At 40.0% G+C, this 72,089-nt stretch overlaps 1 protein-coding gene across 1 annotated transcript; it reads left to right on the forward strand.

Moving 5' to 3' along the window:
• The first annotated feature begins 3,472 nt into the window (after positions 1-3,472).
• Positions 3,473-59,840, forward strand: LOC133544276 (DNA-binding protein SATB2-like). Its single transcript, XM_061889445.1, has 12 exons — positions 3,473-3,651; positions 11,357-11,578; positions 22,534-22,713; positions 30,791-30,917; positions 30,995-31,118; positions 38,623-38,725; positions 43,475-43,525; positions 43,598-44,055; positions 44,122-44,322; positions 51,726-51,869; positions 51,947-52,138; positions 55,197-59,840. The coding sequence occupies exons 1-12, from the start codon at positions 3,645-3,647 to the stop codon at positions 55,737-55,739; spliced, it is 2,352 nt and encodes a 783-aa protein (XP_061745429.1). The 5' UTR covers positions 3,473-3,644; the 3' UTR covers positions 55,740-59,840.
• Positions 59,841-72,089: the final 12,249 nt, after the last annotated feature.

Consider the following 72,089-nt stretch of genomic DNA (forward strand, 5'->3'; position numbering starts at 1 on the left):
TCTCATAGAATTTGAAAATCCAAGAAAATATTTTAAAGACTTGGTCTTCACTTGTTTAAATAAATTCTTTTTTTTTTTTTTTTGCTTTGGTTCTTATAACTTCCAGAAAGACAATTTTAGAGAAAAAATACAACCTTAAAAATTATTTTAGGATTTTCAAATACATTGCTTTTTTACGTTTTAAATTCCTTCCTCTTCTTTCCTGACAATTTAAATCAATGTTCAAATAAAATAAATACATTTTAATTTAATTCTTCATTTTAGCTTCTGTTTTTTCGACGAAGGATATATGTGAAATATTTCTTCAAACTTATTAAAATTCAAAAAAATTATTCTGGCAAATCTAGAAAATCTTTAGAATCAAATTTGAATCGTATTTCAAAGTTTTTTGAATTTCTTTTAAAATTTTTGTTCTAGAAAATCTAGAAGAAATAATGATTTGCCTTTGTTAGAAACATAGCTGGGTCCAATTTGTTATATATTCTAACAAAGTGCAGATTGGATTTTAACCTATTTAAAACATGTCATCAAAATTCTAAAATTAATCTTAATCAGGAAAAATTACTAATGATGTTGCATAAATTATTTTTTAATTTTTTTCAAAAATTCGAATTAGCTAGTATTTCTCTTCTTTTTTTCAGGTGAATTTTGAATTTTAAAGAGTCGAAATTGAAGATAAACTATGTTTCAAAATAACATTTTCATTTTTTTCTTGTTTTCTCATCTTTTAAACCGTTCAATTAAGTATTTTTTCATCATTTATTCTCTACAAAAAATCTTCCGTAAAAGGAAAAAAATGACGGAATGACAGACAGAAATACCCATTTTTGTGTTTGTATATATATCATATATATTTCTTAAAGGTAAATTGAGCAAATTGGCTATTTCTGGCAATTTATTTAAGTGTGTATCAAACTGGGAGCCCTTCACATTAGTCAGTACCCAAGAAGTAGCTCTTAGTTTCAAAAAGTTTGGTGACCCCTGAACTAGACTATACTCAAACAAAAACAGCACAATGGAATAACTAGATACAAATGAAAAAAAGACAATAACGGTGGCACAAAACAGACCAAAAACTTACGTGGCGTGGTCAAAATAACAAACAGCAAGGCAAGGCATGAAGGTAGATGAGGGTCAGGTAGAGTAGGTATCAGAAGGCACGGTAGGGTAAAGTTGCCAGCAGGAGGACAGAAACAGAATGGCTTTAAATAATGACTATGACAATGATTACTAACAGGTGTGAGGGCTGAGGACAGGGGCGTGACTTGGAGACCAGGTGGAAACTAGAGACGCGCGGATAGGCAATTATATCATCCGCAACCGCGTCACCAAAGTCGTCATCCACCCGCCATCCACCCGAAACAACATTTTATCAGAAACGCATCTGCCCACCACCCGCCCGCTGAAATACATCAGAGTTTGGCCACCCTTACCACTCACAGAGCTATTTAAACCTGTTTCACAGAGTAACGAAGACAATTGGAGCCGCTAACGTCCTCGCGATAATCCAATTGGCGTTCATCCTGATGACAAGGATCTGGGCGTGCTGTGAAGCCATTGCCTTTGACACCTTCAACAACATGTACGCACCGATTGTTAGTCTGGCTACATGTGTGCAGCTTCCGCAATCACACGTACAAGATTGAAAGGCATACTGGGTGACACAGAGTACACTGATGGTTGTGATATAAACAACTTTAACACTTACTAATATGCGCCACGCTGTGAAGCCACAGCAAACAAGACTGACAAACACATTTCCGGAGAACATCCTCACAGTAACACAACATAAACGCAACACAACAAATACCCAGAATCCGTTGTATCCGCGAGACTTCCTGAATATATTTTACACACCCGCGCCCCCATCCCCGCCCACCTTACTGACGTACGGGGTGGGGGGGTGGCGGGGTTTGCTGCTAGCGAATGTATAAAATAGTCAGAGGGTGTCATGGATACAAAGGATTATGGGTATTTGTTGCGTTGTGTTTATGTTGTGTTACTGTGAGGATGTTCTCCCGAAATGTGTTTGTCAATCTTGTTTGGTGTGGCTTCACAGCGTGGCGCATATTACTAAGAGTGTTAAAATTGTTTATATCACAACCATTAGTGTACTCTGTGTCACCCAGTATGCCTTGCAGTCGTGTGCGTGTTGCTGCGAAAGCCACACACAACATGATGCTGGACTGACAAGCAGATCGTATATACTGTAGAGGGTGACAAAGTCAATGACTTCATAGCACGCCCTAATACTTATCTGGGTGACTGCCGGAAGACATTCTAGAGAATAGTAGCCTTTCCTATTGTCTTCTTCGCTTTGTGACACGGGATCCACCGCCATGTCCCCCACCGCCCTCCCATGACTTTTAATCATAGTTTTGTTTTGGGGTTTTTGGATATCTAGAAGCTGTCTTTAACGGGGGGCTCTGTCACGCCTGTAAGTTATGTTTAGTTTTTGGACATTCAGTCACGTTTTGCACTTCCTGGTTTTGTTTGTTTCCATGTCAACTCATTACTTTTCACCTGTCATGTCACGTCCCGGTTCTCAGCCTCACTTGTTTTCACTAATCATCACAGCTATTTAAGTCACTCTTTTTCTTGTCTTCGTCCTGGGATCCTCACACTCACATGCACCCTACCCATGCTATTCAAACCTTCACGTCCTGTCCACAGTTCCATGCCGAGTAAGTTTATATATTTATGCCACAGTGCACTCTTTTGTTTCATGTCTTTAGTCTTGCCATCGTGCTGTTTAAGTTTATAGTTAAATTGTCTTTCATGCCCTTGAGCAAGTGTTTTTGTTTTCCCTGTTTTGTATATATTATATAATAAACAACTATGTACTCACGTCCACGCCTCGCTCGTATTGATCCTCATCTGCATCGAAGAAACAATCCATGTCCAAGCCCAGTTATGACACAAAGTATATCAAATATTTCCGGATGATTCAACCGCCACCCGCCCGGATCTAATTAAAATAAATGTTTTCGTCATGTCCCCCGCCCGACCCGCGGTTTATCCGCGGATGAACCGCAAACCGCGCATCTCTAGTGGAAACTAATGAGTAACTATGGAAACAAAACCGGAAGTGCAAAACACAAGAACTGAATGTCCCAAAAAAAAAAAACATAACACGACCAAACATAACAAAACCACAACATAATCCACAGGCGTGACATGTTGTGCAGAACTTTGGAAACATTTATATTGTTTAAATGTGCTATACAAATAAACTGGATTGGATTGGATTGAACAAGTCCTGATAAATGCTCTTCAAATAATCAACTCATTGATGAAACATTTCTGGGATTCCCATCACGCACCTGCTTGCAATCCTTCTGACATCCCTGATCTGCAGCCTGCAGTAAATATTTGATGGGACATTGTGTCAGTGGGGCTCCCTCCCACTCCACTTCCCAGCCTTCATCCCCTCAGCTTGGAGTCGAACGCAGCACAAGCAGCAGACAGTCTTTCTTCACTGCTGCTAGTGCTCACATCTATACGCCTGCGTGCGTGTGTGTGTGTGTGTGTGTGTGTGTGTATGTGCGTGCGTACATGCTGCAAAGGAAAAGTTAGCCATCAGACTGGAGTCGCTCAGCTTTGCCAGTGGATGGACTTTATTCACGAGCGAGCAAGGTGGCATCATGAAAAGTAAGTCATCGTTCATTAAAAAAGAAAAAGGTACAATTTTTATTTGCATTTTATTTTTCAAAACACTTTTCCTTCTTTCTTTTCTTTCCTTTGTCGTTGGTAAATCTATGTCCACCTTTTGTTATACAAGTACAACCCATTTATCATTTATTTATTTAATTTGTAAGTTGTGCGTTTGTTACATTTTTACTGATATTTCTTCCATTTATCATTAATAGATTTGCTTATTTCATTCAGTTCTTTTTTCATTTTAGTATTTTTTTTTACCTTTACTTATTCATCTATTCTACATATTCCTTTTTTTTTTAATTATTGTCTTTTGTTCTGTCCATTGTTCTCTCCTTAACTACAATTTAACCCACCAAAAGTAAACAAAGTGGTACATTGCAAATGATATAATAAGACTTGAATTATCAGGATCTGAATATGTGCTGCTTCTTTCTACTGCTTTTCAGACATGTTGAAATGATTTATTGTATCCACATGCTGTAACTTAATAACTATATCACGCCGCGCTCGAGGACAGGCACAATAACAGTTTCCCCGCCATCGCTGGCAGACCTGTTTTGCTTTGTTTATTTAACTATTCCAAAAATGACTCTGATTTAAAAAAAAAAGTTGTTTATTAGATTAATGTTAAAGTACCAATGATTGTCACACACACCCTAGGTTTGGTGAAATTTGTCCTCTGCATTTGACCCATCCCCTTGTTCACCCCCTTGGAAGTGCTACAGTGGTTCTCCACCTTTTTTCAGTGATGTACCCCCTGTGAACATCTTTTAATTCAACTACCCCCTAATCAGAGCAAAGCATTTTTAATTAAAAAACAGAGAAAAAGAAGTAAAATACAGCACTATGTCATCAGTTTCTGATTTATTAAATTTCAGTACATGCAAAATATTGCTCATTTGTAGTAGTCTTTATTGAACTATTTGGAAAAAGAGATATAAAAATAACTAAAAACTTGTTGAAAAATAAACAAGTGATTCAATTATAAATAAAGATTTCTACACATAGAAGTAATCATCAACTTAAAGTGCCCTCTTTGGGGATTGTAATAGAGATCCATCTGGATTCATGAACTTAATTCTAAACATTTCTCCACAAAAAAAAGACATCTTTAACATCAATATTTATGGAACATGTCCACAAAACAAATCTAGCTGTCAACACTGAATATTGAATTTTTGCATTTCTTTTCACAGTTTATGAACTTACATTCATATTTTGTTGAATTATTATTCAATAAATATGTTTATAAAAGATTTTGAATTGCTGCTATTTTTAGAATATTTTCAAACAATCTCACGTACCCCTTGGCTTACTTTCAAGTACCCCCAGGGGTATGCGTACCCCCTTTTGAGAACCACTGGATTAGAAGATAGGTGCGCTATTAAATATATCAAAGCACATTTTAAGACCAATATCCTAGAAAAATATATTGTTCTTGAATCCACTCCAATAAGTAATGCTATGATCAATGTTAATTACAAAACTAAATGTGAGACGTAAATAAAACAATGTGTAAGTGTTTTTATATAGTGTATTATTGGTACACATGTTTAACCAACACATATACAGAGATATTTTACAACTGCTTGTCTATGTCTTTACTCTGTATATATTTGAACAGTGTTTATGATGTGTGCAAGGTGTACATGTAATATTTTGTCCATCTATCAATCCATTTTCTACCGCTTGTCCCTTTCGGGGTCGCGGGAGCCTAGCTCAGCTGCATTCGGGCGGGAGGCGGTGTACACCCTGGACAAGTCGCCACCACATCAAAGGGCCAACACAGATAGACAGACAACATTCACACTCACACACTAGGGCCAATCTAGTGTTGCCAATCAACCTATCCCCAGGTGCATGTTTTTGGAGGTGGGAGGAAGCCGGAGTACCCGGAGGGAACCCACGCAGTCACGGGGAGAATTGTGAAGAAAATTTCACATTTCTATGAAGCTTAATGTATGAGCCCGATGCCTCTTAGTTTTGCTACATCTTGTATTTGAGATTGTTAATAGGGTTAGGCCAGGGGTCGGCAACCCAAAACGTTGAAAGAGCCATATTGGACCAAAAATACTGTCATGACTTGAACTCTGGAGTGGTTTGTTTTCCCGTGGTGCAAAGCGATTGGACCGGACACGACGTAACATTTTAATTAATAACTCAAAAAAGGTGCAAACGAAGGCGCTCACAGCGGAGGTTCAAAACTTGGTGATGAAAACAAAACTTGCACTGAGGCAAAACTACGGACATAAAACAAAACTTGCACTGTGGCATGAATAACAAAAAACTTACTTGGAACAAGAAAGGAACATGGATAACAAGGGTGTGACGAGGGTGAGTAGAAAGCGATGTTGCCAGGCCGACTGCCTGGCAACTACAGGCTTAAATAGGTGCAGCGATGACATGTGCGTTAGTCCAGACCAATCAGGTGCGTGAGTCGTGAACACATAACAGGTGAAAACTGATGGGTTGGCATAGTGACAAAACAAACAAGAATGCCCAATGAATCCAAAACAAAGCAGAACGTGACCACAAAACATGACAAATACTAAAAACAAATCTGTCTGGAGCTGCAAAAAATGAAAAGCTGTATATAAGTCTATATTGGCGATAATAGCCTACCATCAAAATGACTTTAAAAGTCTTGTGTTATAATAAAGTCAGCACGTGATGTAGGTGGTGATATTAGCTATAATAGCCTACTATCAAAATGACTGTGTCACAGGCTGAAGCAAAGCTTTGTTGACAGAAATATTGAAATGTGATTTATTCTACAGATTTTTACAAGATTACGAACCCATTGTAAATCAGAGGCTACTCAGAAGGTGAGATAACTCCTGGTAATGACTGACTTTTAATGGCCAAAAGGTGTAGATGTGTCCGTCCAAGTTAAAGGAAATGTCAGAATGTCTGCTTTTAATAGATTTATCACAATCTTTGCAAAGCTAGGTAACGTTTGCTGTAGTCTGGAACAACAGGGCACACAAAAAACGATCAGAAATTCAGCCAATATTACATACAGGTAATGTGTATATAAATTATATACAAAGAGGATAAAAGTAAAGGAAATGATATGAGCTCATATATACCAACAAATGAGGCAAAATGATGCAATATGTAAATAAAGCTAGCCTAAATAGCCTGATTAGCACTCCAACAAGTCAATAACATCAACAAAGTGCACCTTTGTGCATTCACGCACAGTATAACACTTTTGGTGGACAAAATGAGACAAAGGAGTGGAAGATTTTGCATGTAAACAAACTGTTGTGTCACTCCACACTATGATGAGTTCAAGAACTACTGAAATTAGGACAAAACGATACGGTCATCAGTGAAGCATACACACAAACATGTTAAACATCGGGCGTTCTAACAATTGGGAAGGTTTGGGTCATGTTTGTCCTCAAACAAAAAAACATAGTAAAACAAAAACATTATTTTTAAAAATGCTCCAGGGAGCCACGAGGGCGGCACTAAAGAGCCGCGGGTTGTTGACCCCCGTTAGGCGAAATAAGTGCTCAACTTCAGCCTAAACATTTTTGGTTTGTAAAATTGTCAATTCATGAATTCATGGATGTAAAACGGTTTGTTTATTTTGTTGACCACTGACCGAAGAAAGAAATAACTAAACTAAACCAAACAACAGGTTGCCCAATCATAAACGTCTGTAGATATTAAGTAACATTCCGTATAAGGACACCATTGTTCTGCTATACAGTAGTACCTCAACTCACAAGCTTCATTGGCTCTGTGACGGATCTCTTATTTGTAACTTGTATTACAAATCAAAGTCAGCAATTGAAATGAATTAAAATTAATGTAATTGATGCTTGGACCTGCTTTTTACAAGAAAAACACACTTTTACATAACAAATATTCGCAACACTTTAGTATGGGGAACATATTCACCATTAATTAGTTGCTTGTTAACATGCAAATTAGTAACATATTGGCTCTTAGTCATTTTTAAGTACTTATTGATGCCTTATTCTGCATGGCCTTATTATACAAGCAGTAAGCCATTAACTAAGAGTCTTTCCTCAATAAACTCAGTGATTGCTTGTTAGTACTAAGTAAGGAAGTTGTTGTATATGATTCTCCCTTTAATACATTTTAATTAATATGGTCTGTTCTTACATAACAAAACACAAAACTACTATAACCCTAACACTAACCCTAACTCAAGTCTTTGGTACTTACAATATGTTCCTCTAGTGCAGGGGTAGGGAACCTATGGCTCTAGAGGCAGATTTGACTCTTTTGATGACTGCATCTGGCTCTCAGATAAATCTTAGCTGACATTGCTTAACACGATAAGTAATGAATAATTCCGCTGGTAATCACCGTGTTAAAAATAACGTTCAAATTATGAAACATTCTCATGCATTTTAATCCAACCATTCGTTTTTTATCGCGCCTGTTCAAGATGTTGCATTAATGGTAAGAAGGATTACATTTATTATTGGTTAGCTTTAAAAGAACAATGTTATTAAAAAGAATAAGAGACTTATTATACTCTAAAAATGTTGGTCTTAAAAATGCATGCATTTAGTTGTATTCAGTATTAAAAAATACTATATGGCTTTCACGCAAATACATTTTGAAATATTTGGCTTTCATGGCTGTCTCAGCCAAAAAGGTTCCCGACCCCAGCTCTAGTGTCCAAATAACTCCAAATTAAGTCTTTGTTACTCAGAATATGTTCCCCTAGTGTCCAAATAACTCTAAATTAAATCTTTGTTACTGTTACTGTTACCAAAATATTGTATAAAACAACACAATAGAAGCTAGTACAAACAACTACTTGAGTTTTAGGAAGTAATGTAATAATAAAGCACAGCATCTCAGTCAAACACACCATCAGCAGCGTTTCCATATTTTAATGGATACAGGTTTGCCGTTTGGATATAATTTTAACATCCTTGCCTGGTGTTTGACTCATTCTGCTCCAATATGGTGCAGACTAGCAGTGATACGCTCGAACGTCTTCGTCAAGTCAGCGACACGCTGAGTCATATTTTTGTTGATTTAATTTTCAATTCATTGAATATCATTCACTTTTTTTCTGCCAGCACTGTCCTCCACACTCAATTTCTTCCTTTCCTTGGTTGGAAAAACAAAGTCGATGTCTAGCTATAAGCTAGACATCGAGACTGTATGTTTTGGGTGGATCTTTCGGGATTCACTGTGACATTTGCTACGCCAACTAAAAGCGAGGATGCTTGGAACTCAAATGTTTGCTTGTAACTTAAAACATAATTCGCTGAGGGACAGCTGTCATCTGAAAACACTCTTAAGTTGAGGTATTACTGTATTCACCAAGTTTTTGTGACATCTCAAGTGATTTCCTCTCCATAGTAAAACCTCTGGGATTTCTCACAGGAGTTGAATGTTATTCTTGATTGACTTCTGCAAGGTTTTATTCAGCGGGAAATAATAGTTCAGCCGGCGCTAAAAACAGGAGCATATCATCAGGAGCATTGGGGACGGTGTGGCGCAGTTGGGAGCATAGCCGTGCCAGCAACCTGAGGGTTACTGGTTCGATCCCAACCTTCTACCAACCTCGTCACGTCCGTTGTGTTGTTGAGCAAGACACTTCACCCTTGCTCCGGATGGGTCCTGGTTAGGGCCTTGCATGGCAGCTCCCGCCATCAGTGTGTGAATGTGTGTGTGAATGGGTGAATGTGGAAATAGTGTCAAAGCGCTTTGAGTACCTTGAAGGTAGAAAAGCGCTATACAAGTATAACCCATTTACCATTTATTATATCAAATATGCTGAGTGGTTATTGGTTGTGATATTGGTAAGTTGGACTTATGATGTGATTGCATTGATCAAAAGCATCTTACCAAGTATCAGTCTCTGTATTTAAAAAGTCTTAGATGGTCTTACCATGATTTGATTAACGTGGACCCCGACTTAAACAAGTTGAAAAACTTATTGGGGTGTTACTATTTAGTTGTCAATTGTATGGAATATGTACTGTACTGTGCAATCTACTAATAAGTTTCAATCAATCAGTCTAGTGCAGGGGTGCCCAAACAATTCTCCACTGAGGGCCACAGACTGACAAATCAAAAGATGTGGGGCCCTTTTGGTATAGTTTTCTCTTTAAAAAACAGTTTAATATATAGAATTTTTTTTTTTTCAAAGACAAGACAGAGCAGGCTGTACTTCTTCCAGAGGAGGCTTTTTTGATTGATTGATTGAAACTTTTATTAGTAAATAGCACAGCTCAGTACATATTCCGTATGATTGACCACTAAATGGTAACACTCCAATAAGTTTTTCAACTTGTTTAAGTCGGGCTCCACGTTAATCAATTCATGGCTGCGCTCCTTCAACGTCTGTAAAAAAAAAAAGAACTCTTGTGGATGCACTACCAGTCTGTGGTTGCCAGTGTTCTGTACTACATCAGAGTGTGCTATGGTGGGGGACAGCTCCAGACTGGAGAAACTGATCAGACAGGCCGGTTCTACGATCGGAATAAAACTGGACTCACTGGTGACGGTGGCAGAGAAGAGGACTGTGGAAAAACTAGTGAGCATCCTGGATGATGCCAGTCACCCTCTGCATAGCGTTATCAGTAGCCAGAGGAGCCTGTTCAGTGCTAGACTGCTTCATCCCAAGTGCAGGACTAATAGACTAAAAAACTCCTTTGTCCCACACATTTCCTCTCTGGGGCGGGGGCGGGGGGTACTAGGATGACAGGGGATGCAAAACAATAACAGTCCAATACTTTTTCATAACATGGTCACTACTGCCTAGTTTCTCTTGTTATATTCTTATTTTACTGTTATATTTTTATTCTCATTGTTGCTTTTTATTTTTATTCTTACTGTAATGTTTTTCTATTTTGTTTCCATTTATTCCTTCATTATTTACTTTTTAAATTCGATCTCAATTCTGTACACTGCTGCTGGAATTTTAATTTTCCTCAGGGAACTCTCCTGAACGAATCAAAAAAGTAGTGTCCGTCCATCCATCCATCTATTTACCGTATTTTTCGGAGTATAAGTCGCTCCGGAGTATAAGTCGCACCGGCCGAAAATGCATAATAAAGAAGGAAAAAAACATATAAGTCGGACTGGAGTATAAGTCGCATTTTTGGGGGAAATTTGATAAAACCAACACCAAGAATAGACATTTGAAAGGCAATTTAAAATAAATAAAGAATAGTGAACAACAGGCTGAATAAGTGGACGTTATATGACGCATAAATAACCAACTGAGAAAGTGCCTGGCATGTTAACGTAACATATTATGGTAAGAGTCATTCAAATAACTATAACATATAGAACATGCTATACGTTTACCAAACAATCTGTCACTCCTAATCGCTAAATCCGATGGAATCTTATACGTCTAGTCTTACGTGAATGAGCTAAATATTAGATATTTTAACGTAATGTGTATGTTCACACATAAGTCGCTCCTGAGTATAAGTCGTATCCCCTGCCAAACTATGAAAAAACTGCAACTCATAGTCCGAAAAATACGGTATCTATCCATCTATCTATCCATCCATCCATCAAGTACCAACGTGACTGAGGTGTATACGTACAAAATTAGCTTAAAAAAAGCTAGTATACTCACAATAGATAAACATGGCTTCTAATAAAGTGTTGCAAGCCACAGGCTTTGAGTGACAATATTACCCAAAATGGCTAATTTTTGTGGTTTGATGTTGTCAAGGTTCCACGCCGGGTGACCCACCTGGAGAGTGCAGGAGGATGGATCAGCAGGGAGCCGATCAAGTTCCAGACGCCGAAGGCCTCCGAGGCAGCCCGGAGGAAGGGGGTGAAAGAGGGGAGAGTCCCATCCCGCCGTGCAAAAGGAGCCTTCTGGAGGTCAATGGCAGCCCGGACAGTCCACCGACCCGACTTAATACCGACGCACCACTGAGGCCGCTGGGAGGTGCGTCTCCTACACACACAGACACATTATCATTAGTATCAAAACACAAACCCAACCAAGAGGTACTGACTCGGTTTAGACCCGATGAGGGACTGATAGAACATAGTTGGCCAAACTCAAATAAGAAGAAACATAGCTGACTGCGACAATGTGGTTGAAAAGTCGGGGATTGAACCCCGGGGCCTCATCCTGTTCGTGACGCCAATTTTATATGGTCGAAAAGTCAGAATCTTAAACAGGAACAATAGAGAGTTTGTTACAACAGTTTTAATTACTCACAATCAGATAGTACAAAGTTGGATTGAATCGATATGAAAACAGACAGTGTCTCATGAGACAAAAGATGGTGCACCCTCGTGAAAGGAATTAATAAGAGCACACATCAGGCTTGGTCTTCCCTTCTTATTTATACACTCCCTGTTTGCCTGATTGTAGCATAACAACTTATGTAACTGTCCAATGTTCAGGGTGACTTGACCTCTTATGTCGTGTCACCCCACCAACTTGGTCAGGGTTGACTTGACCTCTCATTTCGTGTCTCTCCCAATGCATTTAGTTTAGGACAGAAATTTTCCACTACAACAAGAAATTAGGTTTCATTTTTCAACAACAAGCAACGAGTGTTTGGCGCTAATATTGTACAAGTTGATTAATTGATTTAGATTTATTGGTCCCCGTTGGGGGGATTCATTTTCACTGTCGTACATTTAAACAATAGACATTACACATCACCAACAAAAATAACAAAAAGACATCATACATGACCAACACTTTTACAGGACTTACACTTACAAGACCTTACAAGTAAGGTCTTGTAAGTCCGGCCCGACAGAACCATCAGAATCTTTGGAGACTTTGTTGATCTTAAAACGTCAACATTTTCCCTCATAACAGTATTAACAACGCTGCACTAAGCTAGCCAGTAGTCACAACATCGACATATCACTTCCTCATTATGTGTCAATGACGGTTACGGCGAAGGAGGTTGCGTTCACGAACACACGAAATTATGAGCATCAATGTTACAACTCAAGTAAGTCGTTTTATGCATGTTCTCTATGTTCTCTACGGCTAATTAAACGGCTTTTTGTTTAATGTATTAGTTAGTTGTCAGTTGTTGTATACCATACGCCGATCTACATTTCTGCCAGTGGCTGCTCGGCGTGTGTGTATTACAACAAAACATTACACGGTCAGCGAAGATAATATCCCATATGATCTGTGGCTTTACAGTGGCAGAGGGGTTAGTGCATCTGCCTCACAATACGAAGGTCCTGCAGTCCTGGGTTCAAATCCAGGCTCGGGATCTTTCTGTGTGGAGTCTGCATGTTCTCCCCGTGAATGCGTGGGTTCCCTCCGGGTACTCCGGCTTCCTCCCACTTCCAAAGACATGCACCTGGGGATAGGTTGATTGGCAACACTAAATTGGCCCTAGTGTGTGAATGTGAGTGTGAATGTTGTCTGTCTATCTGTGTTGGCCCTGCGATGAGGTGGCGACTTGTCCAGGTTTTACCCCGCCTTCCGCCCGATTGTAGCTGAGATAGGCTCCAGTGCCCCCCGCGACCCCGAAAGGGAATAAGCGGTAGAAAATGGATGGATGGATGGATGGATGGATGGATGGATGGATGGATTACACGGTCAGCGAAGATAATATCCCATATGATCTGTGGCTTTATTATTTTGTAAAACGGACCAAACTTGGCACAAATTAACTACAAGATAGATTTTTCAAAAATGATTTTAAAGATTGAAAGTTGCCATCAATCCCCCGTGGGTGCTCGGTATTGTCCGTGGAGGGGCTCGGCGCCTATCATTGAAGCAATCAAATTGCTAGGGCTGTGAATCTTTGGGTGTCCCACGATTCGATTCAATATCGATTCTTGGGGTCACGATTCGATAATATATAGATTTTTTTCGATTTGATTCGATTCTCGATTCAAAAACGATATTTTTCTGATTCAAAACGATTCTGTATTCATTCAATACATAGGATTTCAGCAGGATCTACCCCAGTCTGCTGACATGCAAGCAGAGTAGTAGATTTTTTTTTTAAAAGCTTTTATAATTGTAAAGGACAATGTTTAATCCACCGATTACAATAATGTAAATTTGTTTTAACTATTAAACGAACCAAAAATATGACTTATTTTATCTTTGTGAAAACATTGGACACAGTGTGTTGTCAAGCTTATGAGATGCGATGCAAGTGTAAGCCACTGTGACACTATTGTTCTTTATTTATTTTTGTAAATGTCTAATGATAATGTCAGTGAGGGATTTTTAATCGTTGCTATGCTGAAATTATAACTAATATTGATACTGTTGTTTATAATATTCATTTTTGTTTCACTACTTTTGGTTTGTTCTGTGTCGTGTTTGTGTCTCCTCTCAATTGCTCTGTTTATTGCAGTTCTGAGTGTTGCTGGGTCAGGTTTGGTATCGGAATTGGATTGCATTGTTATGGTATAGCTGTGTAGTGGTTTGTTGGATTGATTAAAAAAAAAAATCGATTTTTAAAAATCTGAATCACACAACTTAATCGATTCGATTCGTATTCGAATCGATTTTTTCCCACACCCCTACAAATTGCTAATCTTTTCAATTTTACCGTCACAAAATTCTATGAAAAAGAAAAGCATTGTTTTTAACATTTAACAATGGGTTTAAATGTAAAAAAAAAAAAAAAAAAAAGAATCAGTAGAAGTTTAGTTCAACATTTAGTTGCATTTCTAATAATATAGCCTTTTTTTTTTGCACTTTCCCACAACGTTATTCCATTGCTATCTGTCATGCAAATGAGGCAATGATGTCATCTCACAACTTCTGGTAACTTTTAGGACAGCCAATAGCTACTTTCCTTACTGAGGAGTTGGGAACGTTTTTTGCATGTTCTCTATGTTCTCTACGGCTAATTTGAACATTTTTTTTTGTATCAATCAATCAATCAATGTTTACTTATATAGCCCTAAATCACTAGTGTCTCAAAGGGCTGCACAAACCACAACAACAATGATGACGCAGTGGGACGTCGGTGACAATGATGACTATCAGAACCTTGGAGAGGATGAAAGCAACGTATGTATTACTAAGGGATCAGTTGTTGTACACCAGGGGTCACCAACGCGGTGCCCGCGGGCACCAGGTAGCTCGTAAGGACCCGATAAGTAGCCCGCTGGCCTGTTCTAAAAATAGCTCAAATAGCAGCACTTACCAGTGAGCTGCGTCTATTTTTTATATTTTATTTATTTACTAGCAAGCTGGTCTCGCTGTGCTCAACATTTTTAATTCTAAGAGAGAAAAAACTCGAATAGAATTTGAAAATCCAAGAAAATATTTTAAAGACTTGGTCTTCACTTGTTTGAATAAATTCATTATTTTTTTTACTTTGCTTCTTATAACTTTCAGAAAGACCATTTTAGAGAAAAAATACAACCTCAAACATGATTTTAGGATTTTTAAACACATATACCTTTTTACCTTTTAAATTCCTTCCTCTTCTTTCCTGACAATTTAAATCAATGTTCAAGTATCTATTTTTTTTATTATTGTAAAGAATAATAAATACATTTTAATTTAATTCTTCATTTTAGCTTCTGATTTTTTGACGAAGAATATTTGTGAAATATTATGATTAAAATTCAAAAAAAAGATTCTAGCAAATCTACAAAAACTGTAGGATCAAATTTAAATCTTATTTCAAAGTCTTTTGAATTTCTTTTAAAATTTTTGTTCTGGAAAATCTAGAAGAAATAATGATTTGTGTTTGTTAGAAATATAGCTTGGTCCAATTTGTTAAATATTCTAACAAAGTGCAGATTGGATTTTAACCTATTTAAAACATGTCATCAAAATTCTAAAATTAATGTTAATCAGGAAAAATTACTAATGATGTTCCATAAATTATTTTCTTATTTTTTTCAAAAAGATTCGAATTAGTTAGTTTTTCTATTCATTTTTTTCCGTTGAATTTTGAATTTTAAATAGTCGAAATTGAAGATAAATTATGTTTCAAAATTTAATTTTCTTTTTTTTCGTTTTTTCTCCTCTTTTAAACCGTTCAATTAAGTGTTTTTTCCATCATTTATTCTCTACAAAAAACCTTCCGTAAAAGGAAAAAAAAATGTACGACGGAATGACAGACAGAAATATCCATTTTTTTTTTATACATATAAATGTATTCATAAAAGGAAAATTGAGCAAATAGCTATTTCTGGCAATTTATTTAAGTGTGTATCAAACTGGTAGCCCTTCGCATTGATCATAACCGAAGAAGTAGCTCTTGGTTTCAAAAAGGTTGGTGACCCCTGGTGTATACTGTAAGTGGCACTGGAGTATAAGTCACATTTTTGGGGGAAATTTATTTGATAAAACCCAACACCAAGAATAGACATTTGAAAGGCAATTTAAAATAAATAAAGAATAGTGAACAAGAGGCTGAATAAGTGTACGTTATATGACGCATAAATAACCAACTGAGAAGGTGCCTGGTATGTTAATGTAACATATTATGATAAGAGTCATTCAAATAACTATAACATATAGAACATGCTATATGTTTACCAAACAATCCGTCAATCCTAATCGCTAAATCCCATGAAATCTTATATGTCTAGTCTCTTACCTGAATGAGCTAAATAATATTATTTGATATATTACGGTAATGTGTTTATAATTTCACACATAAGTCGCTCCTGAGTATAAGTCGCACCCCCGACCAAACTATTAAAAAAACTGCCACTTATAGTCCGAAAAATACAGTATTCATGTATATATATATTTTTTTAATGGATGATATTCTTGCAATGTTGCTGTTCTGTTGTGTGAAATCACGATTACCGTATTTCCTTGAATTGCCACCGGGGCGCTAATTAATTTAAAACCTCTTCTCACTCCGGCACTTACCAAAGGCATGCAGTAAAAATGTGAGTGTGATGTAAGCTTGGACCTTAAATCCTACTGAATAGCTCTTAATCTTCTTCCTTTTATGCGACTTCAAATTGCCGGTATTGAAATCAGCCTCCTCCATTTTGAAAATGATGACAGGGGAAGTGTCACTCGTGACGTCACGAGTTTGACCAGGCGGTAATATTTTGGGAAGCGAGTTTGACCCGGCAGTAATTCAAGGCAGGCGCATACTATATGCCCGGCGGCAATTCAAGGAAATACGGTAGGTTTTTCCCAGTACTGCGATGTCAGTACCTGATCGGTCCCAGAAGACGGGATCTGTCCACACATGCGCGAAGACATTGTCACTTCCTGTCAATTTGTTTTACAGCAGTCATGTTGGTGCACTTTTTACATGTTTTTGTTTTGCAATCGTTATTTCAATGTCAATATCATACGAAAGAATACATATAAAAGAAGATAACGAAACAAACATTATTTAAGAGTGCAGTAATTATTTTAAAACGTACACATCCGTGCAGAATCCTGAACGATTCGCTGAGCTGCCTCAAGTGGCAAAGAAATCGATTTTTTTGACTACTTTATTCACAGCAAATTTACAGTATTGACTATTTAAAAGTCTACTTTTTGTTAGGCTGCAGATATAGATTGAAGTTTTTTAAAACAATCAATCAATCAGAGTTTACTTAGTGTGTGAATGTGAGTGTGAATGTTGTCTGTCTATCTGTGTTGGCCCTGCGATGAGGTGGCGACTTGTCCAGGGTGAGTGTGAATGTTTGTCTATCTGTGTTGGCCCTGCGATGAGGTGGCGACTTGTCCAGGGTGAGTGTGAATGTTGTCTGTCTATCTGTGTTGGCCCTGCGATGAGGTGGCGACTTGTCCAGGGTGTACCCCGCCTTCCGCCCGATTGTAACTGAGATAGGCGCCAGCGCCCCCCGTGACCCCGAAAGGGAATAAGCGGTAGGAAATGGATGGATGGATGGATGGATATATAGCCCTCAATCGCAAATACTTCAAAGGGCTGCACAAGCCACAAAAACACCCTTGATCTACATTTAAAAAACAAGGGAGTCAGTGGCGCCCCCTGTGTGTCAATGACAGAAAAGTGAAAATTGTTAAAATTGTGGCGATAAAACGATGATACGCCGTGATTTTTTAAAAATATTCCCTTGTTCATTTGTGTATTCTTGTTCTCTTTGACTATTAGGTAAGCTAATAGTGACGTGGCAGAAGCTCCTTTGTTAAACATTGCAAGTCTAGGAATTTACGGGGCGGCGTGGCTCAGATGGTAGAGCAAAAAAACAGACACTTCTTGGTTGGAAATGCAACTTTCCTAATCCGAGTCACTGCCGTTGTGTCCTTGGGCAAAGACACTTCACCCACATTGGTCCCAGTTCCGCCCACACTGGTGTAACTGTTGCTTGAATGCAAATGATGGGATTTTCAATGTTAAGCGCTTCGAGTCACCAGAGAAAAAACGCTATATAAATATAATTCACTTCACATGGAACATCTTTCGGTACACACTAAAAAATGCTGGGTTATTTCGATAACCCAATTCATGAGTTGCGAGTGTTGGGTTAAATTTTGGAGTTATTTTTATGAAGAGCAATCCATTTTTGGGGTTATAAGTAGAGATGTCCGATAATGGCTTTTTTGCCGATATCTGATTTTCTGATAATGTCCAACTCTTAATTACCGATTCTGATATCAACCGATACCGATATATACAGTTGTGGAATTAACACATTATTCTGCCTAATTTTGTTGTGATGTAACACAGTTTTCCTAAATAAATCAACTCAATTAATAGAAAAAATGCCAACATGGAACTGCCATATTTATTATTGAAGTCACAAAGTGCATTATTTTTTTTAACATGCCTCAAAACAGCAGCTTGGAATTTGGGACATGCTCTCCCTGAGAGAGCATGAGGACGTTGAGGTGGGCAGGGATAGGAGGCGGGGTTGAGGTTTGTGGGGGGGGGGGGGGTGTAAAGGGTAGCGGGGGGTGTATATTGTAGCTTCCCGGAAGAGTTAGGTTCTGGGTATTTGTTCTAATGTGTTTATGTTGTGTTGCGGTGCGGATGTTCTCCCGAAATGTGTTTGTCCTTCTTGTTTGGTGTGGCTTCACAGTGTGGCGCATATTTGTAACAGTGTTACAGTTGTTTATACGGCCACCCTCAGTGTGACCTACAAGGCTGTTGACCAAGTATGCTTGCATTCACTTCTGTGTGTGAAAAGCCGTAGATGTGATATGATTGGGCCTGCATGCAAAGGCAGTGCGTTTAAGGTTTATTGCCACTCTGTACTTTTCCCTACGTCCGTGTTCCACTCTGTACAGCGGCGTTTTAAAAAGTCATAAAATTTACTTTTTGAAACGGATATTACATTTTAAAGCATTTATCGCGCGATAATATCGGCAGTCCGGTATTATTGGACATCTCTAGTTATAAGGGTATTATTTCAACTCAGTTTCTAGGTTTTCAAAACTATCAACCATTTTTGGGTTGTTTTTCAATGATTTTTGCATTTTTGGGTAAAAGGCTTTTTTTTATTATTAAACATGTACTTTTTTCATTAAGGGAATTTTATTATGGATTAATCTCATTAACATTATTCAAAATTGCACGTCTTATAGTATGTACATGACAATATTTGAGCATGTTGTATAGACCTACTACAATAAAATGTCACTCATATCTTGCCTTTGAGTATATTTTATCCATTCATCCATTTTCTACCGCTTATTCCCTTTTGGGGTCGCGGGGAGCGCTGGCGCCTATCACAGCTACAATTTTTATGGAACAAAAATTATTTTGATCATTAGTTGGGAAGGAGTAGGACAAACCAGCAGTAAAATTTATAATTTTGAACCAACTATTTTAAACCAATACTTGGGTTTGAATAACCCAACATTCTAGCTGAGATATGCACCAGAGCCCCCGCGACCCCAAAGGGAATAAGCGGTAGAAAATGGATGGATGGATGGATGTAGTGAGCATAACTCAGCTTTTGTGTTGAATAAATTTAACCCAATAATTGGGTTATGAATCAACCAACATTGAGTTAGCATAACTCAACTTTTGGGTTAAGCAGTTCAACCCAATAGTTTGGTTGGGAATAACCCAACATTAAGTTATCATAACTCAACTTTTTGGTTAAATAATTAAACGCAAAAGTTGGGTTGAAAAAAATTTAACCAAAATGTTGAGTTAAAATAACTCAAATAAGGGGTTCGTCCATTCCTGAACGAGCAGTTGGGTTAGAATCTGGGTTATTTTTTAACCCAACATTTTTTATTGTGCACAAGAACAGGAACTAATTGAGTGTGCATGTGACTGCTCGTTTTATAAACCCCGTTTCCATATGAGTTGGGAAATTGTTTTAGATGTAAATATAAACGGAATACAATGATTTGCAAAAAAAAATTCAACCCATATTCAGTTGAATATGCTACAAAGACAACATATTTGATGTTCAAACTGATATACTTTTTTTTTTTTGCAAATAATCTTCAACTTTAGAATTTGATGCCAGCAACACATGACAAAGAAGTTGGTAAAACTGGCAATAAATACTGATAAAGTTGAGGAATGCTCATCAAACACTTATGAGGAACATCCCACAGGTGTGCAGGCTAATTGCGAACAGGTGGGTGCCATGATTGGGTATAAAAACAGCTTCCCAAAAAATGCTCAGTCTTTCACAAGAAAGGATGGGGCGAGATACACCCCTTTGTCCATAACTGCGTGAGCAAATAGTCAAACAGTTTAAGAACAACCTTTCTTAAAGTGCTATTGCAAGAACTTTAGGGATTTCAACATCCACGGTCCACAATATCATATAAAGGTTCAGTGAATCTGGAGAAATCACTCCAGGTAAGCGGCATGGCCGGAAACCAACATTCAATGACCGTGACCTTCAATCCCTCAGACGGCACTGTATCAAAAACCGACATCAATCTCTAAAGGATATCACCACATGGGTTCAGAAACACTTCAGAATACCACTGTCAGTAAACACAGTTTGTCGTTACATCTGGAAGTGCAAGTTAAAGCTCTACTATGCGAACCGAAAGCCATTTATCAACAACATCCGGAAACGCCGCCGGCTTTTTTGGGCCCGAGATCATCTAAGATGGACTGATGCAAAGTGGAAAAGTCCATCGTGTCATCCGGACCAAAGGGGAAGCCTTTGGGAAGCCTGTTATCGACACAAAGTTCAAAAGCCATCATCTGTGATGGTATTGGGGTGCATTAGTCCCCAAGGCATGGGTAACTTACACATATGTGAAGGCAACATTAATGCTGAAAGGTACATACAGGTTTTTGGAACAACATATGCTGCCATCTAAGCTCTACATAAAGGAAACGGTGTTGTAATAAAGAGATAGTTGATGAACCAGCTCCTCGCCATCCTTTTAACAGTTACAATATTTTATATGCACACAATCAATTTCGTCAGGAAATTTCCGCGATTCCTCTGCAAATTCCAGAAGTGTTGGCAGGTCAAGAATGCGTTTGGGGCCTTGTTTGTTTTCCTTAAAGGCCTACTTAAATGAGATGTTCTTATTTAAACGGGGATAGCATGTCCATTCTATGTGTCATACTTGATAATTTTGCGATATTGCCATATTTTTGCTGAAAGGATTTAGTAGAGAACATCGACGATAAAGTTTGTAACTTTTGGTCTCTAATAAAAAAGCCCAGCCTTTACCGGAAGTATGTGCGCGTGACGTCACGAGTTGCAGGGCTCCACACATATTCACATTGTTTATAATGGGAGCCACCAGCAGTAAGAGCAATTCGGACCGAGAAAGCGACAATTTCCCCATTAATTTGAGCGAGGATGAAAGATTTGTGAATCAGGATATTGATAGTGAAGGACTAGAAAAAGAAAAAAAGAAAAAAAAAGCGACGGCTCCGGGCGGCGGCAGTGTGAGCGTTTCAGGTGTAATTAGACATATTTACTAGGATAATTCTGGAAGATCCCTTATCTGCTTATTGTTTTAATGAGATTGTAAAGATTGTAAAGACATACCTCGAGGTCGGATGGCTGCGGTGAACACGCAGTGTCTCAGAGAGAAGCCGAGGAGCCAAGCTCACAGCTGCCTTTTTTTGACGGCTGCTGCAGGACGACGAATAATCCAATGATGTCTCCGGTAAGATATATATATCACAATTTTCCCATCCAAAAACAAGCTGGTTGACGTAGAGAAAACATGTTCGCTTGACCGCTCGGCTTCACAACAAACAAAGAAACACCGGCTGTGTCTCGGTGCTAAAGACAGCTGCAACCCACCGCTTTCCACCACCAGCATTGTTCTTTATAGTCTCCATTATTAAATGAACAAATTGCAAAAGATTCAGCAACACAGATGTCTAAAATACTGTGTAATTATGCGATTAAAGCAGACGACTTTAGCCGCTAGTGGTGCAGCGCTAATATTTCCTGACAGTCCGTGACGTCACGTGTACGCGTCATCATTCCGGGATGTTTTCAACAAGAAACTCGTCGGAAATTTTAAATTGCAATTTAGTTAATTAAAAAGTTGCAATGTTGATATTTCATCATTGATATATAAGGGCTTCACGGTGGCAGAAGGGTTAGTGCGTCTGCCTCACAGTACGAAGTTCCTGCAGTCCTGGGTTCAAATCCAGGCTTGGGATCTTTCTGTGTGGAGTTTGCATGTTCTCCCTGTGAATGCGTGGGTTCCCTCCGGGTACTCCGGCTTCCTCCCACTTCCAAAGACATGCACCTGGGGATAGGTTGATTGGCAACACTAAATCGGCCCTAGTGTGTGAATGTGAGTGTGAATGTTGTCTGTCTATCTGTGTTGGCCCTGTGATGAGGTGGAGACTTGTCCAGGGTGTACCCCGCCTTCCGCCCGATTGTAGCTGAGATAGGCGCCAGCGCCCCCCGCGACCCCAAAAGAGAATAAGCGGTAGAAAATGGATGGATGATATATAAACTATCAGACTGCGTGGTCGGTAGTAGTGGGTTTCAGTAGGCCTTTAACTTTCACATTTGCATGTGTCTTTGTGCCAGGTGTGACCATTCCTGTCTACTGCGTGGTGGAGGACGCGGATGTGGGCGTGGCCAACGAGGGGCGCCGTCACCGCCATGCGGAATTTGTGCTCGTCCGGAAAGACGTCCTGTTCACACAACTGGTGGAGACGGCGCTGCTATCCTTGGGATACTCGCACGGCTCGGTTGCACAAGCTCGAGGTGTGTGTTCGTGTGTACGTGTGTGTGTGTGTTTTTTATCACAACTGGCTCCCACTGCTGTATATGACTAATCACACTTCTGTAGCGCTTAGTAGCATCATCACAAGCCCAACTCTCTACAGGGACAATATGTCCCTTATTTTTTTAATCATTTACAACCAAATATTTCTGGTTTGGTCACATCTGGGAAATACTAAAGCAAAATGTTCCGTCACACGTGTTTGGTAATTCATGAGTAATGAATTATTAACAGCAGCAGCTCAATAGATCGGAGCTGTTTTCCAGATGTGCGGCTCCACCACATGAGTGCACTGGCTGCCAGAAAGTTAAGACAATGAGAGCAAGTTGTGTTGTTTTGTTTGAATACCAGGAGTAAACATGGAGTCGGGTATGACATTCCTGGTGGCGTGCAAACCGAGTGGAACGCCCTGAATGCCACCCCTTTCTGCCCAAACTTTTTTTTTTTTTTTTTTTCTCTCCAAATAAATATATTTTGTCTGGCATCCCGTCAACGCCACCCACCCTCTCCACAAGTGCGGTTACAACCAAAAATTATACAGTTCTTTTTTTTTTTTTATTTATTCAATTTTTCTTTTAGCTTCGGCTTGGGAGAATATGTTTAAAGCCGGGCAGGAGGGTCTTTGGACAAAACTTCTGTCAGAAACTCTCACTGACGGAACTTCCATCATTAATATTACAAACAGCGTTTCCATATGAGTTGGTAAATTGAGTTAGATGTAAATATAAATGGAATACAATGATTTGCAAATCCTTTTCAACCCATAATCAGTTGAATGCACTACAAAAACAAGATATTTGATGTTCAAACTCATAAACTTTCATTTTTTTTGCAAATAATAATTAACTTAGAATTTCATGGCTGCAACACGTGCCAAAGTAGTTGGGAAAGGGCATGTTCACCACTGTGTTTCGTCACCTTTTCTTTTAACAACACTCAATAAACGCTTGGGAACTGAGGAAACTAATTGTTGAAGCTTTGAAAGTGGAATTCTTTCCCATTCTTGTTTTATGTAGAGCTTCAGTCGTTCAACAGCCCGGGGTCTCCGCTGTCGTATTTTACGCTTCATAATGTGCCACACATTTTCGATGGGAGACATGTCTGGACTGCAGGCGGGCCGGGGAAGTACCCGCACTCTTTTACTAAGAAACCACGCTGTTGTAACACGTGGCTTGGCATTGTTTTGCTGAAATAAGCAAGGGCGTCCATGATAATGTTGCTTGGATGACAACATATGTTGCTCCAAATCCTGTATGGACCATTCAGCATTAATGGTGCATTCACAAATGGGTAAGTTACCCATGCCTTGGGCACTAATACACCCCCAAACCATCTCAGATGCTGGCTTTTGAACTTTGTGCCTAGAACGATCCGGATGGTTATTTTCCTCTTTGTTCCGGAGGACACCAAGTCCACAGTTTCCAAATATAATTTGAAATGTGGACTCGTCAGAACACAGAACACTTTTCCACTTCGCATCAGTCCATTTTAGATGAGCTCGGGCCCAGTGAAGCTAGCGGCGTTCCTTGGTGTTGTTGATAAATGGGTTTTGCTTTGCATAGTAAAGTTTTAACTTGCACTTACAGATGTAGCAACCAACTGTAGTTACTGACAGTGGTTTTATGAAGTGTCCCTGAGCCCATGTGGTGATATCCTTTACACGCTGATGTCTGTTTTTGAGGCAGTACCGCCTGAGGGATCAACGGTCCGTAATATCATCGCTTATGTGCAGTGATTTCTCCAGATTCTCTGAACCTGCAGTGATTTCTCCAGATTCTCTGAACCTTTTAATGATTTTACGGACAGTAGATGGTAAAATCCCTAAATTCCTTGCAATGGTTCGTTGAGAAATGTTGTTCTAAAACTGTTTGACAATTTGCTTACAAATTGGTGACCCTCGCCCCTTCCTTGATTGTGAAATACTTAGCATTTCATGGAAGCTGTTTTTATACCCAATCATGGCACCCACCTGTTCCCAATTAGCCTGCACACCTATGGGATGTTCCAAATAAGTGTTTGATGAGAATTTCTCAACTTTATCAGTGTTTATTGCCACCTTTCCCAACTTCTTTGTCACGTGTTGCTGGCATCAAATTCTACAGTTAATGATTATTTGCAAAAAACAAAATGTTTATCAGTTTGCACATCAACTATGTTGTCTTTGTAGCATATTCAACTGAATATGGGTTTAAAATTATTTGCAAATCATTGCATTCCGTTTATATTTACATCTCACACAATTTCCCAACTCATATGGAAACGGGGTTTGTACAATATTTACATAATGGTGGACTTCAACAACTAATCAATGTAATCACAGGGGTCAAACTTAAGGAGTGCCACATATTTTAATATAGTCTGTCACATCAGCAATGTGGCCTTCTACCTCATTTAAACTTGCCTGCCAACCCATTTAATGTGACCTGGTATCTCATTTAAAATGACCAAACACTATATTTAAAGTGACCTGCTGCCTCATTAAATTTGGCCTGCCGCCCCTCTTAAAGTATCAATCAATCAATCAATGTTTACTTACATAGCCCTAAATCACTAGTGTCTCAAAGGGCTGCACAAACCACTACGACATCCTCGGTAGGCCCACATAAGGGCAAGGAAAACTCACACCCAGTGGGACATCGGTGACAATGATGACTATGAGAACCTTGGAGAGGAGGAAAGCAATGTATGTCGAGCGGGTCTAACACGATACTGTGAAAGTTCAATCCATAATGGATCCAACACAGTCGCGAGAGTCCAGTCCAAAGCGGATCCAACACAGCAGCGAGAGTCCCGTTCACAGCGGAGCCAGCAGGAAACCATCCCAAGCGGAGGCGGATCAGCAGCGCAGAGATGTCCCCAGCCGATACACTGTCAAATCATTAATATGGCCTTCCACCTCATTTAATTTGGCCTGCCACCCCTTTTAAAGTGGTCCGTCAAATCATTAATGTGGCCTTCCACCTCATTAAATTTGGCTTGGCATACCATTTAAACTTGTCTGCCATATTATGATATGATATAGATGAGATGACGACTTGTCCAGGGTGTACTACGCCTTCTGCCCAAATTCAGCTGAGAAACGCTTCAGCACCCCCCACGGCCCCAAAAGGGACAAGGGGTTGAAAAATGGATGGATGCCATAATATTTAATGTGGACTGCCATACTATTTAAGTCGGGCTGCCACTACATTAAGTGGCCTGCTACCTTATTTAAAACGGCCTGCCACCCCATTTAAGGAGGTCTTCCACATCATGAAGGTGGACTGCTACCTCATTTAAAATGAAACTACCTCCCCATTTAAACTGGCCTGCAACACCATTTAATGGGCCTGCCATATAATTTAATGTGGACTGCCACACTATTTAAAGAGACCTGCCACGTCCTTAATGTGGGCTGCTACCTCATTTGAAATGGCCTGCCACACCATTCAAATTGGCCTGCCATATCTTATATTGTGGACTGCCACACTGTTTAAGGAGACCTGCCACGTCTTTAATGTGGGCTGCTACCTCATTTAAAATGGCCTGCCATGTCATTTAATGTGGACTGCCACACTATTTAAGGATATCTGTCACATTCTTAATGTGGGCTGCTACCTCATTTAAAATGGCCTGCCACACCATTCGAATTTGCCTGCCACATCATTAATGGGGGATGCTACCTCGTTTAAGATGGCCTGCTACCTCATTTAAAATGATCCGCCACCCCATTTATTTGGCCTGCCATTGCATGTAATGTAGACTGCCACTCTATTTAAGGAGACCTGCCACGTCCTTAATGTGGACTGCCACCCTATTTAAGGATATCTGTCACATTCTTAATATGGGCTGCTACCTCATTTAAAATGGCCTGCCACACCATTCGAATTTGCCTGCCACAGCCTTAATGGGGGATGCTACCTCGTTTAAAATGGCCTGCTACCTCATTTAAAATGATCCGCCACCCCATTTATTTGGCCTGCCATTGCATATAATGTAGACTGCCACTCTATTTAAGGAGACCTGCCACGTCCTTAATGCGGGCTGCTACCTCATTTAAAATAGCCTGCCACACCATTCCCACATTCTTAATGGGGGGTGCTACCTCATTTAAATTGGCCCGCCACCCCATTTAAATGGCCTGCCATTACATATAATGTGGACTGCCATACTATTTAAGGAGACCTGCCACATCTCTAATGTGGGCTGCTACCTCATTTAAAATGGCCTGCCACGCCATTTAAGTGGCCTGCCACATCATTAATGTGGTCTGCTCCCTCAATTAAAATGACCTGCCACCCCATTTAAATTGGCCTGCCATATAATTTAATGTGAACTGCCACGCTATTTAGGGAGACCTGCCACATCTTTAATGTGGGCTGCTACCTCATTTAAATTGGCCAACCACACCATTCAAATTTGCCTGCCACATTCTAAATGTGGGCTGCTACATCATTTAAAATAGCCTGCTACCTCATTTTAAATGGCTGCCACACCATTCGAAGTTGCCTGCCACATCCTTAATGGGGGATGCTACCTCGTTTAAACTGGCCTGCTACCTCATTTAAAATGGCTGCCACACCATTTAATTGGCCTGCCATAGCATACAATGTGGACTGCCACTCTATTTAAGGAGACCTGCCACATCATTAATGTGGTCTGCTACCTCATTTAAAATGACCCGCCACCCCATTTAAGGTGGCCTGTCATATCATTTCATGTGGACTGCCACAATATTTAAGGAGATCTGCCACCTTCTTAATGTGGGCTGCTACCTCATTTAAAATGGCCTGCCACACCATTAAAATTGGCCTGCCACGTTCTTAATGGGGGATGCTACCTTATTTAAAATGGCCTGCTACTTCATTTAAAATGGCCCGCCACCCCATTTAATTGGCCTGTCATATCATTTCATGTAGACTGCCACGCTACTTAAAGAGGCCTGCCACATCATTATAATGGCCCGCCACCCCATAGGCCTGCTCAGTGGCCTAGTGGTGCGAGTCTGCCCTGAGATCGGTAGGTCGTGAGTTCAAACCCCGGCCGAGTCATACCAAAGACTAGTTATTCCTCGTCCTGCAGGGATGATACTTGTGAGAAACTTACTTTATTTGTCGCCATGGAGGCAAGGATTAGTGATTTACAAGTAGCTACCGGACCGGTGCTTTTCAGAGGTGGTATAGTACCGAATATGATTCATTAGTATCGCGGTACAATACTAATACTGGTATACCGTACAACCCTAGTCCACGCACACATACGCAGAACATAGACTTGACCCTAAGGACAAAGGATTACGTGTGGACAAAAGTCCAAAATGCATATAAAAATAAGCATTTTTAAAGTACAGGGGTACATAACTCAGGGGTTGGCCACCCAAAATGTTGAAAGAGCCAAATTCGACCAAAAATACCAAAAACTAAAAGCCTTATATAAGTCTTATAATGAAAGCAACACATGGTGTAAGTGTTTATACTAGCTATTAACTATCAAAATGACTGTTTCTCAGGCTGACTTACATCTTTGTTGATAGAAATGTTGAAATGTAATATTTATTCTACCAATTTTTGTACATTGGAAAACATTAGTAAAACGAAGGCTTCTCGGAGGGTGAGATAACTTCTGGAAATTACTGGCTTAGATGTATGTGTCCAAGTTTAAGGAAACGGCAAGCTGTCTTCTTCTAATAGATTTATTACAATCTCTGCTGTGGTCTGGAACAACATGGCACACTAACAACTATCAGACATGTAGCCATTATTACATACAGATAGTGTGTCAGGAGACATGCAAATATAAACTAAATACACCGAGGACATAAGTAAAAGAGATTAAATTAACCAAATATACCTACACATCCTTTTTCTACCGCACTTGTTCAAGAAGTTGCAATAAGGGTAAGAAGTGATTTATTTATTATCGGTAAGTTTAAAGTTTGCCCTCCTGGGTGTTCTTCAGACCGCCAAACACCGACATGAGAGCCTGTTTCAGTGTTACAATATTTTTTTATTTTTCAATAAGTCTCTCAGTTGCTTTCCAGCAATTGTCTTTTTCCTCTTTCGTTCTCGCTCGCACTCTGGCTCCAGCCCCGAACCCGTCTTTCCTCCTGGCTGCTGCGTATAAATTAGATAAAAAGGCCCAGGCTGGCCTTCTACGTACCTGTCGCTGATTTCGAGGCTGGTCCTGGCAACACCCCGCTTTGCTGCAGGCCCGCAGGCCACGCCCCCTCCACATTTAGCTTCAGGATTACAATGTTATTACAAAGAATAAGAGACCTATTGTACTCTAGAAATGTTGGTCTTACTTAAAAATGCACGTGTTTAGTCGTGTTCAGTGTTGAAGAAAATATTATACGGCGCTTGCGGAAATACATTTTAAAATATTTGGATTCTTGGCTCTCAGCCAAAAAGGTTCCCGACCCCTGTTCTAGATAGTAAATATTGTTTATAAAAAATACAACTCCAGTAGATATATGAGGTAACATATTACTAATATATAGTATTTATTTACATTGGAGAGTTGATCTCCACAATATCTCCTTCCAGCAGGGTTCTTCATCAAACACACCATCAGCAGCTTTTCTATATTTTTGTGGAAAAATGTCGGCCGTTTTGATTATATTTTAACATCCTCGGCTGGGGTTAACGACTCATTCAGTATGGTGCAGAGTAACAGTGATACTCTTAAACTATTTCTCCAAAGTAAATTTATTAAAGGCTTCTTTCTCTACTTCAGGAAATATCCAGCACTGTCCTTTACGCTCACTTTCTTCCATTCTCTATGGAGAACAAAGTGATGTTGATTTCTAGCTGTAAGTTACTTTTAGCGAGTAAGACCAGATGTTGGTCAGTGATGCTTGCAACTCACATTTTTCATTGCAACGTAACAATAACAATTCACCGAGAGCCATCCCTTATGTCAAAAAACTTAAAGGCCTACTGAAACCCACTACTACCGACCACGCAGTCTGATAGTTTATACATCAATGATGAAATATTAACATTGTAACACATGCCAATACAGCCTTTTTAGTTTACTAAATTGCAATTTTAAATTTCCCGCGAGTTTCTTGTTGAAAACGTGGCGGAATGATGACGCGTACGTGTGATGTCACGGACTGTAAGGAAATAGTAGCGCTGCACCACTAGCGGCTAAAAGTTGTCTGCTTTAATTGCATAATTACATAGTATTTTGGACATCTGTGTTGCTGAATCTTTTGCAATTTGTTCATTTAATAATAGAGACTATAAAGAACAATGCTCTTGGTGGAAAGCGGTGGATTGCAGCTGTCTTTAGCACCGAGACACAGCCGGTGTTTCTTTGTTTGTTGTGAAACAGAGTGGTCAAGCGAACATGTTTCTCTACCTCAACCAGCATGGTTTTGGATGGGGAAATTGTGATATATATCTTACCGGAGACATCAGTGGATTATTTGTCGTCCTGCAGTAGCTGTTTAAAAGGCAGCCATGAGCTTGGCTCCTCGGCTTCTCTCTGAGACATTGCGTGTTCACCGCAGCCATCCGACCTCGAAGTATGTCTTTACAATCTTTAAATCTCACTAAAACACTATCAAAACAATAAGCAGATTAGGGATCTTCCAGAATTATCCTAGTAAATGTGTCTAATTACATCTGAAACGCTCACACTGCCGCCGCCTGGAGCAGTCGCTTTTTTTAGTTTTTCTAGTCCTTTACTATCAATATCCTAATTCACGAATCTTTCATCCTCGCTCAAATTAATGGTGGCTCACATTATAAACAATGTGAATATGTGTGGAGCCCTGCAACTCGTGATGTCACTTCCGGTAAAGGCAGGGCTTTTCTATTAGCGACCAAAAGTTGCTAAATTTATTGTCGATGTTCTCTACTAAATCCTTTCAGCAAAAATATGGCAATATCGTGAAATGATCAAGTATGACACATAGAATGGACCTGCTATCCCCGTTTAAATAAGAACATCTCATTTCAGTAGGCCTTTAAGTTGAGATTCCACTGTATCCGTGTCCCTGTGGACACGTCTTTTTTTTATTTTTTCAAATGAATCAATTTTTCCTGGCCTACGTTGTGTCGTGTCGTTCAGGTATCATCAAGGTGGGGCATTGGAAGCCGATGCCCATCCACTACCTGACGGACGCTCCAGAGGCCACAGTAGCCGACATGCTGCTGGACGTTTACCACATGGTCACATTGCGGATCCTGCTCCACAGGTGTGGGTTGGACTTAGAAAAACACACGATGACGTTTGTTTGTGTGAGTATCTAAAAGCAACTTTCCATGCATGCAGCTTCGCCCGGCTGGAAGAGCTTCCCTCCGAGCAGTGGACGCACGCCACCGTAAGGAAGGCCCTCAGAGAGCTGCTCGGCGAGAACGATCAGAGTGCTGTGGCTAAGGAGTGCCCGCTTTCCCAGGTGAGCAGAACCAGCACGCGACAATTTGAGGAGCAGGTGTCCAGTTTTGCTGTTGAAATGAGATTGTAGCTTTCAGTTCAGTTAGGGAGTAGGCTGATGTCCGCTGAATGGCTGATAGGACTGACTTTTCAAGCACTAAGTGCCAGAAAAGTATGCCTACAACCTGTCTACAATTTTTGATGGAATAATAAAAGACTGCATCCGTTGTTAGATGTTTAGTTGGGTTTATGAGAAAAAATGTCACCAAAATGTGCCTCGGTTTAGCCCAGACCAAAGATCCAACGCATTGGTGACCATACAGAGGGCCCCATGGGATGAAATTAAATACATCTTATATTATTACTTAAATATGTCATTAGTTAATTGTAATTACAATTAAACACATACATATGTTATTAAATATGTCATTAATTCATTCAATGTGACACTATTGTTTTATTTGATCAATTCTTAATTGTAATATTAAATTATTGAATTAAATAATTTGATATTTATTATTTAATACATCATTTCATAATTCCATGTATTGTTTTAAGATCTGATTTATATGTTTTCAATCATGTCATTTATTTAATTTAATTAATTATTTCAATAATTCATTCATAATTTAATTATTTATTTGATTAGTTATTGATTTAATTATTTATTATATAATTATTTCATGATTGGATTATTTAAAAATTCTAATATTTATTTTTCAATTATCTCATGATTTGTGTAAGTGTTTCATTATTTGTATAATTATTTAATGATTTAATGAATTATTTCATGATTGAATTAATTGTTACATGATATAATCAATTGTTTTATGATTTAATGATTCCTTAAATTAGTTTATGATTCAACTATTTCATGATTTAATTATTTCACAAATTATTGTATTGTCAGTTTTTTTTTTTAACGTATTTCATTAATTAAAATAGCCCTGCGATAAGGTGGCGACTTGTCCAGGGTGTACCCCGCCTTCCGCCCAATTGTAGCTGAGATAGGCGCCAGTGCCCCCCGCAACCCCAAAAAAGGGAATAAGCGGTAGAAAATGAATGAATGAATGAATGAATTAATAAAAATACAATTTAATTACCAATTTTGAGATTTATGTATTTATTTTTTTAAATGGGTGAGTTTGAGAGATAAAATCAATGCAGCGCTGACACACAGGTTCATGAAATGTTTAAATAGATTCTTAAATCATGAAATAACTAATTCGGTCATTAACAATTAAATATGAAAAAAGTTAAAGTACCAGTGACTGTCACACACACACTAGCTGTGGCAAAATTATTATATCCTTAAAACTTAAATATTTACATAAATAAATGATTCATGAAATAATCAATTAAATCATGAAATTATAAAATATATAGGTGGCGACTTGTCCAGGGTGTACACCGCCTTCCGCCCTATTGTAGCTGAGATAGGCGCCAGCGCCCCCCGCAACCCCGAAAGGGAATAAGCGGTAGAAATGGATGGATGGATTCTTATATTATCGAATTATAAAATCATTACATAAATCATAAAATATAATGAAATCATTCAATATTGCAAGTATTTCATTAAATCACAAAATAATTAAATAAATCATTAAATAACAACAATCAGTAATTAATTATATGCTTAAATAAATAAATAACATTTTATTCAGATACATTAATATCACACTGATGTATTTATTTCCAATTATAATTAATCAATGACACATTCAAATAATTGTTTGAATATGTATTTATTTATTAAATGTCCCATTTAATGGTGACCCAGTTTGTGGGCTATTTTATTGCCGTGCCATCAAGCGCTTTCCATAGCCCATGCGTGTGAGTGACGAACTCATTGTTCTTGCATATAACACACTTTGATAAAGAAAGTGAGCAACTATTCAATTAAAAAAACTCTCTTGCACAGGCCTGGGCAATTATTTAGACTAGGGGGGGGGTCAAATTTAGAGGAAAAAAAAGTGTCTGGAGGCCGGTACATGATTTTTTTTAGGAACACTAATACAAAACCTCATAATAATAATCTGATTGAATGCTAAAAATGTCATGACAGACCACCTTAAAAAACGCAATGTCATTTCAATTTTTTTAACTGAATGAGACACTCAGAATTTACATGAAAATTAAGAATGTGGGATTTACAATATTAACTATGAACGCTAAAACATTGAATATTGACAACATATGAACGTCACACCCACTCTCGGTCGACATATTTTACAATCAAGCGAAACGCAACAAAAATGCTACAAACAGATCAAAATATGAACGTGAAGGGTAAAAAAAACAAAAAAAAAACACCTACAATCTGATATACCACTAAGCTTTAGAGCAGAGCTGGGCAAATTAATGCCCGGGGGCCACATGCGGCCCGTTAAGCTTTTCAATCTGGCCCGCCGGACATTCCCAAATAATTTTAGATCTTTAAGATGTGAATGTTGTCTGTCTATCTGTGTTGGCCCTGCGATGAGTTGGCGACTTGTCCAGGGTGTACCCTGCCTTCCGCCCGATTGTAGCTGAGATAGGCGCCAGCGCCCCCCGCGACCCCAAAATGGAATAAGCGGTAGAAAATGGATGGATGGAAGATGGAAAGTGTAGCTGCCATTATGATGTGCAGTCAAGTTTTCTAATGACCGTAAGTCTTGAACTATACAAAGTATTTTAATGCTTGGAATCTGCACTTTTGCATGATATACTAGTTACTATGGTCATCTAATTAGTTACTATGGTAATCTAATTAGTTACTATAGTCATCTAATTAGTTACTGTGGTAATCTAATTAGTTACTATAGTCATCTAATTAGTTACTATGGTCATCTAATTAGTTACTATGGTAATCTAATTAGTTACTATAGTCATCTAATTAGTTACTATGGTAATCTAATTAGTTACTAGAGTCATCTAATTAGTTACTATGGTAATCTACGTCACAGCAGCTCAGATGAGCCACCAAGCAGTGTGGGTGGGGAGCGTTTCTACAGGCGCGGAAGGAGATTTTCACAACAAAGTTCTAAAGCTTAGTGATATATCAGATGTATCAGATTGTAGGTGGGATTTATTTTTTACCCTTCGCGTTCATATTTCACTGTCTGTTGCATTTTTGTTGCGTTTCACTTGATTGTAAAATGTCTCGATCGAAAGGGGGTTTGACATTCATATTTTGTCAATATTCAGTGTTCATAGGAAAAAAGTTAAATTACATAACATTTTTTAAGGCGGTCTGTCATAACGTCTTTAGCATTCCATCAGACATTATTGTGAGTTTTTGTATTAGTGTTCATAAAAATAGATATAGCGGCCCCCAGACACATATTTTTCCTCTAAATGTGGCCCTTGAGTCAAAATAATTGCCCAAGGCTGCTTTAGAGCTTTTTTTTTTATAAAAATATCCTTACGTGTGTCAGGCTTGGACTTGGTCTTGGGTTGTTTTCCCGAGGTGTGAAGCGAATGGAGTGGAAACGGTGTGAAGGTAGGTTCATATTTAATTTATTTGCTCATAAACTAAAAACAGGAACAAACAAAAAGCGCTCACAATGGAGGTAATAAACTTGGGCTCTGAAACAAAAGACTAGCACAAAGGCTATAAACTATAAACATGAAACACAACTATTGTGCTATGGCATGAATCACAAAAACTTGGACAAAATGAACAGCAAAGCAAGGCATGAAGCAGATAATTGAGGTCGTGAAGGAGGTGATGTTGCCAGCCTGACTACCTGGTAACTGTGGCTTAAATAATGAACATGATAAGTGAAAACAGGTGTGAGACAAAACATGTGAACTGATTGGTCGTCATGGTAACAAAACAGGGAGTGAAAAAAAAAAAAGGAACTTAAGTCCAAAGGTCAAAAGCACCTGGTATTCCTAGACAGTCTCCCATCCAAGTACTAACCACGCCAGACACTATTTAGCTTTGAGAACAGATGAGATTGGGGATGCTCAGGGTAGTATGGCCATACAAAATTCATGATCAGACATGACAGATGAAAACTAAATCAGTTGGCATGGTAACAAGACAAACAAGGAAATGCAAAACAGAACTAAATATCCAAAAAATTAAACATAGCATTACCAAAACAAAACATGAACCATAGGCGTGACAACGTGTCCCTGACATCAAGACTTACTTAATTTGAAAAGATCACTGCACATCATAATGGCAGCTACACTTTCCATCTTAAAGATCTATTCATCCATCCATCCATCCATCCATCTTCTTCCACTTATCCGAGGTCGGGTTGCGGGGGCAACAGCCTAAGCAGGGAAGCCCAGACTTCCCTCTCCCCAGCCACTTCGCCCAGCTCTTCCCAGGACAGCCGGGAGACATAGTCTTCCCAACATGTCCTGGGTCTTCCCTCGGGAGGCGTTCGGGTGGCATCCTAACCAGATGCCCAAACCACCTCATCTGGCTCCTCTCGATGTGGAGGAGCAGCGGCTTTACTTTGAACTCCTCCCAAATGACAGAGCTTCTCACCCTATCTCTAAGGGAGAGCCCCGCCACCCGGTGGAGGAAACTAATTTCGGCTGCTTGTACCCGTGATCTTATCTTTTCGGTCACGACCCAAAGCTCATGACCATAGGTGAGGATGGGAACGTAGATCGACCGGTAAATTGGGAGCTTTTCCTTCCGGCTCAGCTCCTTCTTCACCACAACGGATCGGTACAGCGTCCGCATTACTGAAGACGCCGCATCGATCCGCCTGCCGATCTCACAATCGACTTTTCCCTCACTCGTGAACAAGACTCCTAGGTACTTGAACTCCTCCACTTGGGGCAAGATCTCCTCCCCAACCCGGAGACGGCACTCCACCCTTTTCCGGGCGAGAACCGTGGACTCAGACTTGGAGGTGCTAATTCTCAAGCCAGTCGCTTCACACTCGGCTGCGAACCGATCCAGTGAGAGCTGAAGATCCCGGCCAGATGAAGCCATCAGGACCACATCATCTGCAAAAAACACTGTATTCCAGTTCATTGAAATACCACAACACTGGATGGTGTTCAGATAAGTTAAATTTAAGAACTTGCACACAAAGCAACACTGGAGGTGACTATGATGTGCGAATTTTCCGCCCATGCGTAACAGGTCGCGTTTCGCCGGTGGACGGAGGGGGTTGAAAGGGTCTTAAACGACCATTGTGTGTGTGTGTGGACAAGAATAAGGTTAGGCGGGTTTTACCATGGATAACCTTAGCCGGCTTATTGTAGAAGGGGCCTTATAAGGACGACGACCTCATGGCTCAATTTGGGTAAGGATTGCTGACGGTGGATGCGCTTCTCATCACCAGCAGCCCACACACACGCACTTGGAAACAGATGTGTACCGCATCCCACGGGAAAAGATGCAGAAACACACTCCTCAATTATCCGCCCCACACACACTCACACAGCCTGAAGGACTTGTGTGTGTTTCAGGCGGGCTCATTTCTGAGTCATAATGAAATAAACGATTAGGGAAAGTGTGTGTGCAGAGTGACTGGTGTCAATTGCCACCTCCGATCTATCGTCCCCTCCTTTTACAAACCCCGTTTCCATCTGAGTTGGGAAATTGTGTTAGATGTAAATATAAACAGAATACAATGATTTGCAAATCATTTTCAACCCATATTCAAATGAATGCACTACAAAGACAAGATATTTGATTTTCATACTCATAAACCTTATATTATTTTTTGTTGCAAATGATAATTAACTTAGAATTTCATGGCTGTGTCACGCCAAATTTCTTCCCCCCTACAAAAAAAAACTCAAACTCAAACTCAAAGCTTCAACAAACGTTTATTGAGTGTTGTTAAAAGAAAATGTGATGTAACACAGTGGTGAACATGCCCTTTCCCAACTACTTTGGCACGTGTTGCAGCTGTCACGCCAAATTTCTTCCCCCCTACAAACCCCCCCCCCCCCCATTTACTTCTGGGGTCATGATTAATACAGATGTTTTGTTAACGCTAAATTATAAAAAAAAAGTTTAAAAATAATTTACAAACACAAGCTATGGGATGACAAAAGAGGAAACGTGACCCCGGAAGTAAATGCGTCATCCCATAGCTTGTGTTCGTAAATTGTTTTTTATTGTTTTTTATACTATAGGGTTAACAAAACGTCTGTATTTTTATGACATATTGTTATATTTTTATAATATAGCGTTAACAAAACGTCTGTATTAATCATGACCCCAGAAGTAAAAAGGGGGGGGGGAAGGTTTTTGTAGGGGGGAAGAAAATTGCCGTGACAGGTGCAACATGTGTCAAAGTAGTTGGGAAAGGGCATGTTCACCACTGTGTTACATCACATTTTCTTTTAACAACACTCAATAAACGTTTGCGAACTGAGGAAACTATTTGTTGAAGCTTTGAGTTTGAGTTTGAGTTTATTTTGAACATGCAAGCGTACAACATAATACATCACAATTTCCAGTTTCTTTGAAAGTGGAATTCTTTCCCATTCTTGTTTTATGTAGAGCTTCAGTCGTTCAACAGTCTGGGGTGTCGTATTTTATTGGTCCGGATGACACGATGTCGAATATTTCCAGAAACAATTTGAAATGTGGACTCGTCAGACCAAAGAAAACTTTTTCACTTTGCATCAGTCCATCTTAGATGATCTCGGCGTTTCCGGATGTTGTTGATAAATGGCTTTCGCCTTGCATAGTAGAGCTTTAACGTGCACTTACAGATGTAGCCACCAACTGTGTTTAGTGACAGTGGTTTTCTGAAGCGTTCCTGAGCCCATGTGGTGATATCCTTTAGAGATTGATGTCGTTTTTTGAGGGATCGAAGGTCAAAGTCATTCAATGCTGGTTTCCGGCCATGCCGCTTACGTGGAGTGATTTCTCCAGATTCTCTGAACCTTTTGATGATATTATGGACCGTAGATGTTGAAATCCCTAAATTTCTTGCAATTGCACTTTGAGAAACGTTGTTCTTAAACTGTTTGACTATTTGCTCACGCAGTTGTGGACAAAGGGGTGTACCTCGCCCCTTCCTTTCTTGTGAAGGGACTGAGTATTTTTTGGGAATCTGTTTTTATACCCAATCATGGCACCCACCTGCTCCCAATTAGCCCGCACACTTGTGGGATGTTCCAAATAAGTGTTTGATGAGCATTCCTCTACTTTATTGCCACCTTTCCCAACTTTTTTATCACCTGTTGCTGGCATCAAATTCTAAAGTTAATGATTATTTGCAATTTGAACATCAAATATGTTGTCTTTGTAGCATATTCAACTGAATATGGGTTGAAAAGGATTTGCAAATCATTGTATTCCGTTTATATTTACATCTAACACAATTTCCCAACTCATATGGAAACGGGGTTTGTAGATGCATTTGTGTCTAATCCAGATTCCGTGCGCTTCCTTTGCCATGTGCTTCAATCCTCAGGGGTCCTACAATCATGTATTAATGTGGCTTCTCTTCCTCATTGTCGTCTTCTCCCTCTGTCTCTCTCTCTCTCTCTCTCTCTCTCTCTCTCTCTCTCTCTCTCTCTCTCTCTCTCTCTCTCTCACTCTCTGCCAGAGTATGATCTCGACAATCCTCAACAGCTCCTACTATGCCAACATCTCCATCTCCAAATGCCAGGAATTCGGACGCTGGTACAAACGATACAAACGCATCCAAGGTGATGGCTCACACGCACAATTGTGTGTGTGTTTGTGTGTGTGTGTGTGTGTGTATGTGTGTGTGTGTGTGTGTGTGTGTGTGTGTGTGTGTGTGTGTGTGTGTGTGTGTGTGTGTGTCAGGCTCATGGATCAGTGGTCGGAAGGATCCGTCACACATGGTTTGTGTTATTGTCACTCTTAATACACACGGCAGAACTAAGCCATCGTAATTTATAATGGGAAGCAGCAACCCTCTCTCCCCATTACACACACACACACACACACACACACACACATGCATACACACACAATATACGGTGGGTACAAATTTGACACTCAGCCAAACCTCACTCGTATTTTTAGTCCCCTAATAACCCAGAATATGACCCTCAATCTAGCACCAGTGTAACGAGAAACAGATTTAGTGCAGTGAGAAAATCCAAGGGAAGAGTGAAGTGAATTATATTTATATAGCGCCTTTTCTCTAGTGAATCAAAGCGCTTTACATAGTGAAACCCAATACCTGAGTTACATTTAAACCAGTGTGGGTGGCACTGGGAGCAGGTGGGTAAATAGAATAGAATAGAATCGAATAGAAAGTACTTTATCGATCCCTGGGGGAAATTCAGCACCACAGTTCGCTCACAATAGACAATAGTAATAATAATAAGTAATATATAACATATATTATATACAGTGGGGCAAAAAAGTATTTAGTCAGCCACCGATTGTGCAAGTTCTCCCACTTAAAATGATGACAGAGGTCTGTAATTGTCATCATAGGTACACTTCAACTGTGAGAGACAGAAGGTGGAAAAGAAAATCCAGGAATTCACATTGTAGGAATTTTAAAGAATTTATTTGTAAATTATGGTGGAAAATAAGTATTTGGTCAATCACTGATGGAAGGAGGTTTTGGCTCAAAATCTCACGATACATGGCCCCATTCATTCTTTCCTTAACACGGATCAATCGTCCTGTCCCCTTAGCAGAAAAACAGCCCCAAAGCATGATGTTTCCACCCTCATGCTTCACAGTAGGTGTGGTGTTCTTGGGATGCAACTCAGTATTCTTCTTCCTCCAAACACGACGAGTTGAGTTTATACCAAAATGGATACATGGATGATACAGCAGAGGATTGGGAGAATGTCATGTGGTCAGATGAAACCAAAATAGAACTTTTTGGTATAAACTCAACTCGTCGTGTTTGGAGGAAGAAGAACACTGAGTTGCATCCCAAGAACCAGTAAAGTTGGCACGTCATGTAATTCGTAAATAAAAACAGAATACAATGATTTGCAAATCTTTTTCAACTTATATTCAATTGAATAGACTGCAAAGGCAAGATATTTAATGTTCGAACTGACACGTGTCTTGGTATTGTCTTGCTGAAATAAGCAGGGGCGTCCATGATAACATTGCTTGGATGACAACATATGTTGCTCCAAAACCTGTATGTACCTTTTAAGTATTAAAATGATGTGTAAGCTACCCATACCTTGGGCACTAGTACACACCCCATACCATCACAGATGCTGGCTTATGAAGTTTGCGCCAAGAACAATCCGCATGGTTCTTTTCCTCTTTGGTCCGGAGGACACAACGTTCACAGTTTTCAAAAACAATTTATAATGTGTATTTGTCAGACAACAGAAAACTTTTCCACTTTGTATCAGTCCATATTAGACAAGCTTGTGCCTAGCAAAGCCAGCGGTGTTTCTGGGTGTTGTTGATAAATTGCTTTTAACTTGCACTTACAAATGTAGTGGCGACCTGTAGTTACTGACATTGGTTTTCTAAAGTGGTGCTGAGCCCATCTGGTGATATCCTTTACACGCTGATGTCGCTTTTTGATGCAGTACTGCCTTAGGGACCCAACGTCACCGGCATTCAATGTTACGTGCAGTGATTTCTCCAGATTCTCTGAACCTTTTGATGATATTACAGGCCTTAGATGGTGAAATCCCTAAATTCTTTGCAATAGCTCGTTGAGAAACGTTGTTCTTAAACTGTTCAACAATTTGCCCATGCATTTTTTTCACAAAGTGGTTACCCTCGCCCCATCCTTGTTTGTGAATGACTGAGCATTTCATGGACGCCGCTTTTATACCCAATCACGGCACCCACCTGTTCCCAATTGGCCTGTTCACCTGCGGGATGTTCCAAATAAGTGTTTGATGAGCAATCCTCAACTTTCTCAGTCTTTTTTGCCACTTGTGCCAGCTTTTTTGAAACATGTTGCAAGAATCAAATTCCAAATGAGCTAATATTTGCAAAGAATAACAAAGTTTTCCAGTTTGAACTTTAACTATCTTGTCTCTGCAGTCTATTCAATTAAATATAGGTCAGAAAGGATTTGCAAATCATTGTTTTCTGTTTTTATTTACGATTTACACAACGTGACAACTTCACTGGTTTTGGGGTTTGTATCATTTACATTTTATTTATACACTTATTTTATGTATTTATCTATTTGAATGTGTGCGTGTTTTCCGCACGTGTGTGCATGTATATGTGTGTTTTCATCTCTTCTTTCTTTTATTCCCCCTGTAAAGCACTTTGTGTTGCAACTTGCCTGGGAATGAAAAGTGCAGAATAAATAAAGTCTGATTGATTGATTGATAATAAGTAAAATACTTACAGTATACACATTTTGTAGGGTTCAACAAAAGAATAGACTTAGCTTCAATCAATCAATCAATCAATCAATCAATCAATGTTTATTAATATAGCCCTAAATCCCAAGTGTCTCAAAGGGCTGCACAAGCCACAACGACATCCTCGGCTTAATGGCAAAGACTACTTCCCGACTTCAGAGAAGACAAACTGAAACGAATACATACTTTGCAAATGATACCCAAACAAGATGGAAAGCACATTTTGTGTTATCAGCAATGTTACATGTTAAATAAAAAAATACATTTTATCATTTAACAAATTAACATTTATTTCCACATGAATATACACAAAAGTGCCGAAAATTGGTACCTGGGATTTGGTGTCGGTACAAATAGGAAAGGGACCCACCATGTTAGATCTTCAATGCGAGAAATTCTACCGTTCCAAAAATAATAATTGTCTGTTTTGATTGACAGTAAAATGTGAGAATATCAAAAAAGTATAAAAAACAATCTTTGGTATAGCTCGGTTGGTGGAGCGGCCGTGTCAGCAACTTGAGAGTTGCAGGTTCGATCCCTGCTTCCGCCATCCTAGTCACTGCCGTTGTGTCCTTGGGCAAGACACTTTACCCACCTCCTCCCAGTGCCACCCACACTGGTTTAAATGTAAAAATTAGATATTGGGTTTCACTATGTAAAGCGCTTTGAGTCACTAGAGAAAAAGCGCTATATAAATAAAAATCACTTTGCAAAAGCAGACAATTTTATTTGAGCTCACTCGTTTCCTCACTGAAGTGCTGATATTATTTTGAAAATACACTTTAAATCAGGGGTGACAAACTAATTTTAGATGGGGGGCCACATGGAGAAAAATCTACTCCCAAGTGGGCCGGACTGGTAAAATCACGGCACGATAACTTAAAAATAAAGACAACTTCAGATTGTTTTCTTTGTTTAAAAATAAAACGAGCACATTCTGAAAATGAACAAATCATGATGTTGTTGTTTTTTTACATTTACATGTTGCGGTTGAAAGTATTTTATATTTATTTGTCATTATTTATACTTTCTGAATAAATTATGTGATAATGTACATCAGTCAATGCATGGGTGTTAATTTTCAATCTATCAAGATAAAAAAATAATTACAGGATGTTTTTTATTAGGGCTAAGAAACTTTGGGTGTCCCATGATTCGATTCAATATCGATTTTTTTTTCAATTCAACACAATTATCGATTCAAAAACAAATGTTTTCCCGATTTTAAAGGATTCTGTATTCATTCAATACATAGGATTTCAGCAGGATCTACCCCAGTCTGCTGACATGCAGGGAGAGTAGTAGATTTTGTAAAAAGCTTTTATAATTGTAAAGGACAAATTTTTATCAACTGATTGCAATAATGTAAATTTGTTTTTAACTATTAAACGAACCAAAAATATTTTATCTTTTTGAAAACATTGGACACAGTGTGTTGTCAAGCTTATGAGATGCGATGCAAGTGTAAGCCACTGTGACACTATTGTTGTTGGTTTTTTTTTATTTTATAAATGTCTAATGATAATGTCAATGAGGGATTTTTAATCACTGCTATGTTGAAATTAAAACTAATATTAAGACTGTTGTTGATAATATTATTTTTGTTTCACTACTTTTGGTTTGTTCTGTGTCGTGTTTGTGTCTCCTCTCAATTGCTCTGTTTATTGCAGTTCTGAGTGTTGCTGGGTCAGGTTTGGTTTTGGAATTGGATTGCATTGTTATAGTATTGCTGTGTAGTGGTTTGTTGGATTGATATATGTTGGATGGATATATATATATATATATATATATATATATACATATATATATATATTTTTTTTTTTTTTTTAAATGAGAAGCGATTCTGAATCGCGCAGCGTGAGAATCCCGATTCAAATCCGAATCGATTTTTTCCCACATCCCTATTATTTATGTAGTTTGATAATTGTCCTTGACTGGTGCACATCATGTGGTTTATTCTTACAATCTACAAAGATACAAACAATTGTTATTGTGACATCTAGTGGACACATTAAGAACAGCAGTTTCTTTCATTCAAAACTTTTGGCTCATTTGTATAAAACCTTTTAAAAGTATGATGGCATTTCTTGATGGCTATCTTTATTTATTCAGGTGAATATGCCGACAAAATGTGGCAGCCCCAGGACAAATATGACGTAAAAGGTAAATTTTGTACTTTTTTTGTTGCCTTTTATACGAAGATAAATCAAAACTTGAATATATTTGTGGACACAGTTGAGAGAGACTGGGAGCCACGTGTCCTCAGCACGCGTCTTCCCTCGTTTTTACCCTACCTGGGCGGCGCCCGAGGCATCAAAGCTCACCTCATGGACCCGCGGGCGTCCAACCTGCCACATCAGTCCCCCAGTCCTCCGCTGCGCCCCCAAGCTCTACCTCACCTGGGGCAGGCTGGCCTCCTGCCCCCGCAGCTCATGCGCCACCAGCTGGCCATGGCGCACCTCATCAACCAGCAACTGGCCGTCAACCGCTTGCTCTCTCAGCGTCCTCCGCAGGCGGTCCCCCAGCAATATGTCTCACAAACGTGCAAGGGCCCCAAAGGCCCTGCAGAGCCTTCCGCCACCTGTTCAGGCGCTGAAGTCTCCCCGGACATCTACCAGCGAGTTAGGAATGAACTGAAGCGAGCCAGCATCTCCCAGGCGGTCTTCGCCAGGGTGGCCTTTAATCGCACGCAGGTACCCTCACCTCGATTGCTGCTTTGACCAATAAAGTCCTTAAAAGTTTGTCCTCCTCACGCGCAGGGCTTGCTGTCAGAGATCCTCCGCAAGGAGGAAGATCCCCGCTCGGCTTCCCAGTCGCTGCTCGTCAACCTGAAGGCCATGCACGGCTTCCTGAGTCTACCTGAAGGCGAGCGAGACCGCATCTACCTGGAAGAGCGAGAGAGGAACACGCACGCCAACCAAAGCCCCGTCTCCAACGGCAACGCAGACAGACACATGACGGTACGAAACCCCATGTTTTGACACCGATGCAAACTGCACTTTTTGGGGGTAAATTTTGACTCCCAGCAGACACAAGACATTAAAGGGGAACATTATCACAATTTCAAAAGGGTTAAAACCAATAAAAATCAATTTTATTTTTTGAATATTTTTCCTAAATTTTACCCGTCCCGGAATATCCCTAAAAAAGGCTTTAAAGTGCCTTATTCTCGCTATCTTCTAAGCCTCTATCCATTTTCCTGCGACGTCATACAGTGCTGCCAATATAAACAAACAATGGCAAATAGCACAGCAAGATATAGCGACGTTAGCTCGGATTCAGACTCGGATTTCAGCGGTTTAAGCGATTCAACAGATTACGCATGTATTGAAACGGATGGTTGGAGTATGGAGGCAGATAGCGAAAATGAAATTGAAGAAGAAACTGAAGCTATTGAGCGAATAGCTATTGACAAATAGCTGCCTTAGCATCGCCGGCAAAATGTGCGGACTAAACGATCTGGACTTTCGCATCTTGTGACACTGGAGCAACTTAAATCGGCGATTGGTAAGTGTTTGTTTCGCATTAAATGTGAGTATCTAGTTTCAAATGAACAGACAGCTAGCCTAAATAGCATATTAGCATCGATTAGCTGGCAGTCACGCCGCGACCACATATGTCTGATTAGCACATAAGTCAACAACATCAACAAAACTCACCTTTGTGATTTCGTTGACTTTATCGTTGCAAATGCATCTGCAGGTTATCCATACATCTCTATGCCATGTCTGCCTTAGCATCGCCGGTAAAATGTGAAGACACTCCGGCACATTCAATGGGGGTCTGGCAGCAGATTTCGTGCCACTTTCGCATCTTCGGGCCAGTGGTGCAACTTGAATCCCTCCCTGTTAGTGTTGTTACACCCTCCAACAACACACCGACGAGGCATGATGTCTCCAAGGTTCCAAAAAATAGTCGAAAAAACGGAAAATAACAGAGCTGAGACCCGGTGTTTGTAATGTGTTTGAGAAAATGAAAATTACCTAGGTGACGTCACGTTCTGACGTCATCGCTCCGAGGCCGATAAATAAAAAGCCGTTTAATTCGCCAAAATTCACCCTTTTAGAGTTCGGAAATCGGTTAAAAAAATATGGTCTTTTTTCTGCAACATCAAGGTATATATTGACACTTACATAGGTCTGGTGATAATGTTCCCCTTTAAATATTAGGGCGATAAATTAAACACAGGTGCGCCTCAAAAGCAAGAGCAGGTGGCACAAATACAAAACCATGGTAACAAGAATAAAACAAGGACGTGCACAACTCGGAACTGAAAGAATCCAAAACAATCAAAAAACACAAAAAGACTCAAAAGCCAAAATAATATTTGATCCGGGCGGCGGATCATAACAGAATTAGGTCTTGACGTTTAGCAACTTATTGAATTTTGATCTTTTTCCAACCAATTTTCTCCAAACCCCAAAACCAGGGAAGTTGTCACATTGAGTAAATCGTGAATAAAAACAAAACATAATGATTAGCAAAACCTTTTCAACCTATATTCAATTGAATAGACTGCAAAGACAAGATATTTAACGTTCAAACTGAAAAACGTTGTTATTTTTTGCAAATATTAGTTAATTTGATGCCGGAAACATGGTTCAAAAAAGCTGGCAGAGGTGGCAAAAAAGACTGAGAAAGTCGAGGAATGCTCATCAAAAACTTATTTGGAACATACCACAGGTGAACAGGCTAGTTGGGAACAGGTGGGTGCCATGATTGGGTATAAAAGCAGCGTCCATGAAATGCTCAGTCGTTCACAAACAAGGATGGGGCGAGGGTCACTACTTTGTGAACAAACGCATGAGCAAATTGTCGAACAGTTTAAGAACAACATTTCCCCATTTACGATCCGTAATATCATCAAAAGGTTCGGAGAATCTGGAGAAATCACTGCACGTAAGCGATGATATTACGGACCTTCGATCACTCAGGCGGTACTGCATCGAAAAGTGACATCAGCGTGTAAAGGATATCACCACATGGGCTCAGGAACACTTCAGAAAACCAGTGTCAGTAACTACAGTTTGTCGCTACATCTGTAATTGCAAGTTAAAACTCTACTATGTAAAGCGAAAGCCATTTATCAACAACACCCAGAAACGCCGCCGGCTTCACTGCGCCCGAGCTAATCTAAAATGGACTGATGCGAAGTGGAAAAGTGTTCTGTGGTATGACGAGTCCACATTTCAAATTGTTTTTGGAAACTGTGGACGTCGTGTCCTCCGGACCAAAGAGGAATAGAACCATCCGGATTGTTATCGACGCAAAGTTCAAAAGCCAGCATCTGTGATGGTATGGGAGTGTATTAGTGCCCAAGGCATGGGTAACTTACACATCTGTGAAGGCACCATTAATGCTGAAAAGTACATACAGGTTTTGGAGCAACATATGTTGTCATCCAAGCAACATCTATGTCAAGGACGCCCCTGCTTATTCCAGCAAGACAATGCCGGAAAAGCTTCAAAAATGTGACTCCTCAGTTCCCAAACAGTTTACTGAGTGTTGTTAAAAGGAAAGGCCATGTAACACAGTGGTAAAAAATGCTCCTTTGCCATTAAGTTGCTGACAATAAATTCTAAGTTAATGATTATTTACCCCAAAAAAATTAAGTTTCCCAGTTCGAACTTTATATATATCTTGTCTTTGCAGTTTTTTCAACTGAATATAAGTTGAAAAGGCTTTGCAAATCATTGTATTCTGTTTTTATTTACGATTTACAAAAAGGACCAACTTCACCGGTTTAGGGTTTAGTACAACACAAACACACCGCTGAAACAACATGCACGTTTAATCAATGTCAGGTTGTGACATTGATTTGACCATTGAAATTTGGTAATTTCCCAATCAACAACATGGATCCAACGTTGGACATCAAAGTTGTCTCAATTTAAAAATACAACTATTTTGCAACGTTGTTTCAAAATTAGTTTTAAAGGACATGTACGTATGATCACCTTTGCATTAATGTATTGTGCCTCCTGGGCTATTGATCACAATCCTTATGTGAAACAAAACCGCACATGTTTTTCTCTTTGTAATGTAATGTAAATCGTAAATAAAATCTAGCAAGAGGCGGCTAACTACGAAAGTAATGGGTTTCTACCCATTCTACTTATAAAGCGCCCTAAAAACATCCAAAAAACGTCCATCAACGTGTTTTTTATATACACACTGTAATTATGCATGTAATGTAGTAAGTGACAAAAACGTAATAACATATAATATTTATGTATTTCGATCATTTAAAGCAATTTTTGGCAGCGCATTGATTTCAAAGAGCATCGCAACAACAATTATTGATCATGTCAGACTTCATAAGAGACTACTTTGGGACAAACGATGATCCGAAATAGGTGACGATTACATTTAGTGCTAGTGAAATACTAAGCATCATGTAGCAATGTTGCTAAGTGCTAAACAACAAATACAAAACAATAATAAAACAATCACTTACAATGTCTATCCTTGCTGGGATGCCGACTGTTGGGATGTTTATATCTTTCAGCACACCACCTTTGTTGCCCGTTTTGACAAATTCATCATAAATGTAATTCCTTAGGTAGAAAAAAAAAGAGTGGGCGCAAATGAGCATATTGTCAAATCTTCTTAGCGCTTCATTCGTGGCCACCAAATTGTGTACCCCCGCCCCATCCACGAGGGAGGGGGTGGGGGGGGGGGGGCATAGGAGAAAAGAAACGGCAGATAAACTGGTCTAAAAAGGGGGTCTATTTAAATTCTACAGTATAAAAATGAGTTTTAAGATGGGAATTAAATGCTTCTGCTGAGGTAGCATCTCGAACTGGGCATTCCAGAGTACTGGAGCCCGAATAGAAATATGCTCTATACCGCAGACTTTTTTTGGGCTCTGGGGACCACTAATAAGCCGGAGTTCGTTGAATGCAGGTTTCTTGCTGGGATATATGGTGCAATGCAATCGGTAAGATAGGATGGAACTAGACCGTGCAGTATTTTATACGTAAGTATTACAACTTTAAAGACAGTATAGGCGTAATATGATCAAACTTTCTTGTTCTTGTCAAAAGTCTAGCAGCCGCATTTTGTACCAACTGTAATCTTTTAATGCTAGACATGTCAGAATGGGGGGGTCGCAGCTTGCTGCGGGGTCGTTCTCCCAGGAAAGCAGACGGACTACTTGGGACATGGCGTGCAGGTATAAACATGATTTAATTTTAACTCGAAAAAGGTACAAACAAAAGGCGCTCACAGAGGAGGTGCAAAAACTTGACTATGAAACAAAACTAACACTTTAACGTAAACTATGAACATAAAACAAACACTTACTGTGGCTTGAAAAGAGCAGCATGGACTTTGGCATGAAAAACTAGCATGGACAGAGCATGAAAAGAACCCAATGAGGCCAGGCCGACCAACAGAAAATGACAGGCTTAAATAGTGATGTGGTTATTGAAAACAGGTGCGTGAGTTCAAATGAATCAGGTGCGTGAGTCGTGAGGACAGGTGAAATGATTGGTAGTCATGGTGACAAAACAGGAAGTGAAAAAACAGGAACTGACAGAGTGCAAAAACCAAACAGAACATAGCCAAACTAAACATGATCACCAAACATTACAAGACATTGCCCTTTAAGGAGAAAGGCAATACGTTGCAGTAATCGATACAAGACGTAACGAATAACGTAACGCATGAATACTGATCTCAGCGTGACTAGTGGACAAAATGGAACGAATTTTAGCGATATTACGTAGATCAGTGGTCTCAGACACGCGGCCCGCAAGACATTATTTTGCGGCCTGCACCTTAATATGAAAGTTTAATGTTGGTGCGGCCTGCAAGTTTTATATGAATGGCGCTTGACAGCGTTGTGTTATTTGGGTCCAAAATGGCTCTTTCAACGTTCTGGGTTGCCTACCCCTGCGTTAGTGGAAAAGCGGCAAATGAGTGAAAGTGACAGACGTTGCCATGGAGACGAGGGTTTTCTTACGTGTCTGGCTGCAGTCACACCGCGACACCTGTCCGTCAGTAATAACAGTCCCCGATAACTTGGACCAATTCAAACCGTTATTTAAAAAAAAATATTGTTTAATTTGCATTGCCTCACACGATGAACACTACATATATTTCTATATGACGGCGGATAACACTCCGGGAGCCGTCACCTTTTTGCGCTCGCTATCCAGGTACTTTCCCGGCTATTATTCGCCAATTGCCGTGTTGCTGTAGGGAGGAAAAGCGGAACGACACACATTGCGGAAATACAATTTTTCTCTGTGCGTCGGCTAAAAACAAATATATTCCACAACCCCAAACAGGTCTTTTTCATAGCCTGCAGTGAAGAGAAATGTTTGCGATGAGCAATGACAATTCCAGGAAAAGTGGGAGATGCAATATTCCTTTGTTGAGCAAAGGGGCACCCCGACGTGTCTTATTTGCACAGAGAAAGTTGCGGTGCACAAAGGTTACTGTCATGACGTGGACTTTGGTGTGGTTTGTTTTCCCGCGGTACAAATCGACTGGACCAAACATTGCGTCATCCATTCATCACCCCTACGGGATTACGTCGAGGGCGTTGGATTGGGGGACAGGAGGGTGTATGTGTGGCGTATTTTTTTTTTGTGGATATGTGTGTGTGTGTGTGTGTGTGTGTGTGTATAAGCCCATAGTGTGTCTCTGTTCCGCGGCCTTGATGTATTTGCCGTCGCTAGTCCAAAGTACACAACAAAAGGTGTTTGTCCATGAGAGACAAAAAAGGGAATTTGTTGTGTCTTCCTGCAGTGATCTTCGGGAGAGTCTCGAAGCCAGGGAAAAAATCCAAGTTAAAATGATTTGTATGCGAGTGAAAATAAAATTTGCTTTTCACTCTAAAATTGTGTATGACTGGTCCTCAAAAACTGCGGGTAGACAGTCCGATGTAATCCACAGTTCTTCTCGCATCCTCCAATCATTTGTGGCAGCTTTGGGGTACTTTGATGACTGCCAGCAACTTCCAATTTGTCGACAAACCAGAGCATTGCTTACTCCAATCAGCAGACGTCCTGTTGTCATAATTCCGAATAGGTGGATATCTTCACGTCCTCGACAGAAAAAGGTCGCCAGGCACGCGGTCCTCCTTCTTCTCCCAAGAGTCCGTCGTGTGTCCAGCAACAACCGCTCGTCACGACAGCAGGTTCCCCCAAACCCAAGATCTTGTCAATTTTGTTGAGGCCAGTTAAATAGTTCCAATGTTTAGGTTTGGAGAGCAGTGCAAAAAAGAGGCAACAAGAAAGTTAAGACAAGACAAAACAAAGAAGCAAGCAGGAGAGATAAGGGAGAGGAAAGGGGAGCGTCCACCCTCGGTGAGTGCCAGAGGGTGGAGACAAAAACAACTTAGGACATGAAACATGAACTAAAGAAACTCACTAAACTGTGGACATAAATAGGAAATACTTACTGTGGCGTGAAGAAGTCAAAAACAACAGAGCAATGGCATGAGCACTGTGGCATTGACTGCGTAATCAATCGGGTATCGAGGGTGTTTAGAGGGTGATGTCGCCAGGCTGACTGCCTGGCAACTACAGGCTTAAATAGTGGTGCAGTTATTGAGTCCAAACAAATCAGGTGCGTGAGTCATGAAACATAACAGGTGAAAACTAATGAGTTGTCATGGTGACAAAAACAAACAACAGTGTACAATGAAACCAAAACCAAACAGAACATGACCACAAAACATGACAAATACAATTTGAATTGTCATTATACAGCTAGGCTTCACGGTGGAAGAGGGGTTAGTGCGTCTGCCTCACAATACGAAGGTCCTGCAGTCCTGGGTTCAAATCCAGGCTCGGGATCTTTCTGTGTGGAGTTTGCATGTTCTCCCCGTGAATGCGTGGGTTCCCTCCGGGTACTCCGGCTTCCTCCCACTTCCAAAGATATGCACATGGGGATAGGTTGATTGGCAACACTAAATTGGCCCTAGTGTGTGAATGTGAGTGTGAATGTTGTCTGTCTATCTGTGTTGGCCCTGCGATGAGGTGGCGACTTGTCCAGGGTGTACCCCGCCTTCCGCCGATTGTAGCTGAGATATTCGCCAGCGCCCCCCGCGACCCCGAAAGGGAATAAGCGGTAGAAAATGGATGGATGGATTATACAGCTAGACATGCTGAGGAGTATGCAAAAAAAATGTCAATAAATATTTTCTAGCGGCCCAGCCTCACCCAGACTCTGCATCCAGTGGCCCCCTGGTGAAGTGAGTTTGACACCCCTGACGTAGATGAAAGAAGGCCATTTTAGTAACACTCTTGATGTGTGACTCAAACGAGAAACAGTTGGGTCGAAGATAACACCCAGATTCTTTACCGAGTCGCCTTGTGTAATTGTTTGGTTGTCAAATGTTAAGGTGCAGACCAAGTCCAGCACGGAGACTCCACTCAAGCTGGGCTCCTTGGTAAGCATCACCTCGGTCATCTATGAGGAGATCCAGCAAGAGATGAAGAGGGCAAAGGTCTCCCAGGCTTTGTTCGCCAAGGTGGCTGCAAACAAAAGCCAGGTGAGTTCTGAGCGCCTGTGTGCTGTCAACGTTATGTTTCGATCCAAAATGGCATCACCGTCCCTTCTCCCTGCCAGGGTTGGCTGTGCGAGCTTCTCAGATGGAAAGAAAGCCCGAGCCCAGAGAACCGCACACTGTGGGAGAACCTGTGCACCATTCGCCGGTTTCTCTCCGTCCCGCAAGCCGAGCGCGACCAGGTTTACGAGGAGGAGGCCAGGCAGCAGCACGGCGACAAACTCCACGCTGTCCTGCACATCTCGGAGCAGCAGGTACCGATCCGTTTTACAGCAGTCTTAGAGGCAGCTTCCTGCTTCGCAGTCCTCAGCAGCCCTCGTCTTTGTCTTGTTTGCGTAATAAGTCACTGAAAATAGACCGGTGGTCACTGAGACGCCTACACACTTCCTGCTAAATGGTCCCCCGACCAAACCCCAAATGCTTGCCAGTCAGGCTCAACCTCACTCCCGTTCAGAACTCAGCCTGTAATTATTGACACCGAGAAAAAAAAAGGAATTGCCATTATCTTTATTCAGACCGCAGGTTAGGCCACCCCACCCCGGTAATGCACTATGCTGATGTGGCTTTGAGGAATGGGAGCCTATTTCTATTAATGCCACTGCAGAGTGTGAGTTTATGGGAAAAAGTCAGATAAGTAAATACATCTTTGAATTACGACTGACAAAATTACCGTTTACTTTGACTGTACAGCACAGGTGTCAAACTCAAGGCCAGGGGGGCCAGGTGTTGCCCGCCACTTCATTTTATTCGGCCCTCTAAAGCAGGGGGTCTCAAACTCAATTTACCTGGGGGCCACTGGATGCAGAAACTGAGTGAGGCTGGGCCGCAGGAAAAGATTTCTTAAAAAATATAACATGCATTTTTTAATGATTTCACCTTCTTTCCCGCCCTAGCAACATACTTGCCAACTTTCGCGATCTTCCCAAATATCAGTGCCCTTCCCGATAATCTCCCGGGCCAATCATTCTCCCGAGAATAATATTAAGGGTGTGTCATGATAGCACTGCCTTTAGCGTCCTCTACAACCTGCCGACTCGTCTGCTTCTCCACCATACAAGCAGGGTGCCGGCCCAGTCACATATTGCTTGAGGCTTCTGCAGACCCACGCAAGTGAATGCCACGCATACTTTGTCAACAGCCATACAGGTCACACTGAGGGTGGCCGTACAAACAACTTTAACACTGTTACAAATATGTGCCACACCAAACAAGATTGACAAACACATTTTAGGAGAACATCCACACCGTAACACAACATAAATACAACAGAACACGTACCCAGAATCCAATGCAACCCTAACTCTTCCGGTCTACAGTATATTGGTAATTGTTATATACTGTATATGAGATATAGACATAATATATTATTATATATCTGTATATATAATATATTATGTAAATATTACGTACATATGTTATATTTTACATCGCTATATTTAGTAGTCTATTTATACCTGCATTGTCCTTTCCATCCTTACACTTTCCATCATTGTAACCGAGCTGCTGTGTGAAACAATTTCCCTTTGTGGATTATAATGTCTAAGTCTAAGTCTACTGTAAGTCTAAATAATTACAAACCCCGTTTCCATATGAGTTGGGGAATTGTGTTTGATGTAAATATAAACGGAATACAATGCTTTGCAAATCCTTTTCAACCCATATTCAGTTGAATATGCTACAAAGACAAGATATTTGATGTTCAAACTCATAAACTTTATTTTTCCTTGCAAATAATAATCAACTTAGAATTTCCTGTGCCCCAAAGTAGTTGGGAAAGGGCATGTTCACTATTGTGTTACATTACCTTTTCTTTTAACAACACTCAATAAACATTTGGGAACTGAGGAAACTAATTGTTGAAGCTTTGAAAATGGAATTCTTTCCCATTCTTGTTTTATGTAGAGTTTCAGTCGTTCAACAGTCCGGGGTCTCCGCTGTCGTATTTTACGCTTCAAAATGCGCCACACATTTTTGATGTGAGACAGGTCTGGACTGCAGGCGGGGCAGGAAAGTACCCGCACTCTTTTACTACGAAACCACACTGTTGTAACACGTGGCTTGGCATTGTCTTGCTGAAATAAGCAGGGGCGTCCATAATAACGTTGCTTGGATGACAACATATGTTGCTCCAAAACCTGTATGGACCATTCAGCATTAATGGTGCCTTCACAGATGTGGAAGTTACCCATGCCTTGGGCACTAATACACCCCCATACCATCACAGGTGCTGGCTTTTGAACTTTGCGCCTATAACAATCCGGATGGTTCTATTCCTCTTTGTTCCGGAGGACACCATGTCCACAGTTTCCAAATATAGTTTGAAATGTGGACTCGTCAGACGACAGAACACTTTTCCACTTTGCATCAGCCCATCTTAGATGAGCTCGGGCCCAGCGAAGCCAGCGGCGTTCCTTGGTGTTGTTGATAAATGGGTTTTGCTTTGCATAGCAGAGTTTTAACTTGCACTTACAGATGTAGCAACCAACTGTAGTTACTGACAGTGGTTTTATGAAGTGTTCCTGAGCCCATGTGGTGATATCCTTTACACAGTGATGTCGGTTTTTTGATGCAGTACCGCCTGAGGTCCGTAATATCATCGCTTACGTGCAGTGATTGATCCAGATTCTCTGAACTTTTTGATGATTTTACGAACCATAATGGTAAAATCCCTAAATTCCTTGCAATAGCTCATTGAGAAATGTTGTTCTAAAACTGTTCGACAATTTGCTTACAAATTGGTGACCCTCGCCCCATCCTTGTTTGTGAATTACTTAGCATTTCACGGATGCTGCTTTTATATCCAATCATAGCACCCGCCTATTCCCAATAAGCCTGCACACCCGTGGGATGTTCCAAATAAGTGTTTGATGAGCATTTATCAACTTTAGCAGAATTTATTTCCACCTTTCCCAACTTCTTTGTCACGTGTTGCTGGCATGAAATTCTAAAGTAAATGATTATTTGCAAAAAAAAAAAAGTGTTTTCAGTTTGAACATGAAATATGTTGTCTTTGTAGCATATTCAACTGAATATGGGTTGAAAATGATTTGCAAATCATTGTATTCCGTTTATATTTACATCTAACACAATTTCCCAACTCATATGGAAACAGTATTTGTACATGTGCTTTCCTAATATGTAAATAAGTGATACATTTAATATCTTATTTGTTATTATTAAAATTATACTTCATTAAAGTTTCTTTTAGGTGATAATTCAAAGATGTATTTATTTGACTAATTTTGTGCCATTTGACCCTTAGTAGGAGTTTGAGCTGCCTAAAATGTTGAATCCGTGATCATTTTTGTACAGGCACCATCCCTGCCACCTCTAAGACCTCTATCCCCTCTACGTGTGGACCCACCGCCCATCACCTCGCCCGTCCTGAGCGGCTCAGAAAGTGGTCCTCGGTTCGAGGCGAGCCCTGACATTGGAGGACTGAAAAAGGCCCGGTCAAGAACCCGAATTTCCCTGGAGGCGCTAAGGATCCTGCAGAGCTTCATCGGCGACGTGGGCCTCTACCCAGACCAGGAGGCCATCCACACCCTGTCGGCCCAGCTGGACCTGCCCAAGCACACCATTGTCAAGTTCTTCCAGAACCAGCGCTACAACTTCAAGCACCACAATCCCAGGGACGACCGGGAGCCTCCCTCCGAAGTGGCTCCAGGGGAGAAGGCGCTGGATGCGTGCGAGGAGTCGAGTGCGGACGGGAGAGCTTCTGCAGAGACGTTTAGAAGCGAAAGAATGACGGATGGAGAAGAAGGAGAATTTACGAAAGCATCAGCACCAGCGACGTCATCTTTGTCCCCGCACAGCAGCCTGGACAGCCCCAACTCCGCAGAGCAGCAGAGATAACGAGGACGAAAATGTGACAGTTCAGTTTACACTTTGTATTGTCATTATTGCTTTGATATTCCCACTCTTAAAGGCCTACTGAAATGAGATTTTCTTATTCAAACAGGGATAGCAGGTCCATTCTATGTGTCATACTTGATCATTTCGCGATATTGACATATTTTTGCTGAAAGGATTTAGTAGAGAACATCGATGATAAAGTTTGCAACTTTTGGTCGCTAATAAAAAAGCCTTGCCTTTACCGAAAGTAGCAGACGATGTGCGCGTGACGTCGCCGGTGAGAGGGCTCCTCACATCCTCACATTGTTTATAATCATAGCCTCAAGCAGAAAAAGCTATTCGGACTGAGAAAGCGACGATTTCCCCGTTAATTTGAGCGAGGATGAAAGATTTGTGGATAAGGAATGTTAGAGTGAAGCACAAAAAAAAGAAAAAGAAAAAGCGACGGCCCCGTCAGCAGCAGTGTGAGCGTTTCAGATGTAATTAGACACATTTACGTACTAGGATCATTCTGGAAGATCCCTTATCTGCTTATTGTTTTAACAGTGTTTTATTGAGATTGTAAAGACATACCTCAAAGTCGAAGGGCTGCGGTGAACGCCAGTGTCTTTGATGGAAGCCGTGGAGGAGCCAAGATCACAGCTGCCTTTTTTGACAGCTGCTGCAGGAGGAGGTCCATTAATCCACTGATGTCTCCGGTAAGAGCCGACTTATTATCACAACTTTCCCATCCAAAAACATGCTGGTTGACGTAGAGAAACATGTTCACTTGACCGCTCTGTGTTAAAGCTTCACAACAAACAAAGAAACCCCGGCTGTGTCTCGGTTGCTAAAGACAGCTGCAATACACCGCTTTCCACCAACATCCATCCATCCATTTTCTACCGCTTATTCCCTTTTGGGGTCGCGGGGGGCGCTGGCGCCTATCTCAGCTACAATCGGGCGGAAGGCGGGGTACACCCTGGACAAGTCGCCACCTCATTGCAGGGCCAACACAGATAGACAGACAACATTCACACTCACATTCACACACTAGGGCCAATTTAGTGTTGCCAATCAACCTATCCCCAGGTGCATGTCTTTGGAAGTGGGAGGAAGCCGGAGTACCCGGAGGGAACCCACGCTGTCACGGGGAGAACATGCAAACTCCACACAGAAAGATCCCGAGCATGGATTTGAACCCAGGACTGCAGGAACTTCGTATTGTGAGGCAGACGCACTAACCCCTCTGCCACCGTGAAGCCTTTCCACCAACAGCATTCTTCTTCATAGTCTCCATTATTAAATGAACAAATTGCAAAAGATTAAGCAACACAGATGTCCAAAATAGTGTGTAATTATGCTATGAAAAGAGACGACTTTTAGCCGTAAGTGGTGCTAGGCTAAAATGTCCCCTCCAACCAATAACGTCACAAACACACATCATTCCGCTACGTTTTCAACAAAAAAACTCAGCGGGAAATTTAAAATTGCAATTTAGTAAACTAAAAAGGCCGTATTGGCATGTGTTGCAATGTTAATATTTCATCATTGATGTATAAACTATCAGACTGCGTGGTCGGTAGTAGTGGGTTTCAGTAGGCCTTTACCAAAAGTAGGAACTGCACTTTTTTTTTTCAATTTTGCCCATCATTCACAATCCTTATGTGAAACCAGAACACACGTCTTTCCCTTTTTTGAACGATCTAAATAGTGAAAAACTGCTAGTAAGAGGCGGCTAACAGGATTTAACTACAAACTCCGTTTCCATATCCATCTATCCATTTTCTACTGCTTATTCCCTTTGGGGTCGCTGGTGCCTATCTCAGCTACAATCGGGCGGAAGGCGGGGTACGACCTGGACAAGTCGCCACCTCATCGCAGGGCCAACACAGATAGACAGACAACATTCACACACTAGGGCCAATTTAGTGTTGCCAATCAACCTATCCCCAGGTGCATGTCTTTGGAGGTGGGATGTCTCCAGTAAGAGCCGACTTAATATTAGGCCCGGGGAGGAAGCCGGAGTACCCGGAGGTAACCCACACATTCATGGGGAGGACATGCAAACTCCACACAGAAAGATCCCGAGCCTGGGATTGTTCCCAGGACTACTCAGGACCTTCGTATTGTGAGGCAGACGCACTAACCCCTCTTCCACCGTAAAGCCCCCGTTTCCATATGAGTTGGGAAATTGTATTAGATGTAAATATTAACGGAATACAATGATTTGCAAATAATTTTCGACCCATATTCAGTTGAATGTGCTACAAAGACAACATATTTGATGTTCAAACTGATAAACATTTTTTTTTTGTTGCAAATAATCATTAACTTTAGAATTTGATGCCAGCAACACGTGCCTAAGAAGTTGGGTAAGGTGGCAATGAATACCGATAAAGTTGAGGAATGCTCATCAAACACTTATTTGGAACATCCCACAGGTGTGCAGGCTAATTGAGAACAGGCGGGTGCCATGATTGGGTATAAAAAAAGCTTCCCCAAAAAATACATCTGTGAAGGCACCATTAATGCTGAAAGGTACATACAGGTTTTGGAGCAACATATGTTGTCATCCAAGCAACGTTATCATGGACGCCCCTGCTTATTTCAGCAAAACAATGCCAAGCCACATTCAGCCCGTGTTACAACAGCGTGGCTTTGTAAAAAAAAGAGTGCGGGTACTTTCCTGGCCCACCTGCAGTCCAGACCTGTCTCCCATCGAAAATGTGTGGCGCATTATGAAGCGTAAAATACGACAGCGGAGACCCCGGACTGTTGAACAACTTAAGCTCTACGTAAAACAAGAATGGGAAATAATTCCAGTTTTTCCTCAGTTCCCAAACGTTTATTGAGTGTTGTTAAAAGAAAAGGTGATGTAACACAGTGGTGAACATGCCCTTTCCCAACTACTTTGGCACGTGTTGCAGCCATGAAATTCTAAGTTAATTATTATTTGCAAGAGAAAAATAAAGTTTATGAGTTTGAACATCAAATATTTTGTCTTAGTAGTGCATTCAACTGAATATGGGTTGAAAAGGATTTGAAGATCATTGTATTCCGTTTATATTTACATCTAACACAATTTCCCAACTCATATAGAAACGGGGTTTGTATTCAACCTACAAAGCACTCCAAACAAAAAAAAATTTTAAAACGCCAATAACGCTCCGTTTACATGCCGTGAACCACATATTACCAAAGTTATATTCGCATGTTAGGAAGATTGCTTATTATTTTGTATTGGATAGTAGTCTGTTTATTTCATTTCTTAGTTTTTATCTTTATTACCTCTTGTGTGATTTATTTTTATTCCCATATTTGTTCCCACTACCGCACCTTAAATTGGAGTCCTTAATCTCGTTTTATGCGAATATAATGACAATTAAAGCTGCAAGCAGCGATGGACGGGACCGACTTTTGCTGGTGTTTCCTGCCTTTACCCATTCAACATATCTTTACCTGCACATTACCTACCTTCCCCGCATCCTGGGGTCACACTGGTGCTTTTTTTCTTTCACCCATACATGCTGGTGATTCCTGCCATCAACCAGACACCATATCTTTACCTGCACATTACCTACCTTCTCTGTATTCTGGAGTCAAACTGGTGCCTCCTTCTTTCACCCATTCAACATATCTTTACCCGCACAGTACCTACCTTCTCTGCATTGTGTGGTCACGCTGGTGCTTCCTGCTTTTCAGCGGCCATCCTGAGACGGCAGCGTCTCCAGGAGTTCTTTGAATGCTCGTAAAATCAAAACCGGAGCAGTTAGGAAAACTCTTTGTGCAACTTTTAATCAAAAGGGTTTAATCTCTTTCCTGTGCGAGTTGGAAGCCAACACAACAAACGTGCTCAGAGGAGACAATGTTTGAAAAAAGGTGACAGGTTTTTACAAAACTTTTATTTTGAAGGGGTAATTGCTAACTTCCTGTTGATTTTTGCTGAAGGATGTCAATAAATGAAGTGTAGGTCCAAGTGAGACCTACATAGAGGTTTTTGTTTCATGTCTCTACAACATTCCTACCAGGAGTTACAAGCAGTTTTGTCTGTGTTTTCTTCCCAAGAGCAGTTTTGTCAGTGTTTTATTCCTAGGGGGCGCTAGAGCGCAATTTTGAGTTTATTTTTTATTTTTTTATTAGATCGCAATTTTCACCAGTCCTGATGTGTGTGTCCAGTTTGGTGAGTTTTGAAGCATTTTAAGGGGGTCAAATTGTAGCTCAAAGAGGCAAAAATGACATTTTTTAGGAAACTTTTGTTTTGAAGGGGTTTTTGCAAACTTCCTGTTGATTTTTGCTGAAGGATGTAAGTGTATGAAATGTAGGTCTAAGTCAGACCTACATAAAGGTTTTTGTCTCTACGACATTCCTATTGGAAGTTACAAGCAGTTTTGTCTGTGTTTTTTCCTAGGGGGCGCCTGAGCGCAATTTTGAGTTTTGCGGTTTGGTTTTTTAATTAGATCGCAAGTTTCGCCAGTCCTGATATGTGTGTGTTAAATTGGGTGAGTTTTGAAGCATGTTAAGGGGGTCAAATTACAGCTCAAAGAGGCGGCGGTATAATAATAATAATAAAACCTTAGAAATATAATAGGGTCCTCTGTCCCAAAGGGACATTCGGTCCATAATAAAGTTCATTCTATTTTATTCTTTCACAATATTATGCTGAACCAGACCTGGGCAAATTAATGCCTGGGGGCCACATGCGTCCCGTTAAGCTTTTCAATCGGGCCCGCCGGACATTCCCGAATATTTTATTTTTTTTAGATCTTTAAGATGGAAAGTGTAGCTACCATTATGATGTTTTCTAACGACCGTGAGTCTTCAACTGTACAAAGTATTTCAATGCTTGGAATCTGCGCTTTTGGATGATATACTAGTTACTATGGTCATCTAATTAGTTACTATGTTCATCTAATTAGTTACTATGGTCATCTAATTAGTTACTATGTTAATCTAATTAGTTATTATGGTCATCTAATTAGTTACTATGTTAATCTAATTAGTTACTATGTTCATCTAATTAGTTACTATGGTCATCTAATTAGTTACTATGTTAATCTAATTAGTTACTATGGTCATCTAATTAGTTACTATGTTAATCTAATTAGTTACTATGGTCATCTAATTAGTTACTATGTTACGCTAATTAGTTACTATGGTCATCTAATTAGTTACTATGGTAATATAATTAGTTACTATGGTCATCTAATTAGTTACTATGTCAATCTAATTAGTTACTATGTTCATCTAATTAGTTACTATGGTCATCTAATTAGTTACTATGTTAATCTAATTAGTTACTATGGTCATCTATTTAGTTACTATGGTAATATAATTAGTTACTATGGTCATTAATTAGTTACCATGTTAATCTAATTAGTTACAATGGTCATTTAATTAGTTACTATGTTCATCTAATTAGTTACTATGGTCATCAAATTAGTTACTATGGTAATATAATTAGTTACTATGGTCATCTAATTAGTTACTATGTTAAGCTAATTAGTTACTATGGTCATCTAATTAGTTACTATGGTAATATAATTAGTTACTATGGTCATCTAATTAGTTACTATGGTAATATAATTAGTTACTATGGTCATCTAATTAGTTACTATGGTAATTTAATTAGTTACTATGGTCATCTAATTAGTTACTATGTTAATCTAATTAGTTACTGTGGTCTTCTAATTAGTTACTATGGTAATATAATTAGTTACTATGGTCATTTAATTTGTTACTATGGTCATATAATTAGTTACTATGGTAATATAATTAGTTATTATCGTAATATAATTAGTTACTATGGTCATTGAATTAGTTACTATGGTCATCTAATTAGTTACTATGGTAATATGATTAGTTACTATGGTCATTTAATTAGTTACTATGGTCATCTAATTATTTACTATGGTCATCTAATTAGTTACTATGGTAATATGATTAGTTACTATGGTCATTCAATTAGTTACTATGGTCATCTAATTAGTTACTATGTTAATCTAATTAGTTACTATGGTCATCTAATTAGTTACTATGTTAATCTAATTAGTTACTATGGTCATCTAATTAGTTACTATGTTACGCTAATTAGTTACTATGGTCATCTAATTAGTTACTATGGTAATATAATTAGTTACTATGGTCATCTAATTAGTTACTATGTTAATCTAATTAGTTACTATGTTCATCTAATTAGTTACTATGGTCATCTAATTAGTTACTATGTTAATCTAATTAGTTACTATGGTCATCTATTTAGTTACTATGGTAATATAATTAGTTACTATGGTCATTAATTAGTTACCATGTTAATCTAATTAGTTACAATGGTCATCTAATTAGTTACTATGTTCATCTAATTAGTTACTATGGTCATCAAATTAGTTACTATGGTAATATAATTAGTTACTATGGTCATTTAATTTGTTACCATGGTCATATAATTAGTTACTATGGTAATATAATTAGTTATTATGGTAATATAATTAGTTACTATGGTCATTGAATTAGTTACTATGGTCATCTAATTAGTTACTATGGTAATATGATTAGTTACTATGGTCATTTAATTAGTTACTATGGTCATCTAATTATTTACTATGGTCATCTAATTAGTTACTATGGTAATATGATTAGTTACTATGGTCATTCAATTAGTTACTATGGTCATCTAATTAGTTACTATGGTAATCTAATTAGTTACTATGGTCATCTACGTCACAGCAGCTCAGACAAGCCACATCTGCGGTCCTCTCCAAGGTTTCTCATTTCCTTGCCCTGATGTGGGATCTGAACCAAGGATGTCGTTCTGGCTTGTGCGAATTGCCTTTAAATTAATAAAAGTGCATGCTAGATTATAAATCATGCCTCTTACCTGTACAGTAGAAGGTTGTGGCAGCAAGCCAAGAAGGTAATCCATTTTAAAAATTCACATGATACCAACTTGATTCTACCGTATTTTCCCGACTATAAGCCGCTACATTTTTCCTACGCTTTGAGCCCTGCGTTTTATAAAACAGTCCGGCTAATTGATGGCTTTTTTTTCCGCAAACGGCCCGTGGCGCAGTGGTAGAGTGGCCGTGCGCAGCCCAAGGGTCCCTGATTCAATCCCCACCTTTGTACCAACCTCGTCTTGCCGTTGTGTCCTTGAGCAAGACACTTCACCCTTGCTCCTGATGGGTGCTGGTTAGCGCCTTGCATGGCAGCTCCCTCCATCAGTGTGTGAATGAGTGAATGGGTAAATGTGGAAGTAGTGTCAAAGTGCTTTGAGTACCTTGAAAGTAGAAAAGCACTACACTAATACAATCCTTTTACCATTTAAATAGTTTTATAAAACACCCACTAAGACACTAAAATGGTGTGTTCTTTTTTTTGTGCCGTGGCGCCATCTTTTGGATGTTGTTCGCCCACTGCACTCACTACAGTATTTCCTTCCGTTTAGTGCTTTCAACCGGAAGTACAAGTGCCGTTCCATTTACCCGTCATCCATAGCGTTTCTTCATTCATCACTCCAAGCAAGGTTTGTAAGTTTTAAAAGTATAACTAAAACTATTCATATTAACCGGTATTAAACATCTTGATAGAAGTGTTTTCATACATATGTATACTTGGCAATCATAAGCTAGCAACATTAGCATTAACAAATATGCTAAAAAGTTTACAAGTATTATTAACTTACAATGGCTTTCTTTTTGTATTGATTGATTGATGGAACTTGTATTAGTAGATTGCACAGTTCAGTACATATGCGGTAAAATTGACCACTAAATGGTAACATCCGAATAAGTTTTCAACTTGTTTAAGTCGGGCTCCACGTTAATCAATTCATGTATTGTTTTATTTTCACAAATTCATCAGTAAAATTCACCAAAACATTTTTTTAGCTGATTGGAGAGCTAGCTTCAGTTACGTGACTTCTGTTTTGTTTAAACAGTCGTTTTACTGCCGCACAAAAGCTACTATTGCTATGCGCTCTGTGAAATCACGCGCCCAGGAAAGAAGTCATCCTTAAAACAAGCAAAATATTGTGAATATTACAATAAATAAATGTGTCTGTTACTAACTTAGAGCAGGCATACATTGCTAATAAGGAGGGTAATGTGTGTCTTTATTATTAAAGTTTTTTTTGGACACTGAATTAATGTAACTGAATTTTTTGCGTTAGAATTTTTCTAACGGGATTTATTTATTTTTTTACATCAAAATATAGTGACGACTTCATTGATTAAAAAAAATAAGTGAGCAAAATGTTTAAAAATTAAGTTTGTTAAAATGCAATGTCTAAAAATTCAGTGTAAAGAAATTCAGCGCAGAAATATTTGTTGCTTCAAAACTCAAGACGTTGTCACGTGACTAAAAAACTGACACCTCATTGGCTGCATCTTAGACAAGATGGATCGCTTCAGTCGTAATTTACCAGAAACCAGTCTCGAGTTTTGAACCAACACATTTTTCAGCGCTAAATTTTCATACCCATTTTTTTTTACACTGAATTTTTAAAACAAACACACTTTTTTCAATGCATTTTTAGCATTAAAATGCAAAAAAAAAAATCTGTTTCATAAATTCAGTGTAAAACAAAAGAGCTTTGGTAATAAAGACAAAAATTAAACTCCATAACAAAAGATTGTTCGAGGTTTTTGCATTGTTTTTAAAGGACTTTATAGGCAGAATATATCGTATAGCCATTACCTGCATTGTTAGCCATCTCTTTCTAACATTTTTTCACTATTTAGAAGGCGCAGAAAAGGGAAAACATGTAAATGATGGGCAAAATTCCCACCAAAAAAGTGCAGTTGTCTTGGGACACAAAAACCAACTCGTGGAGCCACTTCCATCTTCCTTGTATGAATATATTTCTAATTTATTGTCCCATTATTGCTGCATTCAATGAGCTACATGTGAACCAACAATAAACATCAGTATTTATTACCACCACTAACTTTATATTTCCTGAAGTAAATAAAGTTTTGCTATTCTCCTGTCTGTGGCTCTTTGTAGACAAAAAGTGTAAACAATAGTGTCTCCCTTGCACATGTTGGAACTACAGTAAAGTTCCACATGAAGCGTGGAAAATGAGCGTGTGTGTGTGTGTGTGTGTGTGCATGCATGTGTGTGTGTGTGCGTGTGTGTGTGTGTGTGTGTGTGTCACTCTCATATAACATTACGACTGCATCAGTGACCGTTGGCACACTTCAGTGGAGCTCTGCACACAGCTGGCTATTAGAACCGTATGGCGAGCCGATAAAGTGCAATTAGACGTGTGTGTTTTTGTGTGTGCGTGTTGGACACAGGTGCTCGGCGGGCTGATATTACCCAGGATGCTCAGGGCCGGGGGGCGCAGGGGTCAGAGGAGGAAGGAGGCTCTCTGTGGAGCTTGCAAACACACCTGTGATCCTCGGGCTTGCACGGCCTCTCTCTCTCTCTCACACACACACACGCACACACCCTCCCCTGAGCTAAAGCGTGTTAATACACACTCTGATAAACAGGCTAATACACGCAGTGACAGAACTTTACAAACCGCTGAACACGACACATGGTAATTAGCGGCAAAAACAGAGTGTGCATTAGTGCTGCATGATTTAAAAACCAACATTCTTTCACATCAAACATATTTTACTCGCTTATGAAGCATTTTGAATAGTTTGACGCTCACTCCATATAATGCTAGCATACACATACACCTAATAAAATGATTAATTGATTTTCCCGTCTCATTTTTGCATGCCGACTACCAGGTATGACTGTAAATTATTAGGTTTTTTTTTAAGTAACACACGTATTAATTAAGGGTCACACAATAGACTTAGACAAACTTCATTGTCTTAGACAAACTTCATTGTCTACATTGCCTCTAAATGCCCCCAAAGCTGACCAACACGCCGGATTGTAGTCAGCTGGAGGCGTGTCTTAACGAAATTAAACAATGCATGTCCGCTAACTTTTTGCAACTCAACGCCCAAAAAACGGAAATGCTGATTATCGGTCCTGCTAGACACCGACCTCTGTTTAATAATACAGCTTTAACATTTGACAACCAAACAATTAAACAAGGCGACTCGGTAAAGAATCTGGGTATTATGGTTTACATCATACACAATGGCACCATTCCCAAAGTATGTGGGCTCTATTGATAACCTCACTAACAACTTTAACAACGCCCTGCGCGAAACCATTGATAGTATAGCACCGCTGAAGTTAAAAAAGGCTCCAAAAAGGCGTACGCCATGGTTTACTGAAGAAACTAGAGCTCAGAAATTATTATGTAGAACGCTGGAACGCAAATGGCGCACGACTAAACTTGAGGTGCACCATCAAGCATGGAGTGATAGTTTAATAACTTATCAGAGTTTGTTGCTGATCTAGTGACGCACGCCGATAATATAATTATAATGGGGGACTTTAATATCCATATGAATACCCCATCGGACCCACCGTGCGTGGCGCTCCAAACTATAATTGATAGCTGTGGTCTTACACAAATAATAAATGAACCGACGCATCGCAGCGGTAATACGATGGACCTAGTGCTTGTCAGGGGTATCACTGTTTCCAAAGTTATGATACTTCCTCTCATATAACATATATAAATTGTTCCACACTAAAGTAATGTCCGATCATTACCTTATAAAATTCGAAGTTCAGACTCATGTTTGGCAAGCTAACAATAACTGCTATAGCAGCCGCAACATTAATACGGCCACAACGACGACTCTTGCTGGCCTACTGCCCTCGGTAATGGCACCATTCCCAAAGTATGTGGGTTCTATTGATAACCTCACTAACAACTTTAACAACGCCCTGCGCGAAACCATTGATAGTATAGCACCGCTGAAGTTAAAAAAGGCTCCAAAAAGGCGTACGCCATGGTTTACTGAAGAAACTAGAGCTCAGAAATTATTATGTAGAAAGCTGGAACGCAAATGGCGCACGACTAAACTTGAGCTGCACCATCAAGCATGGAGTGATAGTTTAATAACTTATAAACGCATGCTTACCTTAGCTAAAACTAATTATTACTCAAATCTCATCCGCCTTAATAAAAACAATCCAAATTTTTTCTTTAGTACAGTAGCATCGCTAACCCAACAAGGGACTCCTTCCAGTAGCTCGACCCATTCGGCAGATGACTTTATGAAGTTCTTTAATAAGAAAATTGAACTTCTTAGAAAGGAGATTAAAGACAATGCGTCCCACCTACAACGGGGTTTTATTAGCACAGATACGACTGTATATACGGCGGATATTGCAAATATCCAAAATAGTTTCTCTCGTTTTGATGAAATAACATTAGAAGAATCCTTACAACGTGTACATGGAATAAAACAAACAACATGTTTACTTGGCCCACTTCCTGGGAAACTTATCAAGGAGCTCTTTGTATTATTAGGTCCATCAGTGCTAAATATTATAAACTTAACACTTTCCTCGGGCACTGTATCCCTAGCATTCAAAAAAGCGGTTAGTCATCCTCTCCTTAAAAGACCTAACCTCGATCCTGACCTCATGGTAAACTACCGACCGGTGTCTCACCTTCCCTTTATTTCGAAAATCCTCGAAGAAATTGTTGCAGAGCAGCTAAATGAACACTTAGCGTCTAACAATCTACGTGAAACCTTTCAGTCCGGGTTCAGGGCAAATCACTCTACTGAGACAGCCCTCGCAAAAATGACTAATGATCTATTGCTAACGATGGATTCTGATGCGTCATCTATGTTGCTGCTCCTCGATCTTAGCGCTGCTTTCGATACCGTCGATAATAATATTTTTTAGAGCGTATCAAAACACGAATTGGTATGTCAGACTTAGCCCTGTCTTGGTTTAACTTTTGTCTTACTGACAGGGTGCAGTGCGTCTCCCATAAAAGTGTGACCTCGGACTATGTTAAGGTAACGTGTGGAGTTCCCCAGGGTTCGGTCCTTGGCCCTGCACTCTTCAGCATCTACATGCTGCCGCTGGGTGACGTCATACGCAAATACGGTGTTAGCTTTCACTGTTATGCTGATGACACCCAACTCTACATGCCCCTAAAGCTGACCAACACGCCGGACTGTAGTCAGCTGGAGGCGTGTCTTAATGAAATTAAACAATGGATGTCCGCTAATTTTTTGCAACTTAATGCCAAAAAAACGGAAATGCTGATTATCGGTCCTGCTAGACACCGACCTCTATTTAATAATACAACTTTAACATTTGACAACCAAACAATTAAACAAGGCGACTCGGTAAAGAATCTGGGTATCTTCGACCCAACTCTCTCCTTTGAGCCACACATTAAAAGCGTTACTAAAACAGCCTTCTTTCATCTCCGTAATATCGCTAAAATTCGCTCCATTCTGTCCACTAACGACGCTGAGATCATTATCCATGCATTTGTTACGTCTCGTCTCGATTACTGTAACATATTATTTTAGGGTCTCCCCATGTCTAGCATTAAAAGACTACAGTTGGTACAAAAATGCGGCTGCAAGACTTTTGACAAGAACAAGAAAGTTTGATCACATTACGCCTGTACTGGCTCACCTGCACTGGCTTCCTGTGCACTTAAGATGTGACTTTAAGGTTTTACTACTTAAGTATAAAATACTACACGGTCTAGCTCCATCCTATCTTGCCGATTGTATTGTACCATATGTCCCGGCAAGAAATCTGCGTTCATAGGACTCCTGCTTATTAGTGATTCCCAAAGCCCAAAAAAGGTCTGCGGGCTATAGAGCGTTTTCCATTCGGGCTCCAGTACTCTGGAATGCCCTTGTCAGAGTTATTTGTTGTCGAACCCCAAGATGCAGAGATGGAGGCAGGCATGGAGTGAGCAAACATGATTTTAATATAAATACTAAGACAAAACCAAACAAAGGGTTCAAACCAAAAGCGCGCACGTGGGCGGATAAAGAAGTAAAGGCCTTTAGCATAGAAGCTAACAAGAAACCAAAAGGAACTTTAGCATGGAAGCTAGAGGATAACAAACAGAAAAACTGGAAATAGCTATGGCTAAAAAAAACAGCTTACCGCTACAACGACCAGGACAAGATGTAGCACGACAGGTAATAGCTGAAATAATGCCAGACACGACAGGTAGCAAAGACACAAGAGTGATATGAGGCAACGACAATACAAATGACAATACAATGATCCAGCGACTGACAGAAGACAGGTACAAATAGGAGCCGGCAGATTGTCAACAGGTGTGGCCAGATGCCAATCAGCCGCAGCTGAAGGGGAACAGAGCAGGAAGCTGACAAAATAAGAGCACTAGACAGCAACTAAGGACAGGGAATACTAAACACACTGAGGAGGAACACAGCACTCAGGGAACAAGACAGGAACCTGACAAATTAAGAGCACTTGACAGGGGGGGAGGAGGGGGGGGGAGTATTGTCAAAATATGTGGTCCTCTGCAAGGTTCTCATAGTCATCATTGTCACCTTATGTGGGCCTACCGAGGATGTCGTAGTGGTTTGTGTTGTGGTTTGTGCAGCCCTTTGAGACACTAGTGATTTAGGGCTATATAAATAATCATTGATTGATTGAATGATTGATGGATCCACAAGGGAAATTGTTCCACACCGTAGCTTGGTTTCAAAGGATGGAAAAGATAATGCAGGTACTAAGTAGACTAAAAATGTACCATAGTACCAATACAAAATATAACATACAGTCTATGTAATATTTACTTATTATATGTGGTTAATGGGTTATACTTTAGACCAGGGGTCGGCAACCCAAAATGTTGAAAGAGCCATATTTGACCAAAAATACAAATACAAATCTGTCTGGAGCCGGAAAAAAAATTTAAAAGCCATATTACATACACGTAGTGTGTCATGAGATATAAATTGAATTAAGAGGACTTAAAGGGAACTAAATGACCTGAAATATACCTTCAAACAAGGCAAAATGATGCAATATGTGCATATTGTCAGAGTTAGTTGGTGACAAACCCCAAGATGGAGAGATGGAGGCAGGCATGGAGTGAGAAAACATGATTTAATAAAGATACTAAAACAAGAACAAACCAAAGGGGTACAACAAAAAGCGCGCACGAGGCGGATAACAAAACTAAAAGAGCTAGCATGGGAGCTAGAAAACAAAAGGACCTAGCGTGTAAGCTAGCGGTTAGCGAACAGGAAATCAGAAGTCGTTACTTGTAGAATGAAAACGAAACGGAAGACGGGAACAAAAGACAATAAGCTCCAAACAGAAACCGAAATATAACTTACCGCAACGCCGCAATGACACAACACAAAACGACACGACAGGAACGACAATACGGAAGTGACATCGACAATAATCCAGCACTGACTGGATGGGAAGACAGGTCTAAATAGGAGCGGGCTGATTGACACCAGGTGTGGCCAGGTGCCAATCAGCCGCAGCTGAGAGGACACATCACTCAGGGAGAAAGACAGGAAACAGACAAAATAAGAGCACTGACAGGAACAAAAGACAGGAAATACTACACACACACAGGAAAAACCAAAACACAAACAAACTGTCAGGGGCAAGCCTGACACATATAGCTAGCCTAAATAGCATGTTAGCATCGATTAGCTTACACTCATGCAGTGACCAAATATGCCTGATGAGCACACTCCACACAAGTCAATAACATCAACAAAACTCACCTTTGTGCGTTCATGCACAACGTTAAAAGTTTGGGTGAGAAAATTAGACGGAGAAAGAAGTGGCATAAAACACGTCCTAGAGAGTTGGAGAAAGTTGTACATGTAAACAAATCATGGTGAGTTCAAGGACCGCCAAAACTCGCCAAATACTTGAGTCAGTGAAGCATGTTAAAACAAACAGTGTGCTTTATAACAATTAGGGAGATTTGTGTCATGTTTATCCTCCTACAGAAACCATATTAAAACAAAAAATATATTTTTTTCCCTTCATCTTTTTCCATTTTTCATACATTTTTGAAAAAGCTCCAGAAAGCCACTAGGGCGGCGCTAAAGAGCCGTGGGTTGCCGATCCCCGCTTTAGACTGACCATACGTCCTCTTTTCCCCAGACATGTCCTCTTTTGTGGGACTGTCCGGGGTGTCCGGGCGGGGTTTCATAAATGCCTCAAATGTCCGGCGCTTTTCTGTCAAGTTTGCATGTATTTTCAACGTATGTACAGGATTAAGAGGGGTTAGAATCAAAACAAATTGTGAAGGTGTGCACATGCAGCGACATTAGTGAGGGAGCGAGGTAATGCACATATAGCCAATCAAAGCATACTTGATCAACAGCCATACAGGTCCCACTGAGGGTGGTCGTATAAACAACTTTAAAGGCCTACTGAAACCCACTACTACCGACCACGCAGTCTGATAGTTTATATATCAATGATGAAATATTAACATTGCAACACATGCCAATACGGCCTTTTTAGTTTACTAAATTACACAATTTTAAATTTGCCGCGGAGTTTCTTGTTGAAAACATCGCAGAATGATGACTTGATGATGACGCGTGTTTGTGACATCTCGGGTTGTAGCGGACATATTGGCCCAGCACCACTTACGGCTAAAAGTCGTCTCTTATCATCGCATAATTACACAGTAATTTGGACATCTGTGTTGCTGAACCTTTTGCAATTTGTTTAATTAATAATGGAGACTATAAATAAGAATGCTGTTGGTGGAAAGCAGTGGATTGCAGCTGCCTTTAGCACCGAAACACAGCCGGTGTTTCTTTGTTTGTTGTGAAGCTTTAACACAGAGCGGTCAAGCGAAAATGTTTCTCTACGTCAACCAGCAAGTTTTTGGATGGGAAAATTCTGATATTAATTCGGCTCTTACTGGAGACTTCAGTGGATTATGGGACCTCCTCCTGTAGCTTTCAAAAAGGCACCTGTGAGCTTGGCTGCTCGGCTTCTCTCAGAGACACTGGCGTTCACCGCAGCCCTCCGACTTTGAGGTATGACTTTATAATCTCACTAAAATACTATCAACACAATAAGCAGATAAGGGATTTTACAGAATTATCCTAGTAAATGTGTCTAATTACATCTGAAACGCTCCCACTGCCACCGCCCGGAGCCATCGCGTTTTGTTTTTGTTTTTTTAGTTCTTCACTCTAACTTTCCTCATCCACGAATCTTTCATCCTCGCTCAAATTAATGGGGAAATTGTCGCTTTCTCGGTCCGAATAGCTCTTGCTGCAGGAGGCTATGATTATAAACAATGTGAGGATGTGAGGAGCCCTACAACCCGTGATGTCACGCGCACATCGTCTGCTACTTCCGGTAAAGGCAAGGCTTTTTTATTAGCGACCAAAAGTTGCGAACTTTATCGTCGATGTTCTCTACTAAATCCATTCAGCAAATTATGGCAATATCGCAAAATGATCAAGTATGACACCTAGAATGGACCTGCTA

Source organism: Nerophis ophidion, linkage group LG27 (genome assembly GCF_033978795.1).
Source record: "Nerophis ophidion isolate RoL-2023_Sa linkage group LG27, RoL_Noph_v1.0, whole genome shotgun sequence".
In the NCBI taxonomy this organism is placed as follows: Eukaryota; Metazoa; Chordata; class Actinopteri; order Syngnathiformes; family Syngnathidae; genus Nerophis; species Nerophis ophidion.

What these genes read in the sequence shown, in the direction of transcription:
- LOC133544276 (XM_061889445.1), top strand. An exon ending in AGGAGTGCCCGCTTTCCCAG is followed by an intron (nt 31,119 to 38,622) that starts GTGAGCAGAACC and finishes ACTCTCTGCCAG; the next exon opens with AGTATGATCTCGACAATCCT. An exon ending in TGCACATCTCGGAGCAGCAG is followed by an intron (nt 52,139 to 55,196) that starts GTACCGATCCGT and finishes ATTTTTGTACAG; the next exon opens with GCACCATCCCTGCCACCTCT.